Raw genomic sequence first — 71,831 nt, 5'->3', positions numbered from 1 at the left:
AAATCTTCCTTGGTTCTTGTCCCATGATCTCAAGCCATCTATAAAATACTCCTCATAAGAAGGGTTAGTGAGTGGTACACCAGTAATATTTGCCAACCCACTTGTTGCCATACCTTTCAATACTTGACAATCATATTTGTGTGTCATGTTATATGGGTATTCCTCACAGACTAATTTGAAAAGTAGAGACTGGATTTCCCCTTGTTCTCCACTTTCTCCATGCCCTCTCCCCTTTTCCAAATCCTCCAGCAGCAAGGTGGTTGGATTCAGGACATTGCAACAACTAGATTGGAGGGTGAGAAGTGAAACCTCATTTTGGTAAATCTAACCTTGGAAAGGTGTATGGTCTGGTAACATTTTAGACGCCGCATGGGGCACTTGCAGCTTTTTAATGAGTTCAGCTGCAACTGTTCATGCACAAATGTAGATTCTATAGTTACAGGGTCCAGACTTGCGGCGTAAGGGCCCTTGCACACGACCATATGTCCTGGAGCAGCATTGTGTGCACGGGTGCACACAGCATCATAGATTACAATCAATGCCGCTCCGGGACGAATGGCCTGCTCACAGACCGCAAATTCGAGCCACTTCTGCCATGCACATACTTTAACCCCGCTAGCTAAAACCCCCTTAATGACCAGGCCACTTTTTACGCTTCTGCACTACACTACTTTCACCGTTTATTGCTCGGTCATGCAACTTACCACCCAAATGAATTTTACCTCCTTTTCTTCTCACTAATAGAGCTTTCATTTGGTAGTATTTCACTGCTGCTGACATTTTTACTTTTTTTTATTAATCGAAATGTAACTTTTTTTTTTTTTGCAAAAAAATGACATATATAAATTTTTTTGCTAAATTTATTCTACGTGTCTTTGATAAAAAAAAAAATGGTTTGGGTAAAAGGTTATAGCGTTTACAAACTATGGTACAAAAATGTGAATTTCCGCTTTTTGAAACCGCTCTGACTTTCTGAGCACCTGTCATGTTTCCTGAGATTCTACAATGCCCAGACAGTACAAACACCCCACAAATGACCCCATTTTGGAAAGTAGACACCCTAAGGTATTCACTGATGGGCATAGTGAGTTCATAGAACTTTTTATTTGTCACAAGTTAGCGAAAAATGACGATTTTATTTTTTATTTTATCTTTTTCTTACAAAGTCTCATATTCCACTAAGTTGTGACAAAAAATTAAAAATTCTAGGAACTTGCCATGCCCCTCACGGGATACCCTGAGGTGTCTTCTTTCCAAAATGGGGTCACTTGTGGGGTAGGTATACTGCCCTAGCATTTTAGGGGCCCATATGCGTGAGAAGTAGTTTGCAATCAAAATCTGTAAAAAAACGACCGGTGAAATCCGAAAGGTGCACTTTGGAATGTGTGCCCCTTTGCCCACCTAGGCTGCAAAAAAGTGTCACACATGTGGTATTGCCGTACTCAGGAGAAGTTGGGGAATGTGTTTTGGGGTGTCATTTTACATATACCCATGCTGGGTGAGAGAAATGTTTTGGCAAAACGCAACTTTTCCCTTTTTGTATAAAAAAAAAAAAAAAGGAAAAGTTGCGTTTTGCCAAAACATTTCTCTCACCCAGCATGGGTATATGTAAAATGACACCCCAAAACACATTCCCCAACTTCTCCTGAGTACGGCAATACCACATGTGTGACACTTTTTTGCAGCCTAGATGCGCAAAGGGGCCCAAATTCCTTTTAGTAGGGCATTTTTAGACATTTGGGTCCCAGACTTCTTCTCATGCTTTAGGGCCCCTAAAAAGCCAGGGCAGTATAAATACCCCACTTTGGAAAGAAGACACCCCAAGGTATGCAATGAGGGGCATGGAGAGTTCATAGAATTTATTTATTTATTTTTTTGGCACAAGTTAGCGGAAATTGATTTTTTTTTTTTATTATTTTTTTTTGTATTTTCTCACAAAGTCTCCCTTTCCGCTAACTTGGGACAAAAATTTCAATCTTTCATGGACTCAATATGCCCATCACGGAATACCTTGGGGTGTCTTCTTTCTGAAATGGGGTCACATGTGGGGTATTTATACTGCTCTGGCATTTTAGGGGCCCGAAAGCGTGAGAAGAAGTCTGGAATATAAATGTCAAAAAAATGTTATGCATTTGGATTCCGTGAGGGGTATGGTGAGTTCATGTGAGATTTTATTTTTTGACACAAGTTAGTGGAATATGAGACTTTGTAAGAAAAATAAAATTAAAAATAAAATATTTCCGCTAACTTGTGCCAAAAAAGTCTAAATGGAGCCTTACAGGGGGTGATCAGGGAGTCTATATGGGTGATCACCCCCCTGTATGGCTCCATTCAGACGTCCGTATGTGTTTTGTGGATCCGTAAAAATCATACGGATGTCTGAATGGAGCAAGACAGGGGCGGGCGTGATCAAAGACGGGACAGGGGCGGGCGTGATCAAAGACGGGACAGGGGCGGGCGTGATCAAAGACGGGACAGGGGCGGGCGTGATCAAAGACGGGACGGGACAGGGGCGGGCGTGATCAAAGACGGGACGGGACAGGGGCGGGCGTGATCAAAGACGGGACGGGACAGGGGCGGGCGTGATCAAAGACGGGACGGGACAGGGGCGGGCGTGATCAAAGACGGGACGGGACAGGGGCGGGCGTGATCAAAGACTGTGTAGTGTAGTGGTACTTTACACAGCGACCTGTGTCCTCTGGTGGTCGATCCAAACAAAAGGGACCATCAGAGGAGCAGGTATATTAGACGCTGTTATCAAAACAGCGTCTAATATACCTGTTAGGGGTTTAAAAAATTGCATCTCCAGCCTGCCAGCGAACGATCGCCGCTGGCAGGCTGGAGATCCTGTCTCTTACCTTCCGTCTGTGAGCGCGCGTTCACAGGAAGTCATGGCTCTCTCTCGAGATGACGCGTATATGCGTCACTGTGCAGAGCTGCCGCCTCCGGACCGTAGATCTGCGTGAGGCGGTTAAAAAAAAGTGGAATGAAGGGGTGTGGCCTGGACACTGATGGTGCTGGCTGCTTAGTTGAGGAGCTCTGCTTCCAGCACTACAACTCTGCTTAATTCCTGCTATCAAATTTATGAAGCTTTCACCTCTTGCATCCTGCCAACTCATGGGGCGAGTTAAGAAGCGTCAAGCTTTGGCGAAACTCAGAGTTCTTCCACAAAACTCCGCCGTTGAGCGGGAGCCCGAAGCTGCCCTCCTCGCCATCTTGTGGCGGTTCCTCTGCTTCTTCACCGAGCGAAGTTCACGCCACATCCTGACAGCTATCAGACAACTCCTCACCGCTTGCAGAGGAGCTACTCTGGAGTATGTTGGAATCCTTGTGATCTTCCAATAAAAGACGACTTTCACGTTGTTCTCAAAGAAGTACAAGCTGAAATAACATAGCTGGGAGAGCGCACTTCGCATCTAGAAGGCAAGATGGCTAAACTTGCCGCTTCACATAATCTGCTGATAGACGCTAATGCTGCCCTTGAAGAGGTAGGCAAGCTAACATCCAAAGTGGCTGACATGGAGGACCGGAGTCGACGGAACAACGTCAGACTCTGCGGTGTGCCTGAGACAGTGGGCCCTGACAAGCTACTCACTGCTGCAAACTTTACTCAAAGAGGCCTTACCAAATCTCTGAGATGGACCTTTCCATTGACTGCATACACAGGATCCCCAAGCCGGCAAACCTTGCCCTAGAGGTCCCTCGTGATGTCCTGGCGAGGATACACTTTTACCAGGTCAAGGAAGCCTTTCTGAAAGCACTCCGGAAAAACCTGGAGCCCACTTGCTCCTTTAACATCCTCCTGACCGCCTAACGCAGGGATGCGTCCTGCGGGCGGTTGGTTTATTTCTCGTAGACGCATATACGCGTCATCTTGCGAGAGGCGAGATTTCCTGTGAACTCGCAGTAAACGAGTGGATCTACAGCCTGCCAGCGGCGATCATTCGCTGGCAGGCTGTAGATGCGATTTTTATATTTTTTATTTTTTTACCCTTGAAAGCTATTTCAGACGCTGTTTTGTTAACAACGTCTGATATACCTGCTACCTGGTCCTCTGGTGGTCCCTTTTGCTTGGATCGACCACCAGAGGACACAGGCAGCTCTAATAAGTAGCACTACACTACACCCCCCCCCGGCACTTATTAACCCCTGATCACCCCCCTGTCATTGATTTCCCCCCCCCCCCCCCCCCCATAAGGCTCCATTTAGATGTCGGTATGTGTTTTGCGGATCCGCACATTGCCAGAACTGTATAGAAAATGCCTTTTCTTGTCCACAATTGCAGACAAGAATGGGACATGTTCTATAGGCTCTACAAAAAAACGCAGTGTTCGCCCGATCAGGCCTGATCTTGTGCGCACACTTGCGTTCAGTCCGCCCCACCACAGTGACAGAAATGTTATTTTTTTTTCCGATCACTGCAAAAACACCGTAAAATCGCTGTGGCGCTATAAAGATCACTTTTGAGGGGTATGGCGAGTTCATAGAAGATTTTATATTTTATTTTTTGCACAAGTTAGCGGAAATAGATTATATATTTTTTTTCTCTCTTACAAAGTCTCATATTCCACTAACTGGTGACAAAAAATTAAATCTCACATGAACTCGCCATACCCCTCACGGAATCCAAATGCATACATTTTTTGGGACATTTATATTCCAGACTTCTTCTCACGCTTTAGGGCCCCTAAAATGCCAGGGCAGTATAAGTACCCCACAAGTGACCCTATTTTGGAAAGAAGACACCCCAAGGTATTTCGTGAGGGGCATGGCGAGTTCATGTAAAAATTGTTATTTTTTTTTGTCACGTTAGTGGAATATGAGACTTTGTAAGAGAAAAAAATATATATTTTTCCACTAACGTGTGCCAAAAAAAATATATATTCTAGGAACTTGCCATGCTGCTCACGGAGTACCTTGGGGTGTCTTCTTTCCAAAATGGGGTCACTTGTGGGGTATTTATACTGCCCTAGCATTTTAGGGGCCCTAAAGCGTGAGAAGAAGTCTGGAATCCAAATGTCTAAAAATGCCCTCCTAAAAGGAATTTGGGCCCCTTTGTGCACCTAGGCTGCAAAAAAGTGTCTCGCATGTGGTATCGCCTAACTCAGGAGAAGTAGGGCAATGTGTTTTGGGGTGTATTTTTACATATACCCATGCTGGGTGAGCGAAATATCTCTGTAAAATGACAACTTTGTATAAAAAATAAATGGGAAAAGTCATTTTACAGAGATATTTCGCTCACCCAGCATGGGTATATGTAAAAATACACCCCAAAACACATTGCCATACTTCTCCTGAGTTAGGCGATACCACATGCGAGACACTTTTTTTTTTTTGCAGCCTAGGTGCGCAAAGGGGCCCAAATTCGAAAAAGAGTACGATTTCACAGGGCATTTTACACATTTGGATTCCAGACTTCTCACGCTTTAGGGCCCCTAAAATGCCAGGGCAGTATAAATACCCGACAAGTGACCCCATTTGGGAAAGAAGACACCCCAAGGTATTCTGTGAGGGGTATGGTGAGTTCATGTAAAATTTTATTTTTTGTCACAAGTTAGTGGAATATGAGACTTTGTAAGAAAAAAGCTAATCATTTTCCGCTTGCTTGTGACAAAAAATAAAAACTTCCATGAACTCACTATGCCAATCAGCGAATACCTTAGGGTGTCTACTTTCTGAAATGGGGTCATTTGTGGGGTGTTACTACTGTCTGGGCATTGTAGAACCTCAGGAAACATGACAGGTGCTCAGAAAGTCGGAGCTGCTTCAAAATGTGGAAATTCAAATTTTTGTACCATAGTTTGTAAACGCTATAACTTTTGCGCAAACCAATAAATATACACATTGCATTTTTTTTTATCAAAGACATGTAGAACAATAAATTTAGAGAAAAATTTATATAGAAATGTAGTTTTATTTGATAAATTTTACAACAAAGTGAAAAATTTCTTTTTTTTGCAAAAATTTTGGTCAATTTGGATTAATAACAAAAAAAGTAAAAATGTCAGCTACAATGAAATACCACCAAATGAAAGCTCTATTACTGAGAAGAAAAGGAGGTAAAATTCATTTGGTTGGTAAGTTGTATGACCGAGCAATAAACCATGAAAGTAGTGTAGATCAGAATTGTAAAAAGCTGTTTGGTCATTAACGGGGTTTTACCCTTGAGGGGAAGGGGGGGGGGGGGCGGGAGTGGTTAATGGCATCTTGATATTCCCAGACTTATCTGCTGTGACCCTAGCCATCAGCTTCATGACATCTGGAGATACCACTCTCCCCAGTCCACTTATCACAATCCAGAATAGATTATTTTCTTATCTCCACTGATTTGATATGGAAGGCCTCAGACTCAAACATAGGTCTCATGACTTGGTCTGCCCATGCCCCTGTAACCCTTGAGATCCAAACAGGCTTGCCAAGACCCTCCCCTCCGCAGTGGAGACTGAATACTTACTTGCTAAAACGGCTGGAAAGGGTTGAGTACATTGACAAATTTATTGACACAAATGATAGTCCGGAGATCTCAGCATCTACCCTCTGGAATACGACCGTTGTGTGCATCTGTGGCCGTTGTGCCGTTTTCCGTTTTTTTTCGTGGACCCATTGACTTTCAATGGGTCTGTGGAAAAATCGGAAAATGCACTGTTTTGCAGCCGAGACCGTGATCCGTGTATCCTGTCCGTCAAAAAAATATGACCTGTCCTATTTTTTTGACGGACAATGGTTCACGGACCCATTCAAGTCAATGGGTCTGTGAAAGAACATGGATGCGCACAACATTGGCATCCATGGCCGTAGGTTACTTTCATACAGACGTAGTGGCGTTGCTAGAGGGGGGCGAGGGGGGGCAATTGCCCCCCCTATGTTGTTCCTTGCCCCCCCGGGTGCCCCCCCGCTGATTCCCCTGAGTGAATACTAATGAGCGCTTCCATTATGGAAGCGCTCATTAGTACCGAAGAACCAGGAAGTGGTGAACGCTCTGTACTCACCACTTCCTGGTCCTCGGCTGTCGGCTGTGCGGCTGTGCAGGGCTGCGCACAGCGTGAGGTCGCTCTGTGCGCGCCAGTTTAGAGCACAGTCGACTGAGGAGGGAGAAAATGGCAGGCGGCGTCCGTCCAGGAGCAGGAGAGGTAAGTGTTTTTTTTATTTTATTTTATAAAAAATGTGGCTGCTGGGGGCATTATGGGGGCTAATAGGAGGCATATGGGGCTAATAGGAGGCATATGGGGGCATTTAGACGCATATGGGGCTAATTGGAGGCATATTTGGGGGCTAATTGGAGGGAGCTCCTCCTACTGGTAAGTGACAGATCATTAGGCAATGCACTGCACAGACCTGTCACTTACCAGTAGGAGGAGCTCCTGGCCGGACACAGACATCGCAGCTCGCAGGTAAGTATGATGCTTCTACAAATTGCTAAGTAACCATGGCAACCGGGACTGCAGTAGCGTCCCGGTTGCCATGGTTACCGATCGGAGCCCCAGCGATTAAACTGGGACTCCGATCGGTACTCTCCACTGCCACCAATGATAGGGGGGAAGATTTTAATTAGGAGGGGAGAGGAGAGGGCCCACTGGCCACCAACGAGTTAACTACAGGGGAGGGAGGGCCCACTGGCCACCAACGAGTTAACTACAGGGGAGGAAGGGGGGGGGCCCACTGGCCACCAACGAGTTAACTACGGGGGGGGGGGGCCCCCCCACTGGCTACCAGCGAGTTAACTACAGGGGAGGGGGGGGGGGCGGCGGCCGCACTGGCCACCAACGAGATAAAAAGCATGTACACAGTTTTTTTTTTTTTTTTTGTATATTCTAACCTGAAGCGTCCCCATCACCATGGGAACGCCTCTGTGTTAGAATATACTGTCGGATCTGAGTTTCATGATGTAACTCATATCCGACAGTATATTCTAACATAGAGGCGTTCCCATGGTGATGGGGACGCTTCAAGTTAAAATATACCATCGGATTGGAGAAAACTCCGATCCGATGGTATAAAAGGGACTCCTGACTTTACATTAAAAGTCAACCGGGGCGGATCCGTTTGCAATTGCACCATATTGTGTCAACGTCAAATGGATCCGTCCCCATTGACTTGCATTGTAATTCAGGATGGATCCGTTTGGCTCCGCACGGCCAGGCGGACACCAAAACGACTTTTTTTTCATGTCCGTGGATCCTCCAAAAATCAAGGAAGACCCACGGACGAAAAAACGGTCACGGATCACGGACCTAGGGACCCCGTTTTTGCGGACTGTGAAAAAATACTGTCGTGTGCATGAGGCTTAGGCCCCATGCACACGGCCGTGGAACCGCGGCCTGGATCCCTCCTGAGAGCAGGAGCGCACGGCGTCACTGGTTGCTATGACGCCGTGCGCTCCCTGCTGCCGGCACAGTACAGTAATACACTGGTATAGATCATACCAGTGTATCACTGTATTGCGGCGGCAGCAGGGAGCGCACGGCGTCATAGCAACCAGTGACGCCGTGCGCTCCTGCTCTCAGGAGGGATCCAGGCCGCGGTTCCACGGCCCGCACACGGCTGTGAAACACGGCCGTGTGCATGGGGCCTTAAGGTGTATATAAGAGGTATTCTTCTCCAACTTGCTTCCCGTTTGAAAAAAACAAAGGCTCAAGCTCCTCTAGAGGCGCTAGAGTCACTTTCCAAAATTGACTCAGAGTATAAACTGCACCCCAGTCCTTCACTCTAAAAACAATTATTTGATGCGAGGGTTAATCTTAGGACTATCCTATTATACGACCGGGAGCGCTCGCTTAGACGACTGAAGGCCACCTATTATAATATAGGCGACAAAGCGGGATCTCTACTTGCTAATAGGGGTAAAGCGCAGGAATGCGACAAGAAGAATTGCCCATCTGAAGACAGAGAACTCCCAACTCATTACCCATCCCCAAAAGATTTTGGACGCTTTTGCAGAGTACTATGAGAACCTGTATAACCTGCGTAATAGTAGCTCTACTCCTTAACCCCAGTCGGAGGACATCAGTGGTTTTAGACCATTTATCCCTCCCCCACCTGTCCACATCTGACCTGAACACCCTAAATGCCCCTATTGAAACACAGGAAATAGAATGTGCAATAAGCTCAGCCAAACTACACTCTGCCCCTGGCGCAGATGGTTACATAAACTAATACTACAAGACGTTCCGGAGCTCCTTGACCCCACTCTTCAGAAGCTATTTAATACCTTCTTATGTAGGCCACATCCCTCCTGAAATGTTGAGCGCGATGATAGTAACATTGCCTAAACCTGGTAAACCAACAGATTCCCCTGGTAATTTTAGGCCCATATCCTTATTGAATACGGATATCTAACTTTTTTCTAAAATTTTAGCCTCCAGACTTCACAAAGTTCTACCAGCCTTGATAGATATTGATCGAGTAGGGTTTGTGGCCGGCAGACAGTGTAGAGATGGGACCAGGCGCATCATCGATCTCCTACATATGGCAGAGCTTTCTAGGTCCCCCACGGTTTTTCTGTCCCTAGATGCTGAGAAAGCATTTGACAGGGTGCACTGGGGATACCTGGAAAGAGTACTTAAAAAATTTGGCTTCTCAGGACCTATTGTGAAGGGTTTCATGGGGCATATACTCGAGCCCCTCAGCCAGAGTGTTGGCCTCGGGGTTCCTCTCCAGGACGTTCCACATATCAAATGGTACCCGACAGGGGTGCCCCCTGTCTCCTTTAAGTTTTGCACTGGTGATGGAACCCCTTGCCGAAGCCATCAGGTCAAATAGTGCCATAGGGGGCATCCCTGTCAGTAGGCAGCACCACAAGTTGACCTTGTATGCCGACGATGTGATCTGAACCATGATTGACCCTGAAAAATCACTAGAGGCTGTGTGGGACGTCTTGCAGAGGTTCTCTGAAATCTCCTAATACAAAGTTAATGTCTCAAAATCCAATATACTACCCTTGTTCATCTCTGATTGTGTCAAATACAAAATCCAGGATAAGTTCCAGTTTAACTGAGACTTTGACCATATCACCTACCCAGGTATTAAGCTCACCCAATCAACACAACAGTTGTTACCCACAAATTTTAATGCTTTAAAAAATGATCTGCAAAAGGATTATGTGAATATGTCTGCCCACAATTTATCATGGATAGCTAGGATAAACCTAGTTAAAATGCTAATCTTACCAAAGATTTTGTATAAAATCCAGTATATTCCAATGCGGGTGCCTATAAATATACTCAACCAAATCCAGAGGGAGATGCTGAGATTTATATGGGGTAACACCAAACCTAGGATTTGTAAATCAGCTCTATACCCAGCCATACGTAAGGGCGGGCTGGGGGTGCTGGACGTGAAAACTTACTATTGGGCCTCACTACTATCTCTGGCCAAGGAGTGGTGGTGTCCGTCCGGTCCGCAGAGATGGCTACAACTTGAAGAGGCATTAATTAATGGATCTTCTCTCAGTAGCTACCTAGCTGCACAATCTCTGGGCCAATTTCACATTAATCTACCCACAGGGCCTCAACAACTGCCCGTTTCTTAGACCGTCCGCACGCACCCCAGCTGTTCCTATCGCCCCAGGGGTCAGCGCAGGGGGGGGTCAGGCTGGTTCAAAGGGGCCTGAGGGCAGCAGGGCTGGCAGCGCAGCCAGCCTTAGACCTGTCAGCCGGCCTGCCGCGGGCGCCGCTTCTCCAATCCCTGCGGGTCGGCGGCTGGTTGTCTGCCTGGTAGCTGCTGCTCTTAACCCCTGCACTGCTGGAAAAAAAAAAAAAGGAAAATGTTGTTGTTTTAAGGATCTGGTTACCCATGTGTTGGTGTTGTCATAGGTCTGGCGTTTTACGGTGTCACGCAGGTGGCATGTTCCCTGTTCGGCTCTAGAATCTTGGTTTTCCAGTCACAAGGTGGCAAGCATCCCCTGATTCGCTCAGGTGTCATGTTTCCCCGGGCCACGCAGGTTCATGTATTCCCTGAATCGCTCAGGCCTATGTACTCCCTGTTTCGCTCAGGTCCAATGTATTCCCTGTGTCGCTCAAGTGTCACGTTTCCCCTGATTCGCTCAGGTGCAATGTATTTCCTGAATTACTCTGGTGTCATTTATTCCACGAAGTGTCATGTGTCATGTATTCACTGATTCGCTCAGGTGTCATGTATTCACTGATTCGCTCAGGTGTCATGTATTCACTGATTCGCTCAGGTGTCATGTATTCACTGATTCGCTCAGGTGTCATGTATTCACTGATTCGCTCAGGTGTCATGTATTCACTGATTCGCTCAGGTGTCATGTATTCACTGATTTGCTCAGGTGTCATATATTCCCTGATTCGCTCAGGTGTCATGTATTCCCTGATTCGCTCAGGGTCATGTGGTCCCTGAATCGCTCAGGCATCATGCTGTCCCTGAAATCGCTCAGGCATCATGCTGTCCCTGAAATCACTCAGGTGTCATGTATTCCCTGATTCAATCAGGGTCAGGTATTCCCTGAATAGCTCAGGTGTCATGGATCCCTTGAATCGCTCAAGTGTCATGTATTCCCTGATTCACTCAGGGTCAGGTATTCCCTGAATCGCTCAGGTTTCATGTATTCCCTGAATTCGCCCAGGTGTCATGTGTTCCCAAATTCGCTCAGGTCATCTTCCCGAAGAGGGCGTTCGGTCTGGTTCTCTCAGATTCCTCCGTCGCTTCATGTTAGGGCCTATTATTCACACCTCTCACCGGGTCTCGTACCAACAGCTTATTTCTCCACGTAAACAGGGCCTCAGGCTACCAGAACTTCGAACCAGCCTCTATCGTGTCGCCGGGCTCCTCCGTATCCGGTAGCTCCACTGTGCAAACTCAGGTAAGGTCCAGCTGAGTGGCTGCTGTTGCACCCCGTCGCAGCATTGAGCTTGCTTCATCACGAGCTTCCATTCATATGTCTTCAGCTTCACCGGAGGAATTGGTAGCGTGGTCCGTTTGATTCGGGTAGGTGGCGATCCTGCCTACTCCATGTTCATTTCCGTCCTCCCGCTGCTCTCGCCCAGTCGTTCGGACACAAAAAAAAATAAAAAAATAATAATAATACATTTCTTAATTTTCGGGGGGAGACTTTTAATCCTTTGTGTATGTGCTTACCTTTTTCCATGCAGTGTAAGATGTCTCAAGCTCCTGAATCAGATGATAACCTGTCCTTACCCGGGTCTTCTGTGTCGGGACGCGCCAGTAACCCATCCCTGCGTAGCTGGACCGTCCCGAAACTCGTCGCGGAGCTTAACAGGAGGGGAATCCGTCATCCCGCATCTGCAAGGAAGACGGAGCCGGAGGGTTCCAACGACCAGCCCTCTCTCTCTTCCATCCAGCTGTCCCTGCTGCAGTTGCAGTCCACCATCGGCAGTCTGGCTGGTTCGGTGGCTAATATTCAAGCCAGAATGGGGGAATTGGAGTCCCGGCCTCCGGCAGCACCGCCATCCCCAGCCCCTCCTGCCATTCCTTCAACTTCCCAGGACACGGCACCAGGTACGGTCCGTGCCAGCCCCCAGATTCATTCACTTCATCCCGGAGAATTTAAAAACGGATATCCTGGCAGGGAGGGATGTTAACTTGGCGTCTATTCTCATCGCGTCTCAGGACGTGTCAGAGAATAAAATAATCAATTGCGGGGAAGTCTCAGTAGTTCTCAGGGCCAAGGACGCCTGCCTGAACCGTAAACTATCAATTCCAGAATTTGTCCTAGCTTTCAGCCTCTACCGGGGCACCATCTGCGCCGTCCAGCCACACAGACGTGAGGAGCTGGACTCGTACTTATACCGGGTCACCGACTTGGGGTAAAAGTACGGTGGAACCAATTTTTATGACTACCACCGTTCATTCTCAGCCAAGGCAGCTGCTGCCCTCGCCTAGTTTCAATTCATCACGGACTGGGCGAATCTCGACATGGAGTTGGCCTCGGAAATCATCCCCACTATTGGAGTTGTACCGAATAGTGGCGGCCGCCCAGGTGTGGGGTTCTCTCTGGGCAAACAAATCAGTAATCTTCAGGACGGACAGTCAGGTACTGGTAGAGGTCATCACCAAAGGGAGGGCCAAGTCTCTCAAAATCATGTCCCTGCTGTCTCTAACGTTTAATTTTCATATTTTCACGTTCCATATTCAGGGGGCACAGAACGTGGTGGCCGACGCCCTATCTCGTTTTAATTACGATATCTTTTTTCAGGAACTTCCAGAGGCAGACCCCGTCGGTATTCCAGCTCCGCCATTCAGCTCCCTCCTGTTGGACTAGGGCCCCTGATAGCGTCCGCCCCGGACCTTAGTCCAGCATTCACTAGCCGCCAACACCGCCAGGAATTATGAGGCCAGGTTATAGAATGTGTCGGCAGATAAGAACCATTTGGCCCATCTAGTCTGCCCAATATACTAAGTACTATGGATAGCCCCTGGCCCTATCTTATATGAAGGATGGCCTTATGCCTATCCCATGCATGCTTAAACTCCTCCACTGTATTTGCAGCTACCACTTCTGCAGGAAGGCTATTCCATGCATCCACTACTCTCTCAGTAAAGTAATACTTCCTGATATTACTTTTAAACCTTTGCCCCGCTAATTTAAAACTACGTCCTCTTGTAGCAGTTTTTCTTCTTTTAAATATTCTCTCCTCTTTTACCTTGTTGATTCCCTTTATGTATTTAAAAGCTTCTATCATATCTCCTCTGTCTCGTCTTTCTTCCAAGCTATACATGTTAAGGTCCTTTAATCTTTCCTGGTAAAGTCTATAGGCAGTTCATTGACACCCATCCACGGGGGGAGGTGGACGAGGTCACGTTTATCATGGCATTTATAGCCCATTGCCACTCCCACAGCCACCTGTCATTTAACACCATCAAACTGTATTTGGCCGGCATTCAGCACCATCGGATGCTCGGTGACCCCTCTGCCAAATCCATTTTTTCTAATCAGGCCATCAAAGCTACCCTCAGGGGCATTCAGAAGGTCAGCACGGCGGTCCAGGTGCGCAGGCAACCAGTCTCAGGCGAGCTATTCCACAGATTGTCCGTAGCCCTAGACGGTCTCCCTTTTGGGCACTCAGCAAGCATTATCACCAAAGCGGCCATGTACCTGGGATTCTATGGGTTACTTCCTGGGGAGTTCACCTGCTGCGCAGTCAACCGGGCGACCCTGCTCAGGCGGCATCTTGCCTGGCATTCAGACCATTTCATACTGTCCATCCCATCTACCAAGACTAATCAGGCAGGTCCTCCCACCGAGGTAGAGTTCTTCCCCACGTCCAATTGTTGGTGTCCTATCAAGGTGCTCAAGGAGCTTCTGGCCTCACTTCAGTCGCCCGCGTTAGACGACCCGTTGCTCCCGATAAACGGTAGGCCCCTTTCTTCTGCCCTGTTTATCTCCAACATCCGCACGCTGGCAGCAGGGTTGGGGTACAACCCTAGCACGATATCCGGGCACTCCTTCCGCATAGGGGCCGCTTCCGCAGCATCCAGTCATCAGGTGCCGTCACACGTCATCCGCAGGATGGGTCGTTGGCGGTCGTCTTGCTACGCAAGGTACATTCCCAATCCGCAGGTCGAAATCTCCAGAGCCTTTTGTTCGTTAGCTTTATAGGTCTCATGATGCTCAAATAAATCCGTAGCACCCTACACCGTGCCAGTACTCATCTTTTGCCCACATATTTAGGCCTTACCTCGTCTCTGGCTCCGGGCACACTCCAGCCAGATAGGTCAGGGCAGTACATAGGCATGCCTATTCTGTTCCTCGCTCAGCTCCTACTACAAATGGTTAAGGCTGTGTACATCCTGTAATTGTGGGAGGAGCTGCCTCCCCTATTTAAGCCTCTCGGTCCAAGCAGGAGGGCACCCGTTTCATGCCCGTCCCTTTTCTCATTTACTCCTCCTTGGGTTGCCCACATATTTAGGCCTTACCTCGTCTCTGGCTCCGGGCACACTCCAGCCAGATAGGTCAGGGCAGTACGTAGGCATGCCTATTCTGTTCTTCGCTCAGCTCCTACTACAATTTATGATTAGATGGGAAGAGGAACTTAACACTACGTTTCCATTGACAGCATGGCAAGACGCATTGTTTTGGGCAGCCAAACCTTCCAAATGCATTAACCATGCAGAACAAAACAGAAAAATTCAGCTAAGATGGTACCTTACACCTGATAGACTAGCACATGTAACAGCAGGTTACTCGCCCATTTGCTGGCGTGGTTGCGTAAAAAAGGTACTCCTGCTCACATGTGGTGGTTCTGTCCTCTTATTACTCCCCTATGGCGACAAACACATGCTGTCGTTGTCAAAGTGACTGATCTACTCATTGATCTGACCCGAGATGGGCGATTGCACACATACTTATGGCTACGCTCAAAGTGATAGCTCGTCACTGGAAACAAAACATTACTAAAAAACAATCCCTATGTAAATGAAAAAATAAAAAGGTTATGGCTTACAGATGGCTGGGAGTAAAAAATTAAAACAATGTAAAATTTCCCGGTCATGAAAGGGTTGAAGTTAAAATGGTATAGGAAAAAAAACTGTTTATGTGGAAAATACTGTCACCTGATGGACCCACTATATGCCCAACATAATAAAAAGTCATAAAAGGGCATATCATGACATCTAATTCTCATTGCTCCGAGTTACAGCCAAGGTAATGAAGTGTGACGTTATCCACTGTGCTGGTCATACATTAGGTAGTTTGTACGTGCCTCTGCCACAAAGGTTATGGATGCATGCACTCACACAATGTGAACAATAACATTTTATTACAAATCCTACATAAAACATCAAACGTACCTCACTGTAAAGTGTTTATCCCAGCTGTGTTACAAAACCTCATATCCCATAGTGTGTTGGACATATTAGCTGTGTATTGCCAACTGCAGAAAACAAACTGTTCCCAAGTGTAAGGCCGAATGCACATGGCCACGAGCGGTCCGTGGTATCCCGGCCTGGCATCCTGCTGACAGCAGGAGCGCACGGCCTCATTGGTTGCTATGACGCCGTGCGCTTCATGCCTGCGCTGCACTACAATAATACACTCGTATAGATCATACCGTGTGCATTCGGCCTAAAGAGGAGCTTTCTGGGCCTCAGGATAGGACATCAATATCCGATTGGCAGGGGTCCAACACCTTGCACCCCTGCCGATCAGCTCTTATGCTGTCACGGCAGTGTCGCATTCTTGGTGTGGTGCGCCGTGACACATTGCCGTACATGTCGTTGCCAGTGGCAACGTGTGGTTATTAGCATGTGTGTGATCTGCTCCTGTTCCTTCCCTGGCTGGTGCATGAGGGGTTAACCACCTTTCTGGGTGTGGTCACTGGGTGCTTCTTATACCTGTGGTCAGGGGTCAGTTGTACTCCAACCTTGGTGTGTGCTGGAGTTATGCTCCTGGTCTGGATTTGCCGTCTCCCAGTGTGAGGGCCACCTAGTGGGACATCAATGTCATCCCAATGATTCCCCGTGTCACCTTCCCTTCCTATTATGCCTCAGTGATTGTGAGCCAAAAACAGGACTGACAGACATAAAGGAATAAGGGAAAGATCTGCTCCTGTTCTGTGTTTAGAGCCGCACCTGGTTTTAGCTCAAAATCACTGATGGAAATCACTGACGTGTGAATGAGGCTTTAGTCATGAATTTAGCTCTATGGGGCTGCCGGGGATAGCCGAGCATTCCTAATCAATTATCTCTAGCAGTCCTATAGAGATGAAAGGAGTGGCAGTGCACATGCATGACCACTGCTCCATTTATATGGGGGAACACAGGGCCCCCATTCTCGTAATCAGTGGGAGCCCTGTTCAAACACTTATCTCCTATCCTCTGAATAGTGGATTTTTGGTAATTGGACAACCTTTAATACACCCCCTCACCCCCAACTGATCACACCAAAAAAAAAAAAGGAGTTTAAAATTTCTTCACCTAATACCTTGTAACATTTTTGTACTGGATTTTAGTACAGTTTTCCGACCTACTGAGTAATAAAGATGTGAAGATTAAAAAGAAAAGTAGTAAAATGCTTTCAAAAGCTAGAATGTATTTCTATTTATATTATTAATAGTACTTGTTCATGGCAAACATTTAGATTCCACATTTTAATTTTGTATAATTCAATTCTTAAAAGGAAATCTATCACCAGGACCTTACACCGCATTCCAAATTAAGTATAACATTTAAGTCATCAACCGTTAGAGCATATATCAAATTTTATTGAACAAACCTCCCAATGATAAAATGCTAATGTTCCAAATTATTATACACAACTGTGTTTCAAACATTTTATAGGTTGTAAAGAACTAAAAATGGTCATTTGCAGCATTAAGAGGTCACATTTACTGAAATCACAAGCTATTTCAATCAAAAACATGTTAATAGGCCAAGTTACATGTCACCTATCACCTTCACAATTCATATCACCTTCACAATTCTTGCATCCATTGAACTTTTTGGACAGTTTCTGCTTGAATTTCTTTGCAGGGTGTCAGAATAGTCTCCCAGAGCTGCTGTTTTGACGTGAACTGCCTCCCACCCTCATAGATCTTTTGCTTGAGAAAATCTCCAAAGATTCTCAATAGGGCTGAAGTCAGCGAAGCATGGTGGCCACACCATGAGCTTCTCACCTTTTATGTCCATAGCAGCCAATGACTCAGAGGTCCTCTTTGCAGCATGAGATGGTGCATTGTAAAGTATGAAGATGAATATGCTACGGAAGGCACCGTAGTTTTTTTTGTAACATGGAAGAAAGTGGTTAGTCAGAAACTCTATGGGGGTCATTTATTAACCTGAAATACGCCTATACTAGGCATATTTCAGGCGCAATAGTTAGTTGCGCTGCAATATGTGACTTTTCCCCTCTCACGCCAGGTGTAAGAGTGGACGTGGCATGGCTAGGGACGGTTCTCATTCATTTTCTACACCTGTTTTAGTCTTAGAAAATGGTCTAAATGTAAGCCAGCTAGTAAGCTGGCTTACATTTAGAAGCGGTGCTGGGTATACCACAGGGGCCTTAAGACTGGTTTCTAAAACACCGATCTTAATAAATGACCCCCTATATACTTAGCCAAGGTCATTTTCACACCTTCAGGGACCCTCAAAGGGCCTACCTGCTCTGTCCCTGATTCCGGCCCAAACAATGACTGCGACTCCCTCCTTGCTGACGTCGCAGCCTTGTTGGGATGATGGCCATCCACTACTCTATCCATCTGGACAAACCAGGGTTGTAAATAAGACAGTTTGAAAATTATTTTTCATGTATGTCAGGGCCCACTGCAACCATTTCTGCTTGTGAGCACTGGTTAGGGATGGCAGAATAGTAGGTTTATACACAAATGCAAGCCTCTTCAGATTTGGGAGACTCCCGTTTGCTGCTTTGTAATGGCCTAAGACAGCAGCTGCTAAAATGCCGAATGCACACGGCCGTGTACAAGCCCGGCATACCACGGACCACAGCCGTGTGCATTCGGCCTTAATCTGGGGAGGCTCGTCCCCCGTCCCCGCCTGCCATCGGCTGCTAGCCCTCGACACCGGATGTTTTCATTTGTGTACAGGGAGAAGCAGCAGCAGTGGTGTGGGGAGCGGGGTAAGTATATTACCCGTGAGGGGGCTGTTTGAAAACATGGATAACCCCTTTTAGCGTGATCGTACTGTGAAGAGATCTGTAGCTGATTCAGAGCACAGACTGCTTTGTGCAAATAAATGCATAATAAGGAAGGGTTCTGCCAGACAAATTCATCAGATTAAGGCCGAATGCACATGGCTGTGGTCTGTGGTCTGCCGGGCTTGTACACGGCCGTGTGCATTCGGCCTTAATCTGATGAATTTGTCTGGCAGAACCCTTCCTTATTATGCATTTATTTGCACAAAGCAGTCTGTGCTCTGAATCAGCTACAGATCTCTTCACAGTACGATCACGCTAAAAGGGGTTATCCATGTTTTCAAACAGCCCCCTCACGGGTAATATACTTACCCCGCTCCCCACACCACTGCTGCTGCTTCTCCCTGTACACAAATGAAAACATCCGGTGTCGAGGGCTAGCAGCCGATGGCAGGCGGGGACGGGGGACGAGCCTCCCCAACGTCATCTGCGATGCCAGGGAGTCTCGTCCCCATCTCTGCCTGCCATTGGCTGCTCCCCCCGACACCGGATGTTTTTATCAGTGTACAGGGAGAAGCAGCAGAAGCGGTGCGGGAACCAGGAGCAGCGCAATTATATTCCCTTTGAGGAGCCCGGCACATGGGTGGGCAGCAGAGAGATCCTTTTTCTTTCCCATATTACTTAAAGGGAACCTGTCACCGCGATTTTGGGTATAGAACCGAGGACATGGGTTGCTAGATGGCCACTAGCACATCCGCAATACCCAGTCCCCATAGCTCTGTGTGCTTTTATTGTGTAAAAAAAAAAGCGATTTGATACATATGCAAATTTACATAAAAGAGTCATATCTTACTTGTGTGACCAGAGAAGAGTCATATTTTCAAGCTCTGACTAATCTCAGGTTAATTTGCATATGTATCAAATCGTTTTTTATACACAATAAAAGCGCACAGAGCTATGGGGACTGGGTATTGCGGATGTGCTAGCGGCCATCTAGCAACCCATGTCCTCAGCTCTATACACAAAATCCTGGCGACAGGTTCCCTTTAAAACCTGTCATCTGCTTAATAATGTTGAACGTCCCATCTGGGATAATGGGGGCATATTGCTAGGGTATGCCCCCATTGTCTGATCGGTGCGGGTCCCACCTCTGGGACCCGCACCTACACAGAGAATGGAGCGGGGAAGGTTGTGACTGGAGGATCCTGGGTTTCCACGAGTCGGGTCATGCCCAAGCGCTCTTCCCATTAATTTCTATGGGGCTGACTGAAATAACTGACTCCTTATGTGCAGCACTACTCACGTATTACTGAAGATAATAGTCCAGAATCATGTGGACAGATTCCCGTTAAAAGACTATCCTGTTAGAACAACGTATCCGCCTATCCACTGGATTGAGGATAACTGTTAGATCAGTGAGAGTCCAAATTCTAGGATCCCTATCGATCATGAGAACTTGGATCCTTTGTCCCCTATTTGAGTGATGGTCGAACATGTGGACCACTGCTCCATTCAGAATTTATAGGACTGCCAGATATAGCAGAGTACAGCGAGAGAGAGAGGGTGAAAAGGTGTGCATGCTCGACCAGTGCTCCACTCATATGGGAGAATATGGCCCCAGTTTGAATATCCTGTGGAATGAAAATAACTTGACCTAACTGCCAAACTCCTGAGTGGCTGTGCTACAACATGTAGACTGGATTTTTATAAAAATCCTTGTTCACTTAAAGAAAGAACAGAGTGAACTTGGCCTTAAAGAAATTGTCCAGCGATCAACTGCTGTCAGTGGGGAACCATATGCTGCCCTCGCCGAGTGCAGTATAGTATATACCAAGAACAAAAAGCTCTTCCATTTGCTGTTAAAAGGTACATGGCAGCTGTTTGCTCAGAATCACAAATAACTATGCAGAAGTCCATGGTTATTTTATTTTTATTTTGATGCATCTGTCATATACCCCTGGGACTGGACGATGGGAACAGGACAGCTTAAATTTCACATAAAGCTGCATAGAACAGCTGCATGGAAAACTGCTTCCTGCTGCCTGAGAGAGGATACAGCAGTCCCAGCACTACAGGACTACACCAGCGTAAACAATGACCCTTCTCAGTCCCTTTGTTTGTGCTTCTTGTGCTTTTTTTTCTTTTTCTTTGAGGTCTTTTTGCTTTTCTCTGTATGGCGTCTCTTCTTTCTGGAGGGCTCAGAGTCTGAACCGTCAGAACTTCTGCCTGATGAGCTCTCTGTTCCTGAAGAATCGTTCTTTTCTTTCCGATGCATTTTTCTCTTCTTTTCCTGCAAATGAACGGTAGAGCTGGTGAGACACTAACCAATATAGAGTTCTCGGTTTAATCAAGCCAGAACTTTCCAAGAACTGAAATAATTACCATAAGACTTAGCCTTTATTAGATATATTAAAACATACCATAGAGTGCCTTCTAAAATAGGGGTCAGGGTACAGGTAAAGAAATCTGAACCCTACAAACGGAATGGATCCCGTATCAGGAACCTCCTATGTACCCTAAGAAGGCCCTGACATCAGGATAGAGCCCACCACCATTCGTACTAGTGAATATGTGATTACCAAAAAATAAAAATAAAATAAATCTATATGCCAGATAACGTAAAGATGTACAGAATGAAAACGGATCCCCTTAGTCAATTATTTAGTCAGACGACTACATCATATGAGGTCAACTGTTGAACTTGATACCTCGGGCAACCACCTGGGACAGACTAAATAATTGACTAAGTGGATCAGTTTTCATTCTGTGTATCTTTACGCTATCTGGCATATCGATTTTTTGGGTATTGGCAAATTGTGTGACTTTGTCCCATTATTTTTTGGGGGAAATCGCATATTCATTTGTACAAATGGTGTAGGCGCTTTCCAGTTGTCAGGGCCTTCTTAGGGTATACAGGAGGTTCCTGATATGGGATCGCCCCTGTCGGGGCAGCCATTTCATTTGTAGGCAGGGTATAAAGATCAGAGAAACATCAGGGTCCAGATTTATTTCCCTCTTCCCTGTACGCTGACCCCTATTTTAGAAGTCACTCTATGGTATGTTTTAATATAGCCAATAAAGGCTAAGTCTTAATGGAGGCTGTCTGTGAATAATTATATTGTTCTTCATTACTTATTATTTGGACCCCCTGACGGGAATTTGTCAGGACTGTGAATTCTTTAAGAACTGAAACAAGCATTGTATAAATGCAGAGGCCAAAGCATCAACCAAATCATGACACCCTCCGGCCAGACACTCTAAGGAGCAAGTTGTATTGTGTAGTCTAACTCTCAAAATACACCTTTCACAGTGCTAAGCCATGCTCAGCGAGGATAAAATAAGAAACACAGGGACTGCAACCAAAGCCTCAGACCTCAGCAGCTTAAATAAGACCGTCCACGTGGTTCAACTCCTAAATTTAATTGCGGAACTACTAATCATACTAGAATCACATCGCTGGATTAGGTGGTTATCAAGTCACAATTTTACCTTCTTTTTCTTCTTAACATGCTTATCTGTTTTCTTGTGATCACCCTCATCACCTTCTTCCTCTTCTGGTACTAAACTGTATTTCGTTCCTCCAGGCTGCATGAAACAATCTTTAGCAAAGTGACCTAAAATAAAAAAAAAAAAATATTTAACCCTTTCAGGACCAAGCCATTTTTTCACAAATATGACAAGTCAAATTTAAATTTTTCTACTTTTATAATAGTACTAACTCCAAAAATAGTCATTACTTTACATTCCCCATATGTCTACTTCATGTTTGGATCATTTTGTGAATGCCATTTTTTGGGGGACGTTAGAAGGCTTAGAAGCAAATCTGGAAATTTTTCTGAAAACTTCCAAAACCCACTTTTTAAAGGACCAGTTCAGGTTTGAAGTCACTTGGACTACACCCCTCAAGGTATTCAAAACTGATTTTACAAACTTTGTTAACCCTTTAAGTGTTCCACAAGAATTCATGGAAAATGGAGATGAAATTTCAGAATTTTACTGGCAGATTTTCCATTTTAATCCATTTTTTTTCCGCTAACAAAGCAAGGGTTAACAGCCAAACAAAACCTAATATTTATTGCCCCGATTCTGTAGTTTGCAGAAACATATGTGGTCATAAAACTGCTGTACGGGCACACGGCAGGGAGCAGATGGAAAGGAATGCCATATGGTTTTTGGAAGGCAGATTTCACTGGGATAATTTTAAATTGACATGTCACATTTGAAGACCCCCTGATGCACCCCTAGAGTAGGAACTCCGAAAAAATTACCCCCATTTTGGAAACTTACGGGATAAGATGGCAGTTTTGTTGGTACTATTTTAGGGTACATATGATTTTTGGTTGCTCTAGATTACACTTTTTGTGAGGCAAGGTAACAAAAAATTGCTGTTTTAGCACTCTTTATTTTTTGTTATTTACAATGTTCATCTGACAGGTTAGATCATGTGGTATTTTTATAGAGCAGGTTGTTCCGGACGTGAAAATACCAAATATGTATACTTTTTTTGGTTGTTTGTTTCAGTTTTACATAATAAAGCATATTTGAAAAAAATAACATGTTTTAGTGTCTGTATACTGAGAGTCATTTTTTTTGGGGGGGGGGGGGGCAATTGTCTTAGGTAGGGTGTAATTTTTTGCGGTAAGAGATGATTGTTTGATTGGTACTATTTTAGGGTGCATATTACACTTTTTGTGATCTAAGGTAACCCAAAAAAATGCCTTAGACACTTTTTTTTACGGTGTTCACATGAGGGGTTAGGTCATGCGATATGTTTTATACAGCAGGTTCTTACGGATGCGGCGATACCTCATGTCTACTTTTATTAACGTTTTACACAAGAACAGCATTTTTGAAACAAACAAAAAATAAATAAAAAGAAATCATGTTTTAGTGTCTCCATATTCCGAGAGCCATTGTTTTTATTTTTTGGGCGGTTTTCTTAGGTAGGGGCTAATTTTTGTTGGATAAGGTGACTGTTAGATTGGTATGATTTTGGGGGGGGGGGGCACACGCCTTTTTGATCGCTTGGTGTTGCACTTTAAGTGATGTAAGGTGACAGGTTTTTTTTAGCACAGTTTTTATTTTATTTTTTGGACGGTGTTCACCTGAAGGGTTAGGTCATGTGATATTTTTATAGAGCTGGTCAATACAGACGTGGTGATGCCCTTTTTTTTTTTTTTACTTGAATTTTTTTGTAAAACTTTTTTTTTACACTTTATTTTTGTCCCACTCGGGGACTTCAACTTTTGGGGGTCTGATCCCCTTTACAATGCTTCACAATACTTCTGTATTGTGATGCAGTGGCTGTAGGTGTATGACTGAAAGTAATACACTTCAACCTGCTTGCCTGTGAGAACCAGGGGGCTTTCCTTCCCTGCCATCGGGTCCCCATCACAGCAGCACGGGGACCCAATGGCTGCTCCGTCCCCGCAAGGACATCGCCTGTGCCACGGTCAGTGCTGACCGCAGCACATCATGGGTTAATGCGCCGGCATCAGTGTTTTCACGATGCCGATGCATACAGCAGGGGTCCGGCTATCCGTGAGTGCCGGACCCCTGCCTCTGATCGGGCGGGCGCAGCTCCTGCACCCGCCCGTACGGCGCTGGGCGTTTAAGGGGTTCTCATGACTGATGTAAAAAATTTAAAATCAGACATCATATAGTACATGACAATCTCTCTAACAAAGCTAGAACCACCTATGTATCTCTCATGGATCCTGAGATCTCCCCATTTATTGCTCCAATTGTTCTGCTAGATTTCAGACTGGTTCTGCTATAGCTCTTTTCCTGTAACTGCCACAGCGTCTAATAGAAGATATGGCTGGCGGCAGTTGAAGATTTAAGCTGCACGCGTGCGACCATCTCAGTGAGGTGGAGGGAGAAATAAGGTAAAGAACAAATAAGGAATAGCTCACTGGCTATAATACATTTTTAATTACATGCAATTACAAAAGTATACAGATCCAGGTTCCGGTTTGAAAGATGTAAAATAATTTTCATGGCACAACCCCTTTAAGGAATATTAGTGATTTCCCTTTTCCTTGCTTTACCTCAACAGTTCCAAGTCCCAGCATAGGCAGCATTGCCATTCTGTAACTACAGCTGTCACGGTCACTGCCCCATCCCTGATGTGAGACTGTAAGAAGAATTAAACACAGAGCTCAGTCTGAAAACGGTATTCCCAAGTGCACAAGCAACTGCGTCCACATTTGGCTGGTTGCTATAGTAACCTTTGACATCCTTATCAAGGTAATAGGTTTCTTATAGAATAAAGAGAAAGGAGAGATCCTAAGAAAACTGCCCTGGCATATCCCCTACACCAGGGGTGTAGAACCTCCGGCCTGCAGGCCGCATATGGTCCTCAGGATCAATGCATGTGGCCCCCGATCCCCCTACCAGAACATGTAGTGAAAATGCTAATGACGGCTTCCATTATGGAAGCAGTCATTAGCATATGGGAGGCGAGAACTGCACCGGCTGTCCTCACCTTCCTTGGTCTTTTTCCAGTCCCACTCTGTGTCCTGACACATAGATGCGCACTATGACCTGAAGCTGTGCGCTGTCAGGTCACAGTACAGCGTGGCGGGAAGAAGCCCATGGAGTGTAAGTGAATCTGCTAAGTGGCAGAGCCGTCCAGAGCTGGAGAGGAATTTTTTATTGTCCAATCTGAGGTCTGAACTGGATGCTGGGGTGTCTGATAGGGGCTGATCTGATGCGGGTCTGACCTGAGGCTGATAGGCAGATCTGAGATTGAGAAAGGGACAAAAGAGCAGGGACAGTGGCAGAGTGAAAGCAGGGTGAACCCCTCTCTGGACACCCCCCCAGCCCCTGGGTTTAGCTTGGCTGCCATTAATGCCAAATAAAGAACTAAATAAATAACATTCTGAACTTAAAAAAATAGACTGCTATGTGTGGTCAAAATGGCGCCTGTACTCCTATATAGTGTACAGGTGCCATTTTGTACTTCAAAAATACAGCGCTCTAGATTTTTTTTATTGAAGCACAATTTCTGTAACTTACCCCTAAGTCAGTTAAATGTTTGACCAAATATAGCAGTCACATTTTTAAGCTGAGAATTTTGTATAGCCCACGATCGATGTTACAAATATCCAAACGGCCCTTGGCAGCAAAAAGGTTCCCCACCCCTTCCCTATACTAATCACAGGAAACCGTTATCTTATGGACAGTTAACACTACATAAATTTAATAATCTGTTAACATATCACGCATCACTCACATCTGTACCAGTCCCCATTGGGGTTCACAATCCAAATTAATCTGTACGCCTAGTGTATGGAGGAAAATCAAAAGTATACTGAGGAAAATCTGAGTATGGAGCAAACCCACAAAAATAAGGGGAGCACATACAAGCTCCATGGAGATACTATCCTTGGTTAGATTCGAACCCAGGACGCTAGTGCTACAAGGCAACTAAGCCACTATGCTGCGTATCGCATAGATCACCGTTACCAGCTAGGAACTCACTAGTACAGTAATTCCTATAGAAAACTTTTTTGCACAAATATTAATCACATACCATTGCACACTGAAATAGTACACATTTTTCCCTAAAATGTTAATCTTTTCTTGGGCTGTTTATAAATCAATTTATTACATCATCTTAGTGGAGTATGCGAAACAATATTTTAGAGGTACGATATATTTTCTTTAGTTCAGCAGCCAATGTGGTTACAACTTCACTACAGTACGGTCAACAACGGTCGTGTGCATAAGCCCTTACAGAAAAAGGAGACGCTCCTGTGATTGTCAGCTAGCTCTGACATGTCCCTATTTGCCCTCAGCAGTTTTCAGTGTCTCTGTTACCAGGGACGGATCTTGCCTGACAACAGGCTGTGGACTGCAACTTGGGTGGAAGTGAGACCCCTAGTGGCCATGACTTTTCAGGTGAATGTAGGCATATTTTTCACATCAATTGTTTTTGAAATACGATATTTACACCACTCTATTAAATAAAAATGTGTGAAAGTACAGCGACTCTAAGGACCCCCCACTTTCGCTTGCCTTTGTTGTTTAAAATGGTTTTCCAAGAGTTTTATTATTTTTCCGATGACTAGCGTTGAGCGAACCCGAACTTTGCGAGTTTGGGTACCTGGACCCGAACTTTGACGGAAAAATTTGGGTTCGGGCATTTAATAAAGCAAACAATCAACAAGCTTTTAAGCTGTGGGCACTTAGAAGCCATCACAGCCATGCCTAGTTATGGCATGGATGTGATTGGCCAGTGCATCATGTGTCCCCCCAGCCTCTATACAAGCTGGATCACGTGTAGCACCGCCCATCAGCTCTGAGTAGTGCAAGGACAGGAAGCTGAAGCGAGGAACAGCGTTAGGAAGCTGGCTATTTGTTTTGTGGGTGACAAATACACCAGCTTTGCACCCGACACAAAAATATAATTATTTGTCTGTTAGTTCGATGGGTGTCATATACCCATTTTTGGTGTGAGATACACGTGCACTTTATTAGTGACATGGAAATTAATATAGCTAATCTGTCTGTTAGTTCGATGGGTGACATATTCCCTTTTATTTTTTTTGTGAGGTACACCTGCACTTCGTACCTGACAGGGAAATTTATATAGTTAATCTGTCTGTTAGTTCGGTGGGTGACCTCAAAGAATGAGGAGAGCATTAAATAAGGGACCTGGTGCTGGTTAAGTTCCTGTTACAGGGAGAGGACGTGGTCGATCTGTGCCAGCTACATGCCCAAATGAAACACCTTCCTCAGGTGCACGTAGGCAACAGGACGTTCAGCGTCATTGTGTAGGCCCGAATACCAGAGTACAAATGGTGAGGCCAGAACAAGGCAGTAGTAGATTGGATGGCTGACAGTGCCTCCAGTTCCTTCACAATGCGGTTTCAGCAGGGGACCAGGTGGGAGACAGAGTTGGCACCTGCAGCCCATAAGCATCTGTCTTTCACCTCACCACCTTGTAAATCAGCCAAGCAGTCTGAGGCCCAAATCATGCAGCAGTCTCTTATGCTTTTTGATGACTCTGCTGGCGGGTTTTCCGTGGGGCATCCACCTAGCCCTGCCCCAGAAGTGGAAGAGATTGAGTGCACTTATGCACAACCACTTATGTTTCCAGATGTAGACATGGGAGGACCACCGCAGCACATCTCTTATGATGATAATGATGACAAAACACAAGTGACAACTGCTGCGGCTTTCTGCCGTGTGCAGACCGGCAAGGAGGGCAGGGGTAAAGAGGGGGTGAAAGATGATGTGGAGGATGATGAGGTCCTAGACCCCACATGGAATCAAGGTCATGCGAGTAACGTTTGCAGTTCGGAGGAAGATGTGGTGGTCACACAGCACCAGCCGCACAGCAAAAGAGGGAGCAGGGTGCAAAAGCAGAGTGGCCGTCCCCTAGCCAGTATGCCTGCTACTGCCCACCGCACCCAGGGACTGAGCACTCCAAAGCCAGCTCCAAGGAGTTCCCTGGCGTGGCAGTTCTTCAGACAATGTGCTGGTGACAAGACATGAGTGGTTTGCACACTACAATCAGAGCCTGAAGCGAGGCATAAATGTTCTAAACCTGAGCACAACCTGCATGACCAGGCATCTAAATGCAAAGCACGAGCTGCAGTGGAGCAAACACCTGAAAAACCTCAAAAGATCTAAGGCTCCTCCTGCTCCCTCTTCTGCTGTGGTCTCGGCCTCTTCCTCCTCCTCTAGAGTGACAGTGGCACCTGCCACCCCGCAAACAGAGAATGTGGCAGCAACACTACCGTTACCCAGCATGTCCACACTGTCCCATGGAAGCGTTCAGATGTCTATCCCCCAAACACTGTAGAAAAAAAGGAAGTATCCCTCTACCCAACCGTGACACCTGTCCCTGAATGCCAGCATTTCAAAATTCCTGCCCCTCCCCATTTTACACTCTCTCCCCCTTTTCCCTACTATTTCCACATATTCATCTCCATATTTTATTTCATATTATCTCATTTTATTTCATTTTTACTCTTTCATTCTTCCTTTATTAATTTTTTTTCTCCACAATTGATATCCTTTCATTTTCTAAATTCTCTCACTCAGTCATCTTATCCATCCCATTTACTTCTTATCCACTCCACAATTTTATTTATACACCCCCCCCCCCCCTTATACCTGCATCCTATTTACAGATACCACTTCCAACATGGCCACCAGTACAGTCGTGGCCAAAAGTTTTGAGAATTACATAAATATTGGAAAAGTTGCTGCTTAAGTTTTTATAATAGGAATTTGCATATACTCCAGAATGTTATGAAGATTGATCAGATGAATTGCATAGTCCTTCTTTGCCATGAAAATTAACTTAATCCCAAAAAAACCTTTCCACTGCATTTCATTGCTGTCATTAAAAGGATTAAATGACCTGATCCCTTATTGGGGATCAAAGGGATTGAAACTTAACATTTAATGGTAATAAATTAGAATAAATGGCACAAAAAAGGATACACAGAAATTATATAGACAAGCCCAAATGGGCCAAACACAATTGCACGAATAAGCACCAATGTCAGTAATGGAACGTTCTCACCCGGATGGTTGATGGACGGACCGATCTGTGTGGATGGAACCTGAGTGGTGATGCCACAGGCAAGGAGTCCGGTTCATAAAGGGTGCTGGTCACTGGAGCGTGTGCATTAAGGATGGTACCAGAAGATGCTGGACGGTAGGCAAGGTCGGGAATAGTTAGTCCCTATTAAGTCCCTGGTGGAGGGGGGAGGGGGCTAGTCGACCCTACCTACCTATACGGAGTGCTTGCTCCGCAAGGAGCGACCCCGTCCAGATACCTAACCCTGGTGCGGGCCGGTGTCCCTAATAAGCCCTAACAATGTCCCATATTGTCATTAAAAGGGCCTGCTGAGATCATTTCAGTAATCGTCTTGTTAACTCAGGTGAGAATGTTGACGAGCACAAGGCTGGAGATCATTATGTCAGGCTGATTGGGTTAAAATGGCAGACTTGACCTGTTAAAAGGAGGGTGATGCTTGAAATCATTGTTCTTCCATTGTTAACCATGGTGACCTGCAAAGATTTGCGTGCAGCCATCATTGCGTAGCATAAAAATGGCTTCACAGGCAAGGATATTGTGGCTACTAAGATTGCACCTCAATCAACAATTTATAGGATCATCAAGAACTTCAAGGAAAGAGGTTCAATTCTTGTTAAGAAGGCTTCAGGGCATCCAAGAAAGTCCAGCAAGCGCCAGGATCGTCTCCTAAAGAGGATTCAGCTGCGGGATCGGAGTGCCACCAGTGCAGAGCTTGCTCAGGAATGGCAGCAGGCAGGTGTGAGCGCATCTGCGCGCACAGCGAGGCCAAGACTTTTGGAAGACGGCCCGGTGTCAAGAAGGGCAGAAAAGAAGCCACTTCTCTCCAAAAAAACATCAGGGACAGATTGATCTTCTGCAGAAAATATGGTGAATGGACTGCTGAGGACTGGGGCAGAGTCATATTCTCTGATGAAGCCTCTTTCCGATTGTTTGGGGCATCAGGAAAAAGGCTTGTCTGGAGAAGAAAAGGTGAGCGCTACCATCAGTCCTGTGTCATGCCAACAGTAAAGCATCCTGAGACCATTCATGTGTGGGGTTGCTTCTCATCCAAGGGAGTGGGCTCACTCACAATTTTGCCCAAAAACAGAGCCATGAATAAAGAATGGTACCAAAACACCCTCCAACAGCAACTTCTTCTTGGTGAAGAACAATGCATTTTCCAGCACGATGGAGAACCGTGCCATAAGGCAAAAGTGATAACTAAGTGGCTCGGGGACCAAAACGTTGACATTTTGGGTCCATGGCCTGGAAACTCCCCAGATCTTAATCCCATTGAGAACTTGTGGTCAATACTCAAGAGGCGGATGGACAAACAAAAACCCACTAATTCTGACAAACTCCAAGAAGTGATTATGAAAGAATGGGTTGCTATCAGTCAGGAATTGGTCCAGAAGTTGATTGAGAGCATGCCCAGTCAAATTGCAGAGGTCCTGAAAAAGAAGGGCCAACACTGCAAATACTGACTCTTTGCATAAATGTCATGCAATTGTCGATAAAAGCCTTTGAAACATATGAAGTGCGTGTAATTATATTTCACTACATCACAGAAACAACTGAAACAAAGATCTAAAAGCAGTTTAGCAGCAAACTTTGTGAAAACTAATATTTGTGTCATTCTCAAAACTTTTGGCCACGACTGTACACTTCTGCAACTAAACACCAAGCACAGCATGCTGTTACTACCCGCACCATACAGCGCATGCACGCCCTTTTCCAACATGGCCACCGCTACCTCATCTACACAATCGCACGTGCACCTTCCCTACTAACGCTCACTGCCCCTACCGTGCATACGCTGGCTCCACGCAACAGGAAGTAAGGGATCCCGGGCGCATCAACACGCCCGGTACACACGCTAACTATATACAGCATGCGAACGGAAGTGAGGGATCCCGGGCGCATTTAAGGACGCCCACAACACAGCTCTGAGATAGAAGGATTGTGTCCGATTGTTGCGTAACACCACACTTTTGGGTAAGCTCGTTTTTCCTCCAATACCTTGTTCCCCCCAGTTTCCTCCAACCCGGCATCTGTTCCATATACTACCTGCATTACTCCATGCTCATCCCTCTCCACCTCGTAGCTTGATAGAATAGCACTATATTTGCCAGCTAACATATGTTATGTTACTTTAAATAGCTCGAATTTATACCCATGTACCCACTATGGTTGTATATTATGGCTACTTGTTACAGGACACGAAGCAACATTATATATTCTTAGACATATAGTACTTCTAAATAACCTCCAGATATTCATGTTCTCCTTTTATGTTACAGCGATAGATTGATAAAGGTCAATAATGACTGAAATGTCCCATATATCGCAGCCTCATTGGACAAGATTAACGATCCAACACACGGCAAAACCAAGAATTCAGAGCTGTAAAATATAGGTCTGTTACCAGACAAAAGGGAATTAACTGTGAATTTACCTGCAATTCAGTTTTTTTACTATTATTTTTGCACTATTGTGCACAATTTTGGAGTAAAAATAAATCCACTTTGCATATTTCATATAGAGAGTGCGTGGTTTTCTCTATACAAGTTTCTCGCCTGTACTGTATCATCTGTTGGCGCAGCAACATACCATCTGTTCAATGGCGCAGAGAATGTGACTCATTGGAGAAGGCAACCCTTTGCCAATTAGCAGAGGTCCAATTCCCATACTGCTGCGAAAATCGCAGCCTTTTCTGCCAATGCAAAGGTGCAGTGACTACTAGTCTGCTTCAGATACTGCCACCCTTGGCCTTAAAGCAAATAATCTCTTTTTACAACTCTGATAAACGGCCCCTTTTACCCAAGACAACGACGACACGCGACTTCCTTCATGAGCTACGTGCTTCCGACCCTGAAAGTAGGAAGTGGTCATAATAACGTGACTATGCTATATATGATGTACGTCCTACCTTTACAGCCGCACTTGTTACACACAGTGTTCAGCACTGCCTCCAGTGTAATCTTCTGCTTGCTGTAGTCCCTGAACTCCCGTCTTTTTCTTTCATCTTGCCTAAAGAGGGCAAATAGCATTAATGGGAACAGTAGATGTAAAGAGACAAAGAAGATCTCCAACTCTGTCATCACTTACTCCAGCGCCACATTATTGGCGTCCAAATCCTTTCCAGTTCCTTGGTGTACAACCTTCATGGATAAGGCGATTTTTTCCTTCCCATCTTTTATCTGAAACAAGAATGCCTACATTTGTCACTCTAAAATGCTACAACCGCTCATCTAGTTACCCTCATACCGGGCTTGATAATTTGAAGTTTGGTCTGTTAAAAATACAGAGATGAGCAGTATCTGCCAAGATTTCACCCATCATCACACTTGAAAACAGGATCCCGGATGTTATACTTGCCTGGACTGTCTCCCTCACTGTTCACACAGTTACAGTAGCTCATCGGTGCAGGTGACTGTGCCCAGTACTGCACCTTCTCCAATTGGGACAAGCTGCAGTACCAGGCGCAACCACTGGTACAGACAAGCCGCTGTCTATGTAGACTATGAGGGCCTACCGAGCTCACAGGAGGGGGTGTCAGTGGAGCTGGCAGTGTGGCATATTGGTGCCACTAAAATGGTGCCTCTCTGGCTGATAAAGTTGAGTTTTTCCTCTGTTCTTCAGACAAATGGGCTGATGAGGCTTTTTAGCAGCCAGCCGACGAGCTCATCTAAATATGGGCTGAGTGCTTCCAACAGGGCTCCCTGAGGAAGAGACAGGCAGTGCTTGAGGCTTGGGGGACTGGTATGAACTGTGACTTCTGTATGGGGAACTAGGAAGGGACAAAGTGGCCAGAAAGCCTAGAATTTGTTTTGTACTGTGTTAGCACCGACTGCTGATGTGACAAGAGTTAATAAAGCAGGTTGCAGCCAGTATCCATCCAAAGCTATGGTGTTGCAAGTGGCTTCTTGAGGTGTATCTGCCAACCGTGTAAACTGAGAAGATAGGGATCCCACAGAGGTAAGTGTCCCCTGAGTTGTGAAAAGGGGTACATCATCTTTGTCAATATGATCAGCGGGGGTCCCGAGATTAGACCCCAACCAATCAAACATTGAGGACCTCTCCTAGGGCTGCCCCCCGTAGATCATAAATAGTGGCACAGAAACCAGAGTATGCAAAAACATAACAATAAATAGGTATAGTAATAAGGATAATGGGGGGGACTTTTGTCAGATTGAGTATTCTGCATTAATTTAGGAACTGAAAGATGCTCTTTCTACACGTCATAGATACATTCACCATCAAATTCATTTCCAAAATGAAGGAGACTCGGTATTGTGCTCTAACGTTTTTAGTGCAGCCAAGTGATTCCAGATCCTGGAAATCTGAAATAACATTCTAAGGCCTCATGCACACCGCATCACGGATGAGGACCCATTCACTAGAAAGGGTCCGCAATCTGGGAGATGCAGTGCGGAACGGAAGCCCACAGAAGGTGTTTCTGTCCGTGCCTTCGCACCGCAAAAAAAATAAAACATGTTCTATTTTTTTACGGTGCGGACAGATAACGGACCCATTCAAGTTGAATGGGTCTTGATCTGTTCCGGCCGCCGCATGGATGTTGCCTGTTCATTGGGGGATAGCAAATTGCGGTCCCCAATGCACGGAACGGCCGTGTGCATGAGGCCTAAGGGTCATTTCAAGCTGTGTTAGGCTACTTTCACATTAGTGGCAGCCTTCTCTGGCAGGCTGTTCCAGCGGGTGAACAGCCTGCCGGATCTGTGCTGCCACTAGTGCATGTGTGCCGCCGGAAGTCAGCTCTGGCCCCATGGACTATAATGGTGGCGGACCGGAGTTCCGGCCGCAGCACGGCAGTCAATGGGGCTGGAGCAGACTTCCGGCAGCACACGTGCACTAGCAGCAGCACAAATTTAGCAGGCTGTTCCGGCGGGTGAAGGCTGCAGCTAATGTGAAATTAGCCTTAGCAGTATACATTTACCATAAGTGCTGGGAAATCTACTGGCACCTCTGTTAAATAGGTCCACAGACCCCTATTCACCAGATGGAGACCAAAAGGACACTCTTACTTAGGCCAGTATCCCTCATGGAGATGTTTTTTTACTGCATGGAATAGAGCAGTAGACTGTAGACTGTGCTATTCAGTCATTAAAAGCCGAGTGGCAGCCATCACCTATAGGCATGTAGGTAGAGGTACCGGCTCATTATTTCTGTAGATAGTATTTATATCCGCGTGCTCGGTGTCTTAGTTTTTTTCAAACTCCTTTGCAGGTACGTGGAAATAATACAGAGATTCAGACTCCAGCACTCACTTTTTTTGAAGTGTCAGGTTCTCCGGCTTTATTTATCAAAGGTGCACAGATAATACAAGGCTCAATTCTCTCTGGTGTAGGCTGTTGACGCGTTTCGAAAGGTTCTTATTCGCGTCAACAGCCAACACCAGAGAGAATTAAGCCTTGTATTATCTATGCACCTTTGATAAATAAAGCCGGAGAACCTGACGCTTCAAAAAAAGTGAGTGCTGGAGTCTGAATCTCTGTATTATCACCTATGGGCACCCTATTGGGGAACCTATAGGTGATGGCTGCCACTGGCAGCTGTTAAACTTATATAGGAGGTTTTTTTTTTGGGGGGGGGATCCTCCACGGAAACCTCAGATGGGCACGGTATAATACAGTGTTAAGAGCAGGGGCGTCGTTAGGTCAAAGCATTCGGGGCTTGAGCCCCGGATGTTTTGACCAGTGCCCCGAATGTTATGCTGGCAGTCATTTCCACACAATCTCCTGCACAGCCCGGAGCCTGACTCCGCCCACTCATGTGACTGATCACGTGCTCCTGACATCATGAAAGGTCCTTCTGCCCACTAGTAACTATCAACTCCTGGGGTAGGACATGTGAATGGAGCATTTCTAGGTGCATTGGCTGTATTCTGCCCCTGCCCTGTACTGTACTCCCCCCCCCCCCCCATGCTGTACTGTGCATACCTACTGTACCACATATGCTGTATTTTGCCCCCTGCCCTGTACTGTGCACCCCATGCTGTATTCTGCCCCCTGCCCTATGCTGCACTGTGTGTGCCTCCTGCCCTGTACTGTACCACCTATAATGCACTGTGTGCCCCCTGCCTTATACTGTACCCAATATAATGCACTGTGTGCCCCCTGCCTTATACTGTACCCCCTATAATGCACTGTGCCCCCTATGCTGCACTGTGTGTGCCTCCTGCCCTGTACTGTACCCCCTATAATGCACTGTGTGGCCCCTGCCTTATACTGTACCCCCTATAATGCACTGTGTGCCCCTGCCTTATACTGTACCCCCTATAATGCACTGTGCCCCCTATGCTGCACTGTGTGTGCCCCCTGCCCTGTATTGCGCCTGCTATGCTGTACTGTACCCCCTGCGCTGCATTGTACCCCTATGCTGCACTGTGCGTCCCCCCCCCTGTACCCTGTACATTGCAACCTCCCTTCTCTGTCTCTAGTGCTTGCCATTATGCACATATAGGATGCCAGGATAGTCATGGAGGGGGGGGCCCATACAAAATTTTGCTGTGGGGCCCAGTCAGTTCTAGATACGCCCCAGGCTGGCAGGGTCGGCCGCTCTGACTCTCCTGCACTGCACAGCCCCGCCGTCCTAATCCGTATCCTGCAGTAACTGAACTTTAAAACAGCTCTTATGATCTCATTACTATCTTACACACTCAGCTCCGGAAACATGCAGTGCTGGCGGCGCTCGCTCACTGACGTCACGCGCCTGCTCCTCCCACTAGGCGGTGCAGGCCGTGACGTCAGTGAGTGAGCGGCGCCCGCACTGCCTGTTACTGGAGCTGAGTGTCTAAGTCAAGATAGTAATGAGATGTGCGCTGATTTAAAGTTAAGTTACTGCAGGATACGGATTACTGAGGGGATGATCTGTGGGGTTGTCCAGACGGCTAGGCCCTTCACAGTAGTTATTAACCCGTTTCAGCAGTCCTCCATTCACTGAAGGGCTTAATAACTACTGTGAAGGGAGGACTGCTGAAAGGGGTTAATAACTACTGTGAAGGCCCATGGGGGCATGGCTTCATGGGGTGGGGGCGTGGCTTCACAGGGTCGTGATACATTGGGCTTGTGCCCCGGATGTTTTCAGACCCTATCAACGCCCCTGGTTAAGAGTCTGCCTTCGTCACTAGTGATGTGGTAGTATAACTGGCATTGGAAAGGTCTGGACACTATAGTTAGAGAATCAGAGGTCAGAGTTCAGATCAGATTGGTGGAAGCTCTTAGGATGTGTCTATGCAGTAGTTTTAATTTTTCATATATTCAAAAATATGTCCCAGAGATACTAGAGATGTTTTGTGTGAACATGGACAAGAATGAAATGTGCACTTAGACATGAATGCATACGACTTCTCCATAGTGGAAGCTCTGTCAATAGTAAAACCCACTTTCCATACACAAAAAGTCAGTTGCTGTACCTCACGGCCGATGACCTTCACCCAAACCTTCTCTCCAACATCCACTACTTCAGCCGGACGCTCAATATTGGCCGATGACATATGAGTTCTGTGAACAAGACCTGGGAAGCATAAAGATGATAAGATGAACATCCGGGGTTATTTTACAACAGGTTATGTGAAGGATGAGAACAGGACTATCCATCCATGTTACCTTGCCTTCTGCTGCCTGGTATTTTAATAAATGCTCCATAGTCGGTCACGTTTGCAACCTGTGGAGAATAGATCGCAAAAGTAGTATTAAAAAACCATATCTGACAACCGGTAGCAGACATAAAAAGATCTTACTTCTCTACTAATGTATAGTATAGCCATTACATAATACACAAAGCACCTTTGGCATCCAAATAAAAAGTACATTTGAGAAAAGCAATGTCTATCAGCTTCACTGTGTATGTCCTTTTCAGCTGGATGCCAGCTACAGTACACAAGCCTCCATACTCCCATTCTACGAGGCTTTCCCACAACTGACAATTATAACATGACATATGTATGATCACTGGGACCAGGAGCAGTACTTGGCGGTACTCGACAGTCCCACAGACTTTGTACATCAGTAGAGAATAGATTATGAGAGTACACATGCATTACATATTTTCTATGTGTTGAATGCCTCCTTAGATGCTGTATGATCTCTGTATATGTGAAACTGCTAATGAACCAAACAATTAGGCTAGTTTCACATCGGTGTCTGAATCTGGTAGAGGAAAAGCCTGCCGGATGTCACCTTATCTGGCTGCTCACCTACAGACCCCACTGACTACAACAGGATCTAATGGGGATCGTTTTTTGTCTAGCCAAGACCCGGCACTCATGCTGGAAAGAGGACGAATGCCTCTGCTGGAACGGCCTGCCAGATTTAAAAACGCAGATGTGAAACTAGCTCTAGTTAAGAAGACAGTCGCAATATATAAAATGTGACTAAAAATGCAAGAACGTGTGCCCGTTTTGCTGACGATAGACATTTTATGTACAGAGAATATAAATGCGTATGAACCTGTAAACATTAGTATTGGGGGGGATCTACTGAGTTTTTCAAAATCAGATAGAAGCAAGATGGTGACAAGACATACAGGAAGCGTACCATAATCAACCACTTATATACAGGTCTTTATTGAATTAAATAAACAATCTGCCGCCATTTTACTATTCTATATGTATGCAGTCACTCACAGCATACAGGGGGTTCACAGATGGCTACAAGATACGATTGGGGTCATTTATCAAACTGGTGTAAAGTTGTCCACAGCAACCAATCAGATTCCCCCTTTCATTTCTGACAGCTCCTTTGGAAAATGAAAAGTGGACTCTGATTGGTTGCTATGGGCAACTAAGCCAGTTGTACTTTACACCAGTTTGATAAAAGGACCCCATATGTGTAAAATACAAAAAAATAAAAATATAATAATCTTGACTATATAGACAAATATCTTATGCAAATTAGAGCATGGGACTCAATCAAACAAGATCGATGGCAGAAATGACTGTATGAGAGTCCCTAGAAACATAATGATGAACAGCTTCCCCCCGATGCACGTTTCACATGTAGCTTCCTTCAGGGGGTATCGTATCAGTGTGTGACCAGATATTTTAAAGAATGGCTAATAGCAAAAGATGGCCTACATGTGAGGGGACCAAAGACAAACCACTCAAAGAGCTTGAGAGATGAAACATTGGTGGCCCAACCACTGATATGCAATACCCCTTCGGGGAAGCTACACGTGGTGAGGGTGGGGATTCTGTGTGGTCGCTAGTTATCACTATGTTTCTGGAGGCATATACTGTAATGTCTGCCATCGATGTTGTATCATTTGCATTAGGTACTTGCACCTACAGTACTTTTAGGGCTATATACATAGCGATTCTTTTTTGCATTACCTATAGTATCTTGTAACCACCCATTACTTCTATGTTAACCTCTATGCAGCTTCTTTTTGTGAGTGACTGCCACCATTTTATATGTGATTGAGTAGTGTGTTTCCTGGTGGATTTTGTGTTTCATGCTATGCACCTAGTAATAGCAAGTGTTAATGAGGAGGTCGGAAATTTTGATATTAATGGCTTATCCCCAGGTTAGGTCATCAATATCTGATTGGTGGGGGTTCGACTCTCGTCACCCTGCTGATCAGATATTTGAAGAGGTCGGGTCACTACGGCCTCCTCACAGCTTATCAAGCACAACACCATACATAACGGCTGTGCTTGATACTGCAGCTGAGGCTCATTCACTTGAACGGGACTAAGCTGCGCCTAGGCCATGTGACTGATGAACGTGACGTCACTGGCCTAGAAAAAGCACTATGGCCTCTTCAAACAGCCGATCGTCAGGGGTGTCAGACTTGACAAGTGCTCTAATCCAAGGACCTAGGTTTATGCTTCATTACATGGTCATATGAACAAATGAAGCAATGCCATGGGTTCTGTGCCAAAAACAAAGCAGGTCAATCCATCTATATGTTGCAATGCTTTCTTCTGATGGAATCTAATCCAGTAGGTGACACAAAACATAACCTGTGGCCATAGAAACTGGTATTTTATTTATTTAATGGACAAGCACTTGGGTTCTCCTAAAATTTCCTCTAATTAGAATTTAAAAAAAAACCACAAAAAAAAAACAAACCAACATCTACTAAAGACAAACTGTTCACTTTACCTCTCCTTGAAAGATTTCATACAATCCTGGCAAGTCATCCATTGTGGACCTGGATTGTTAATACTTAGGCAGTTTGAGTAATCTGCAGAAAACAATTCAAATGTTAGTTTCCATCGTAGAACAGTGCTAAACTGAGTGGAAGTGCCTTTCTACACCCAGTTATCCAGGCTATGTGACTCTCCTCGCCATAAGCAAGCATACATTGCCCCTTATGCCCGGGGGGGGGGAAAGACAGTGGGTGACAGGAAGGCTTAATATACTACAGGGGGGAAAAGGACTCACATTTTAAAAAGACCCTGAGCCCTAAACCTCAGCAGTGACATACTGTGCTTGCACACATGACCACTGGCTGCAGCAGTCTCACGAACATGTTTTAGTGCCTAGATCTCCAGCGACTTAAACTTTTAGGCCTCTTTCACACGGGGGTGTGAGCCCCGTTGCAGTATTGCGGATCCGCTGCAGCTGCCCCATGGACTGTGCTCGTGCATTGTGGCCCAGATTTTGAGGGCCGCAGCACGACCACTGCGCGCGCACGCCCGTGTGAAAGAGGCCTTACACATCAAAAGTGGATTCGTTTTTTTAATTACCCAAAAGTCACAAAAGATGCTGACCGTGGTCCCCATTCACGTCTTTGCTTCTTTGGGCACGTGGGGTTATATTGTCTGATGCTGCGGATAGTCTTTGTGATGTTTTCCTTGAGTTTATACAGGGGATGTGGATTGTTAGCGGACACTTTCTGTTTTATATTTCCCCACAGATAAAAATCGCATGTGGACAAGTCTGGGGAACGTGGTGGCCATAAACCCTTGCCCACAGTTTGCTCCCCCGTAAACAGTTCATGAACCAGTGTCAGCGAGTTCTGTGGGGTGCGGCTAGGGCTGCACCGATTAATCAAAGTTATCAATAATATTTGATAACTGGATTTGTTGTCGACGAATCCCGTGATGCTAAGATGCTATATAGTGCCTTCCACAGATCCCCCTCCCCATAACATTGCCATCCACAGATCCCCCCATAAGTGTCATCCACAGATTCCCCCCCCCCCATAACAGTGTCATCCACAGATCCCCCCCATAACAGTGTCATCCACAGATCCCCCCCCCATAACAGTGTCATCCACAGATCCCCCCCCATAACAGTGTCATCCACAGATCCCCCCCCCATAACAGTGTCATCCACAGATCCCCCCCCATAACAGTGTCATCCACAGATCCCCCCCCATAACAGTGTCATCCACAGATCCCCCCCCATAACAGTGTCATCCACAGATCCCCCCCATAACAGTGTCATCCACAGATCCCCCCCCATAACAGTGTCATCCACAGATCCCCCCCCATAACAGTGTCATCCACAGATCCCCCCCCATAACAGTGTCATCCACAGATCCCCCCCCATAACAGTGTCATCCACAGATCCCCCCCATAACAGTGTCATCCACAGATCCCCCCCCCATAACAGTGTCATCCACAGATCCCCCCCCCATAACAGTGTCATCCACAGATCCCCCCCCCATAACAGTGTCATCCACAGATCCCCCCCCCCATAAGTGTCATCCACAGATCCCCCCCCCATAACAGTGTCATCCACAGATCCCCCCCCCCCCATAACAGTGTCATCCACAGATCCCCCCCCCATAACAGTGTCATCCACAGATCCCCCCCCCCATAGTGCATTATCCACAGATCCCACATAATAGTGTATCATCCACAATTTTTTTTAAAGAGGACCTTTCATCTGGCAAAACATTGTGAACTAAGTGTCATGATCTGTACAGCGGCACCCAGGGATCTCACTGCACTTATTATCCCTGGGCGCCGCTCCGTTCTCCTGCTATGCCCTCCGGTATCTTCGGCCACTTAGTTATAGTAGGAGGAGACTGCCCTTGTTCTCCTGGGCGTCTCCTTCTACCAGGCTGTGAGCTCTGCACTGCGATTGGCCAGCGCTACAGCCTAGGAGAAGGAGACGCCCGGGAGAACAAGGGCAGTCTCCTCCTACTATAACCAAGTCTCCGCCTACTATAACCCAGTGACCGAACATACCGGAGGGCATAACAGGAGAACGGAGCGGCGCCCAGGGATAATAGTAAGTGCAGCGAGATCCCTGGGCGCTGCTGTACAGACCATGACACTTAGTTCACAATGTTTTGCCAGATGAAAGGTCCTCTTTAATATGGCCTTTGAACATAATTTTTCAAGTAAAATCACATGAAGTCCTTTTTTTTCCTTTTTTTGCCGATTAATCGATGAAATTATTGAAAACTAATCAATTATTCAAATAATCGTTCGCTGCAGCCCTAGGTGCGGCATGTTGTCCCATCTTGTTGGAGAAAGCAGGACATTTTTTTTTCTGGTGTTGGTTGTAAAACTGTTCAAAGATGTCCAGGTAAATTGCGGTATTCACAGTTAATTTGACACTGATCCTTCTATCTTCATTCAGCCGGACCTGCGCTGACGTCACCACACTCACCAGGTAGTGAGCGCGATTACATCATCAAAGGTCCTGGAAGAAGAAGAAAGAAGAAGAAAATGAACAGAACACCTAACCCAAACTTCAGTAAAGAAGTCCAGGTTCGGTTCTGGGTAGCACATTCAGTTTTTTCTCACGCGCGTGCAAAACGCACTTCACTCGCGCGAAAAAAAAACAGCATCAGAACGCAATCTCAGTCAAAACTGACTGAAATTGTGTACCTACTTGCGTGGGTTTCCCACAATGCACACACGGCACATCTGGAGCAAATCCGGGACGCCCTTGTGAAAGAGGCCCAAATCTGTGGAGGCCTCACTCCTGGTGTTGGTTCACAATCACTGACGTGTGAATGAGACTTTAGACTTCTGAGGAGAGTACTCCTTCTGCAATGACTCACTGTCAGGCAGCCATGTACGTAGCGGCCTGCGGGGTTGCCAACAATCCAGAAATTTCTGGACAGTCCGTAAAAATAGGCGACTTTTTTTCCTGCGTCTGTGGAAAAAATTTGATGTGTCCATGATTTTTGAGGCTGGTAATAGACTAGACTATTTTGGTGGTAATTAATATTATTTAACAGTTCACAGTAAATGCAGGTAATGAGTTATTGTCGGTATATTAAGCTATAGACATAGATTCCCTATAATAGTCATCATCATCCATTATGGTTCTCCAATTTGTCTAATACATGTAACTGCCCAATCAGGACTCTCATCTGCATCAGCGAGAAAGAACGAGGCTGAAGTTGGTGTCTTAATCACATCATTTGGATTTTTCTTTTCCTTAATGAATTTTAAAGAAGACCTTATCGCCAGTAATAAAAAAAAAAAAGTTAAAAATGTTGCGGCGAGATGTCCTAAAGGTAAATCAGTAGAAAGCAGCATTGCAATAGAAAAGACAGGCACAAAAACGGGCATCAAAAAAGTGTGATTTAAAGGGTTAAATGGATTCAGGCCAGTGATCTCGCACAGCCAACATACAGAAGGTGGTGCCCCATATCTTATGCGGTTGAGTTCAGCCTGGCTCTAACAGGTTCTGGGCACAAGAATTGCCATCAAAGTGGGCAGATGGACGCTTTCCACTGATCTGAATAAGTAACCGTTTTTTTCAACGCACCGCCTCCTGAACGTTGGCAGTGTGAGATCACTGGCCCAAATTCATTTAACCCTTTAAATCACACTTTTTTTTGTGCCCATTCTGTACCCATCATTTCTATTTTAATGCTGCTTTCAACTGATTCAATTTTTCAAGCTGAACTGTGTAATGCCTTCTTCCTCCTGAAGTGGCGCCGCAGGGAAAGGAAATACTTGCTGCCTCTCTAGCTGCTGCAGAGCACCGTGTGTTCCCCTTATCACCCGCTTGTAAAAATAGCGAGGGATGGTCCATATAGAAACTGAAGCCACTAACAGCTTCCCCCGCCCGGCAGCCTGTATAGCAGAAGGGAACGTAAAACAGACCGCGAGCTCCATCGGTATTTACCTTGTGCATGCCGCCATGTTTAGTCTCCTCCCAGCCACATCTCAGCAGCCAATGGGAGAACAGCATCCTCGCTCTATTAGGAGAACGCAGCCCGAAGCTCCTCCCACCAGACATCCGTTTCTCAGCTCCACGTCCTTTCTGCCACGTGATTAGCAGTAGCCTATCAACGTTCAGTCCTAACAATCTGCTCGGCGCAGGTGAGTGACGTCATTTTTCGGTGCCGGAACGGTTGCATGTTAGGGAGCTGGAGGTTTATTCATTTGTTTGGTTGACAGTTTTAGGAAAGAAGTGAGACATGATCGAACAGAACAAGCGGAAAGGGCTGGAGCTGGTACCGGTGCCGGCGAAAAAGCCAAGGAATGAAGTGGTGGCGACGGTGAGTGCTGCGAGGGGCGCGCAGTGTGTCTGGTGCCTCGTCATTGTACTGACTCTTCTCCATGGTGCAGCAAGGGCATGGAAGCAACTTCCCCTCCACGGGGACCATGTCATGGATACTTTGTGCTCACAGCTCTGATGCCCACCCACCATAATTCCAGTTCTCGGTAGCATGCTGATATGTGACCTAGTTTCTTAAAGGGGTTGTCCGGGTTCAGAGCTGAACCTGGACATACCCTTATTTTTACCCAGGCAGCCTTCCTGAGGCTAGCACCGGAGCATCTCGTGCTCCCGAGGCTAGCACCGGAGCATCTCGTGCTCCCGAGGCTAGCACCGGAGCATCTCGTGCTCCCGAGGCTAGCACCGGAGCATCTCGTGCTCCCGAGGCTAGCACCGGAGCATCTCGTGCTCCCGAGGCTAGCACCGGAGCATCTCGTGCTCCCGAGGCTAGCACCGGAGCATCTCGTGCTCCCGAGGCTAGCACCGGAGCATCTCGTGCTCCCGAGGCTAGCACCGGAGCATCTCGTGCTCCCGAGGCTAGCACCGGAGCATCTCGTGCTCCCGAGGCTAGCACCGGAGCATCTCGTGCTCCCGAGGCTAGCACCCTTGCCCTGCGCTAGATCGCGCAGGGCACAGGCTCTTTTTATTTACGTACGAGGGCTCTCCATGGGGCTGCCAGGAAGCCTGGTGACGTCGCCGGCTCTGATGGGCGGGTTTTAGCGCTGCCCTAACTGTTTTACTGGCTAGGGCAGCTCTAAATCCCACCCATCAGTGCCGGTGACATCACCTGGCAGCCCCATGGAGAGCCCCCATACGTCACCGGATCTCCAAAAAATGGCTTTGCCCTAAGCGATTTAGTGCAGGGCAAAGGAGAGCATCGGAGCATGAACTTCTCCGGTGCTCAAGTCAGGGGGGCTGCCGGGGTGAAACTGGAGGCATGTCCGGGTTCAGCTCTGAACCCAGACAACCCCTTTAGATATTAAAGAGGACCTTTCACTAATATACAAACTCAAAACTAACTATACCTGTGGGCAGAGCGGCGCCCAGGGGTCCCCCTGCACTTACTAGTATGCCTGGGCGCCGCTCCGTTCGCCCGGTATAGGCTCCGGTGTCTCAGCTCCGTCTGTAGTATTGGACTGATTTTTTGTAGGAGGCGTGTCCCTTGCTGCAGTGCTGGCCAATCGCAGCACACAGCTCCGAGCCTGGCTATGAGCTGTGCGCTGCGATTGGCCAGCACTACAGCAAGGGACACGCCTCCTACAAAAAAAATCAGTCCAATACAACAGACGGAGCTGAAACACCGGAGCCTATACCGGGCGAACAGAGCGGCGCCCAGGCATACTAGTAAGTGCAGGGGGACCCCTGGGCGCCGCTCTGCCCACAGGTATAGTTAGTTTTGAGTTTGTATATTAGTGAAAGGTCCTCTTTATGTTTCTAGGCCCAGTAGTAGTAAGTGGTTGCCGAGAACCAGCATCATAATCAGACCTGAAAAAGAGTCACGGCCACCTGAGAAGAGTCATGGTTATTCATGAATTCTAAATAACCATGACTCTTCTCAGGTAGATTTGACTCTTTTCTAGGCCTGGGCTGTAATGGTTATGATGCTGGTCCTCAGCAACCACTTACTTTTAGCTCATGAGTGACACACCGCTGAAATCAGCATTTCTGTCAGTATTTTATCCTGCCCTCAGTACGGTCAGCATAAAGTTGATGACAGGTTCCCTTTTAAAGTGGTAGTTATCATGTAGATAAAGTTAAATGAATCCAGCCAGCAAAGGAAACAATAAGGACAATCACAATACATTAGTAAGTGCCTTGTATTAAAGGGGTTATCCAGTATCTACAACAGCCCCTCCATGTCCCGGGCTCCTCTGTGGGCATATACTTTACCCCACTCCCAGAGCCGCTTCTGGTCCCCGCACCGCCGTTGCTGCTTCTCCCTGTACATGGATAAAAGCATTCGGGCCAATGGCAGACGGGGACGAGCCTCCGTAGCACCGCAGGTGACGCTAGGGAGGCTCGTCCCTGCCTGCCTTTGGCTGCTTCCCCCCGACACCAGATGTTTTTATCCGTGCACAGGGAGAAGCGGTGCGGGGACCAGGAGCGCCGCCGGGAGCAGGGTAAGTATATGCCCACAGAGAGGCCCAGCACATGGGGGAGGGGGGTCTGTTGTAGATACTGGATCACCCCTTTAATACAAGGCACTTACTAATGTATGTGATTGTCCACATTGTTTCCTTTGCTGGCTGGATTCATTTTTCCGTTACATTATACACTGCTGGAATCCAGGGGTGATAACCACCACTGCAGCGCAGATACACTGTGTTCTAGCTTTCTGACGTCGGGGAGCAAGGAGGAGATTCTGAGTCTGCGGGGCGGTGCTGGGCTCCTTCACGCTGGACTCATCTCAGGGGCAGGACTCATCTCAGGTTAATTTGCATATGGATCAAATCCTGTTTTTTTACACAATAAAAGCACAGAGAGCTATGGGGACTGGGTATTGCGGATGTGCTATCTTCAGAGCGAAATACAGATCATGATGAATGGCTACAGTGTATGAAGACTTACATAGTGCATCAGTATTTAACTTCTAGAGCATTTATCAGCTTCTTATGTGAGAGCCTGACTAGGTCTATTGTTTTTCTTCGTCTGGGATGAGAGTTTTTTTTTTTTTTTTTTTTTTTTTTTCATGCACTGCCCAAAAGCAGAGTAGGCAAAGAGCCAGATACGTGTTCACTGCTGTGCCATATAGTTTACTGTTTTTACTATATTGTAGGGCCCACCCAGATCATCCAGTCTCCAAGCTCCTATTATGCTTTTATCTGGACATGAAGGAGAAGTTTACTGCTGCAAATTTCATCCCAATGGACTAAATTTGGCGTCGGCAGGATTTGACAGGCTAATCCGTGAGTATTTTTCAGTTGTTGACATTAGTAATTACCTATAAAGTGGGTGTCCAAACCATAATATCAAATACCACCTACAAACGATTCACATATAACTACAACGTTTCAGAATGTATCTACTTTATTAGAATTACATCAGTGTTAAAACAATGGAGACACACACCACATAAATAGCTACTTGGGGGCAATACACAAGTGCGGTCACAGAAAGTTTACTAAAGTACACTGCAATGGATGCCAAAATGATGTCAGAGGGCAACAAGATATAGATGACAGGAGACCGGTAGGTATAATGTGTATTACAGAAAAATGCCCAAGTGGACCAAAAATATATACTACAGATTTTATATGTCAGCATTGCTAAGGAGAGCCTGTCTTTTTAGTGTTGTACTTAGGCATCTTCAGTGCTCAGTACATCATACAGAGGCTTCCAGTCTGCTCTTGTCACTACCCCAGTCCCTGACTATCTACATGTGCTCTGAATTTCTATTTCTCTGCCTGTCTGACTTGCTACCAGAGCTATCTGTTGGCAGCTGTGCTAGGTCAGGCTACTTTCACACTAGCGTTTTTCTTTTCCGGTTCCGTCAAAAAGGCTCAATGCTGGAAAATAACTGATCAGGTTTATCCCCATGCAAGGATGCATCAGGATGTATTCCATTTAGTCATTTTGACTGATCGGGCAATGCTACGGTTTTATCTCCTGCCCCAAAAAACCGAAGACTTGCCTGAATGCCGGATCCAGCATTTTTTCCCATAGGAATGTATTAGTACCAAAAAAGGTGAAAAAAAGAAATGCCGGATCCGTTTTGCCAGATGACACTGGAAAGACGGATCAGGCATTTCAATGTATTTTCTTCTGACTGATCAGGCATTTTTAAAGGGAACCTGTCACCGGGATTTTGGGTATAGCGCTAAGGACATGGGTTGCTAGATGGCTGCTAGCACATCCGCAATACCCAGTCCCCATAGCTCTGTGCTTTTATTGTGGTGTAAAAAAATAAATAAATAAATAAACGATTTGATACATATGTAAATTAACATATAAGAGTCATATGTTACTTGTGTGACCAGAGAAGAGTCATATTTTCAAGCTCTGACTCATCTCGGGTTAATTTGCATATGTATCAAATAGTTGTTTTTTTTTACACAATAAAAGCGCACAGAGCTATGGGGACTGGGTATTGCGGATGTGCTAGCGGCGATCTAGCAACCCATGTCCTCAGCTCTATACCCAAAATCCCGGTAACAGGTTCCCTTTAAGACTGATCAGTATCAGCATACAAATGCCATCAGTTGGCATACATTTTGCTGGATCACTCTGCCGCAGGTGTGAAAGTAACCTTGGCTTTCTTCCCTGCACTTCTCGTTTAGTTACTAAGTACAAGGAAAAGACCAGGGCTTCCAGCACTTTGCGATGGCGTAAGTAGCACAGCACACTTAGGCCTCTTTCACACGGGCGTCATGTTTTTTGCCCGGATAAGAGGCGGGTGCGTTGCGGGAAAATGCGCCATTTTTCCGCGCGAGTGCAAAACACTGTCATGCGTTTTGCACTCGCGTGAGAAAAATCGGCATGTTTGGTACCCAAACCCGAACTTCTTCACAGAAGTTCGGGCTTGGGATTAATGTTCTGAAGATTGTATTATTTTCCCTTAGAACATGGTTATAAGGGAAAATAATAGCATTCTGACAACAGAATGCATAGTATAATAGTGCTGGAAGGGTTAAAAAAATATAAAAGTTAACTCACCTTATCCTCTTGTTTGCGTAGTTCGTTCCCGGTCTGTTCTTTGCTAGCTGTGGGGTAAAGGACCTGTGGTGATGTCGGATCACATGCTCCATCACCATGGTGATGGAGCATGTGATCTGACGTCATCACAGGTCATTCAGCCCAAGCCCACAGCTAGCAAAGAACAGACCGGGAACGAACTACGCAAACAAGAGGATAAGGTGAGTTAACTTTTATATTTTTTTAACCCTTCCAGCACTATTATACTATGCATTCGGTTGTCAGAATGCTATTATTTTCCGTTATAACCATGTTCTAAGGGAAAATAATACAGTGAATAGACTGTCACCTAGAACCCATGCGTGAAAATCGCACCGCATCCGCACTTGCTTGCGGATGCTTGCGATTTTCACGCAACCCCATTCACTTCTATGGGGCCTGCGTTGCGTGGATTATCGCACCGCAACGCACAAAGAGGAGCATGCTGCGATTTTCACACAACGCATAAGTGATGCGTGAAAATCACCGCTCATGTGAACAGCCCCATAGAAATGAATGGGTCAGGATTCAGTGCGGGTGCAATGCGTTCAACTCGCGCATCGCACCCGCGCGGAATACTCTCTCGTGTGAAAGGGGCCTAAGTGTCAACGTAGAATGCTGCAGCCATGCTTCCCTTTTCCCAGTGTCTCTGCAGCCTTTGCTCTGACAGTAAGTGTGCTGTGTTAGGGGAATTCCTATCACATACAATGGGGGCATGTCGCTAGAAAATATGCCCCCATTGTCTGATAGGTGCTGGGTCCCACCTCTGGGACCCGCACCTACAAGGAGAACAGAGCGGGTCGAGTGGTGGCTGAAGGACCCAGCATTTCCCGGGCTCTATCCACCACCAAGCTCTGTTCCCATACAAGTGAATGGGAGCGCACACACAACCCCTGCTCCTGTTCATTTCTATAGGGAAGACGAAAATAGCCGAGCCAGCGCTCGGCTATTTTCGGCGGTCCCATTGAAATGAATAGAGGGCGCGCTGCACATGTGCAGTGCACCCTCCATTCGCTTCCCCGCTCCGTTCTCATAGGTGCTGTCCCGGTGGTGGGACCAGCACCTATCAGTCAATAGAGGCATATCCTAGCGATATTCTTCCATTGTATGTGATGGTAATATGCCTTTTAATGTCCCCTAATAGGTTACACCCAGATTTCTTCAGCGCTGAAAAGAATGCTGAAGACTCAAGATTGTCTCTCCTTAGAAACGCTGTTAGATCATTGCTAATAAAATTCTTTTTCCTGTTTTCTAGTGGAAATAAAAAAGGAAATTCCCTAATAAAATATATTACAAAAATGTTTAACATCCCTGTCCTGACACCTAGATTTTAAAAATAAACTGAAATGACAGTTATATTTTCATTCTCCACCTTGAGCAGCAAGCTAATTCTGTATGTGGTCTCCACTTTCCCTTTCTTGGTCTCCCAGTATTCTAACTCTCTAATTTTCCACTCTTCCACCCCACAATACACGGGGGATCACAAAGTGCTCCTCAAACGTGTGTTTAAGGTGCTAAGTCCCATAGCGTCTGCTATGGCAGATTATTCTACAATTTGGTGTGGATTTTCTGACCCTTTTGTAAGCAGTATAGACGCTACTCTGAAGCATCGTTCGTATTTTCATAAACGCAACGAATCTTTTGGAAAAATGGGTGAGGCTTCAGAATTATGGCAATTGCTGTATTTGCGAAACATGAGGTAACTAAATTAATAATTCCACCCCTTTTGTTTTGGTCTTGTGTGGTCTACTTTCTGCCCACAGGTCAAGGGAGAAAACTCTCCAAATAATAGGATGGAACTGATTTTATTTTTTTAAATGTGCAAGTCGTTGAGATTTAGCGTGTGAACTATATCTGTTGTCTGCAGTAATCCTACATTGTATCTGAGTGTTCAGTGTTTTTTCCTTTTGCAGTTCTCTGGAACGTTTATGGAGACTGTGATAACTATGCAACATTAAAGGGTCACAGCGGGGCAGTGATGGAATTACATTACAATACAGACGGCAGGTAAGTCATCTTCTGAAAATAAATGCCTCTTGTTAGGTAAAGCAATGGAGAAAAATATAATACAAGAGCAGCAGATTTGCAGTGCAACGAGTAGGAACCATCAGTCAAAAGAGCCCAGAGAAAGTCCCTTTTCTAAATGACAGATGTAGCATCCAACCAGATGACCCAGGGAGGGGCAGTGAAGCACCCCAATGCACCTGCAGGAGCAGAATCTGACAAAATAAGACTCTATATTTACACCAGTTGTGAGAATAGTAGATACACAAAAGGTATGTTTGTCCAGGTCTCTCGGGCCCCTACTAACTGCTGTCAGCAGTATTGCATGGTCAAAACCGCTGACCGATTGTCTTCTAACTTGTTTTCCTTACCTCCACTAGCTTTTTAATTGCTTATTTTGAAGAGTTGTTGTGCTGTAAAAACCTGCTGTGTATCTATGTGGCAATTATGTGAATTGCACGGCACATTACAGCATAATATGATAATATCATGTATTTTTACCCTCCCAGCTTGCTGTTTTCTGCTTCAACTGATAAAACAGTTGCAATTTGGGACTGTGAGACAGGCGAAAGAGTGAAGCGTTTGAAGGGGCACACCTCATTTGTAAATTCCTGTTACCCTGCCAGACGAGGTCCTCAACTAATCTGTACAGGCAGCGATGATGGTACTGTGAAGGTGGGTAAACTGTTTGATATTGTTTCTAGAGAGGACCCTTAAAGGGTAATTCCAGGAGTTTTTAATTGATGACCTATCCTCAGGATAGGCCAACAGTATATGATCAGCAGGGGTCCGACACCCGGCACCCCCTCCTATCTGGTTTCAGAGTAGCTCTGGTGCCAGAAATGCAGTTCTTTCTATTGTGCAGTGGATGGAGCCTGTAACTGCAGCACTGCTCTCATTCACTTCAGTCATGAGAATAGGCCATCAATATTAAAATCTTGGACTGCCCCTTTAAAGGGCATAATAGGGTATATAGATGTATTGGGGTGTGTTCCACATAGGACTCGTTACAGTGGAGAGCAGTTTGGTTGATCTGGCGCATCCACTTTTTACATGGTTGACCATATACTACATTTTCCTTGGTGTGGACAGAGGCTTTAGAAGCTGGACCCACAGCCATGAACTAATCACTGAGCTGACTTGGGGTTTTCTTTGTGAACCAAACCTTTTAAAGCATCTAGTGGTGTTGTGTGTGTGTGTGTGTGTGTGTGTGTGTGTGTGTGTGTGTTGTTTTTTTTTTTTTTTTTTTTTTTTTTCTTCATGTGGGTTTCTATGGATGTATATGAAAGTTGTTTTATTACTATTGTTACTGGGCTACTAAAATGGAAAAAATTGGTCCTGCTAGTCAAACTGGCTGCTTCTAAAACATGGATTTTAGTTATTTATTGATGTGATATCATCCATCATGATCCAGTTACATTGTAAGCCGAAATTAGATAACCGCTCTTGATAATGATGGTGACCGGACGTTTCGGTCCAAGTGGACCTACCGGTCCTATTATCTGTGATATAATAACATAGGCCTCATTAATAATGTAACCAGATAGACGTAATTTAAAGGGTAACAAAAGAAAGTTCTGGAAAATTATGAATACACAGCATTTTGAATTTTGTATGATATTGCATCAATAAATGACTAAAATCGCAAACAAATCATCTGTGTGCTGCAACTTACATATTTATAATGGTGACTGGAGATGGATGATAAATTTGCTACATCTTTAGACTGTCTAGTCTAAGTTTTATACCACAAATTTGTTAAAGGATAATGGACACCTTTTTGTAAAAAAAATAAAATAAAATGATTTATTTTGTGGAGAAAATAATTTTTCCAATTGGTTCTATTTATCTTTCCTCATTTTTGTTATACATCCTCCTGTGCTTCCTATGCGCAGCAGGCTGCTCTCAGTGAGTTTACAGAGAATCTGTCATCTGACTGCAGACATAGCGCCTTCCATGCCATGGACCTTAGGGACCGCTGTATGGAAGGGGCTAACCATCGGGCCACTGCTCTAATGGCCCGATGCAATCCCTATTCCTTCCCCCGCCGTGTAGGATGGCTGTCCTCCCCTCCATACAAGCCGTCACCCAGCACCCCTTCAGGATGGCCGGCATTGCAACAAACTTTTGGGGGTCTAATCCCTTTTACCATGCATTCCAATACTTCTGTATTGGAATGCTTTGGCTGTATGAGTAATACAGTGTGTATTAGTCATACAGCTTCCTGCCTGTGAGATCCAGGGGGCTGGATCTCACAGGCTCTTCACCAGAAGGCAGCGCCGATGCCTAAGGAAGGCATCACGCTGCCTTTCATGCCATCGGGTCCCCATTACAGCAGCACGGGGACCCTATGGCACCGCCGATCCCTGCTGCAACGACCCGTAAACGCCACAAACCGCAGGTCTGAATTGACCTGCGATTTGCGGCGATCACCATACGGGGAGAGGGGGGGCACAGGACCCCCCCCCCCCCCCCCCCCCCCCCTGCGCATTGTCCCAGGGTGCCTGCTGATTAATTTCAGCAGGCACCCAGTTCCGATCACCGTGCGGCGGTAATCGGAACTACACATGACGTACCAGTACTTACCAGGACATCATGACGTATCGGTACATCATATGTCCCCAAGAGGTTAAGTGTTGGTTTTGTTTATTGAGCCTAGAGTGACTGCAAATTCTGGTCTTTGTGTAAAAATAAAATGTTTAGGACCTTAATCTGTTCAGTATTTAAACACTTATTTTTATTTTAGCTCTGGGACTTTAGGAAAAAAGCTGCAGTGCAGACCTTTCAAAATACATATCAGGTTTTGTCTGTCACATTCAATGACACCAGTGACCAGATCATTTCAGGAGGGATTGATAATGACATAAAGGTAAGTCTTGCTAGGTTTTTCCTTCCTTGTAAGTGTTTGATTTAAAAAAAATAATAATAATCAGACTCTCAACAAACACCCCCCCAACCAGTAAACAAGGTACCCCGATTATCTAGTTAGATTATAGTACTTTGAGTATGGAAAAATACATGTTAATATAGGTCTGTCTTACATCTCAGTGTGTTGTGTTGTGTTGTTCAGACCATTATCTGCCTGTTTTATTAGTTACATGCATTCCCCATGTAATACCAATTCTGGAGCCTCTATTCTTATGGCTGTATGTTGTGCCATTCCTGTATTATTTAGTGTAGAAGTTATGGGGGGAGTTATGCACAGACTGACTGACTGACTCTATCCAGTCTGTGCTGCCAGCCATTGTCAGACTGTGTGCAGGTACACCCCCCCCCCCCCAACTTGTTACCTCCCCCTCTGTAGCCTTACTGCAGGCTAATAGCCATTCATTCATCACTTCTAGTGCAAATAATAAAGGAATGGCACAACACAGAGCCATAAGAATAGAGGCTCCAGAATTGTTATTACATGGGGAATGCATGAAGCTATTAAAACAGGCATGTCAGGAGCGGTGAAAGGTCCTCTTTAATACAATACAGGAGATCCCATACAACTAACATAAAAAACATTGGGCTTGGAGGGTTGGCCGTCCAACAGACTCTTAACATTACTCTGAGGGTGCAGGAATGCCTACTTTCTTTGTATAATCTTCAGCTATAACCATGAATGAGATTTAAAGAAATCTGTCACCACCATCTTGGAATATTATTTGCAGTGCTACATGAGTAGTACTGCAGGTAAGGAGTCCAGATGACTATTCTTAAGTTTCCTACTGCTGCCCTGTTCCCCCATTGTTGGGACTGCACGCGAGTTCTCTCCATTATGTTGGCTAAGCAGTCCAGTGTATTTTAGTGCAGATTTGAGTGCTGACAGCCGAGGAATTTATTACTGCAGATTATAGTCCAGACTCTTGGTGACAGATTACCATTAAAAAAATACCCATTCACAACTTTACATTGTGCGGATTATATATTCACGGAATGTCAATTTATGTTCCAGATTTCACTCTTTGCTTTGCAGAGGGTGTAATCGTAACAAAATTTGCACCATTTGTTATGGATTTTGCTGCTGCGGAATAACTGGCAGATCTTTTGTGAAATATCTCCGCAGACTCTCCTCATGTAACTGTACCCTGAAGATGAATATTCCTGTCTGTAGTTATTTTTCCCCTGTTTCTAATTGCCTCTCTTGAGATTGTCCACGAGTTTTCAGTTCATCTAGTAAAACAGTACTATGACTTATTAACTGGGCATAACACTTAAAAATAGCTAGTATGTGGTTCTGCATGAAACAGTTTTATGTGTACTTTATATGTATTTCCCCCTCTTTGTCAGGTTTGGGATTTGAGACAAAATAAGCTGATGTACACAATGCGAGGACATGGAGACTCTGTAACAGGCCTGAGCCTCAGTTCAGAAGGTTCTTACTTGCTCTCGAATGCTATGGATAACACAGGTATTGCATAAAAATGATCATCTGGAAACATTGTAGGAGTTGAGGATGTTTAGAAAAAATTGTCGTTTTGGATATTCTTCCACTCCCAGTCACAAGTGTTTCAGCATCACAATACATATTTTGAAATAACTCTAGAAGTCCGTGGAAGGTGTTAAAATGGTAGCATTTCTGTAGGCTAAAGATTAGTGGTAAGAGCATCTCCCAGACTTAGCAGGTTCATAGCTGTTGTCCCTTAAGATGTTGCTTGTAAGAATATTCAGACAAAATGTATGCGGTATCTATAGAACAGTGTGAGTCATTGCTAGAATGGTTTTGACTCTGAAGGTCCTGGCATCTGACCATAGTTAGGGAGCATTCACACGACCGTAAGTGTTTTGCGGTCCGCAAAACCCTGATACCGGCCGTGTGCGTTCCGCATTTTGCGGACCGCACATGGCCAGCGCTATATAGAGAGTGCCTATTCTTGTCCACAACCGCGGACAAGATTAGGACATGCTCTATCTTTTTTGCGGGGCCACGGAACGGAACAACGGATGCGGACAGCACACGGTGTGCTGTCCGCATCTTTTGCGGCCCCATTGAAATGAATGGGTCAGCACCCGTTTCGCAAATTTGCGGAATGGATGCAGATCCATTTATACGGTCGTGTGAATGCTCCCTTATTCAGTGGAAACCTTCCACAGAAGTGCAGTGAAAAGGGGTTTGAATGGAGCAGCGATTGTGCATTTATATGGCTGCATTAAATGGCATCTGTTTAGTTAATAACAGTCAGGTCTGCAGACAGTAGGACAGATTTATCAATGCTTTTACACTTCTGTGGTGTAAAAAAGTCTCCAACAGCCGGGCAGATTTATTATAGACACTAGGCTCATAGCTGGCATGGATTTGAATTTTGGACTCGTGGACTGCAAGGAGATGGCTAAATTTATTAAAAAGCCTGCGTTTCCTAATAAATTTGGTGCGTTTTGTGCCAATGGACTTTAGACTAATACAGGCGCATGTAACACTATCCTTAGAATATGTGCCTCAATACGTTCTAGAGCAGGAGGAGCTGAGGAGATTGATATAGATATATTGGAAATGGGCCACATATTAAATTCTTGATATATCTGACATAGATACACCATAATTCATACAACTGTATATGCACAGGATTTATCTAGCATCAGTTTTGAGCAGTACGTGGAATATAGTCCTTCACTATGGCCAACTCACTGTCTAAGGCTTCTCTTTATTGTAGCATATGTTATGAACTGGCATTCAGGACTTACTGCAGGTGTTGTGGAAATAAAATAAAAATGACTGATTTATGTATCTTTTGGTTATATAGTACGTGTATGGGATATTCGTCCTTTTGCCCCAAAAGAAAGATGTGTGAAGATCTTCCAAGGAAATGTGCACAATTTTGAAAAGGTTAGAAACTGTCACCACATTTGCTCTCTCAGGATGACTTTACAGGCTATGTACACCTTTTGGGGGATCTTTTTTTTAAATATTGTTCTCATTTTCAGCTAAAAATCACTTTTTAAATTGGTCTTAATAAAAATAAAAAAAAAATATGGAGCCCTTTTTCCTGTACAGGGCTGAGATTCTCTAGTAGAAGGATCAGAATTTTCTGTCTTGTCAGCCAGCTCATCTGATGGCCTCCTTATCTCTGCTTTCTGACCTCCTAAACGCTCAGTTCTTATCTTACTGTGGCTTAAATAAGTGTATATGACCTTTTATTAAATTAGCGATAAGGTTTATTCAATAACTGGCTCAAAGTGAAAGTAAAAAGTAACTTCACACAGGTAGAAAAACGGTTAACCCTTTGACAGAACGGCTCAATAAAGACTCCAAAAGGAGTAAAATGCAATCATAAAAAAAGCCTGAAAGTGTTCATAGCCTTTAAGGATGAGATAATTGATAGACCGCTTTGATTTTCCAGAATTTACTGCGCTGTTCATGGTCTTCTGATGGCAGCAAAATAGCAGCAGGCTCAGCAGACCGGTACGTACGTGACATCTACTTATCATGTCATCTTCCCCAATCTTTTTTTGCTTATATTACCATCTATAAGTGAAGTTTGTAGAGATTCACCTTTGTACTTCTTGAACAGATTCGTCTATGTTTGGGACACTACATCTCGCAGGATTTTGTATAAACTTCCAGGCCATGCTGGGTCTGTCAACGAGGTAGTCTTCCACCCTGATGAGTCTATTGGTAAGTTTGCAAGGCTATCTTTATTTATGTCAAATGAACACAGGGTAATGTCTTCAGGAGTCACATCTGCCACTGTTGCTATCGCTAGCAAAATTGCTCTTGTAGACAATGGTGTAAACTTTGCCAGGCATTCGCTAGGAATTAGTTTTCCCTGCAGTTACACTTCTTTAGATTGGGCCAGTTTTGCAGCAGAAGCTATTTAGTTAGTGAGCGTATATTGGGTGATTGCAGATCTTGTGATTGCCTAACATTAGCAAGTGCTTCTCCAAACTAAAGATTTTATTCATGAGTTTCTTCATATTTACGGATAACATTAGAACAGTGAGCTACTGGCATGATAATGTGCCTACTAGGTAGGTACAAGGATGATAACCAACAATACTTATTTCTAGTTAATTGCTATCTGGCAAAGCCAGCCCACATGAGGTGTCTGAAGCAGCAGAAAGACAACTAAAGATATACCTACACAGTTAACCTATGTTCAGATAAGCAGAACACCTTACAGAGGTTGTCTTGGACCCGATTATTGGGGATCCGATACGCCGAACCCCTGCCAATCGGCGGTTTGAGTAGCTCTGTCCATTGTGTAGTGGATGGAGCCTGTAAACGCAGTGCTTCTCACATTTAAGTAAATGGGAGAAGGACTTTAAGCGACCCTCTGGTTCACCTTAAATGTGGAATGAGCAGAACACCTACATGGTGCCCTCTTTATCTTTTTAGCTGTTTATTCATCAGTCCCTGGTCTCCTCTTCTGCCATCCAAAACGGCTGCACTGCTTCTCAGACTGCCTGCATACTGGGCATATGGTAGCCCAAGATGCTCCTTACTTGTCCAGCCCTTCTCTTAGATTGGCCAGCACTGGTCACATGAGCAGTGATGACCAATCCAAGGGGAGCAGGAAGTGTCTTGGGCATCCAAATGCACATTCTGAGAAGCGGTGCTGCGATCTTGGATGGCAGAGGAGCCTGAGAATTCGTGGGACTGCTACTAAAAAGATGAAAAGTAGGTCACCATGTAAGTGTTCTGTTTGCTTGTTTTTTTTCTTGAACCGGACGGTCGCTTTCAGATACAAGCTCTGGCCACTGCACAATGGACCGAGCTGTGTAGTTCTGATGTAGACTTCCAGCACCAGTGGTACCCTGAAACAGCTGGTAGGCAGGGTGTCTGACTCCCGACTGACTAATAAAACTTGACTGGATGTTTTTTTATAAATTATTTTAATCTTCACGGGTGTACTATATACATAGTGCAGAGGCTAAAGCATATAATTGTCAAGAGATGTATGTGGCCAGTTCAGCTACTTTACCTGTAGGTTATGGTATTGTTATCACATGCCATTCAATAACCCTTGAATTCTTATTTTTTTGTTTTCTTTTTCTTCACAGTTCTCTCTGCTTCCAATGACAAAAGACTTTACATGGGGGAAATACAGTGAAGAACCACGCATACGCGTTTTATCCCTTTTAGTTTAGGTTCACACACAGCAGATTTGTTGCAGAAATTTCTGTGATTGTTCAAACATCTGAATGCGGTTTATTAATTTAAACATACATGTTGCGTAAACAGCCCCATTCAGATGTAATAATTTTTGCAATGATTCTGCCTTGTGTGAAAATGTTTACTGTGGAGTGGGAATCATACATTTATTCACTGCTTCCCAGGTTCATGATGTTCATCATGCACATGTACAAAGATCAGTGAGAATGAGTATTGTTGTGAAATGCACATTCAGTCTGTACCGTTAGAAAGTGGTCATGGTTGACTGATGCAATGATGCTTTCTTATTTTGTATTATAAACCATTTTATTACAGTTGTGTGAATTGTCCTTTATTTTGTATCCTGTTGTGACTTCATCTAATCCTATTTCATTATCTGGGTTTCAGAAGTGTACTGTGGGCTTCTTCCCAGCATGTTTCCTATATAGACCCAAGCATCATTGCCTTCCCTATATTAGTAATATAGAGATAATAAAATATTGAGGCACTCAGGTTGAAAGTTTTGCAATTCAAGTGAGGTCTTATTTCATATTCGCTGCATCATCTATTTGCCCGTGGTATATATGAATAAATGACAAATATTTCTGACCAAATGTTTCGGGCACGGTGGACCTTCATCAGTGGTCATGTTATCTGTAGGGTGGGTAGTGGTAGCGCCCCACCCTACTTGACTTAAGTTCACAGTTCAGTTATTTGATTAGTTATTTCCATCCGTTACTGTAGGCCAAAATCCATAGTGAAGCCTACTTGAAGATAAGGTGTAATGGAAAGATCTACAATTCGGTTATGGCTCATAATAACTGAAGTGTGAACTCAGCCTTACTTGTTTCAGTTTTCATATCTAGGAGTAGTATATTTAGACTTAAAGGGAATGTGTCATAAATTACCTATTGTTTAAATGGCATATTTGTCAATATCTGTATTTAAAGAAAAACTCTAAAACTGCGGTTTTCGCCCTGGCCACTAATGGGGGCCACCTCTTGGTCTGTACAGAGGTTACTTGCTTATCTGTCATACTAATCCTGCACACCTCTGTGTATACATAACATAGGATCCCCCATTCACAATAGGTGATTGTCACAGCTTATTTTATTTATTTTTTTTAACATTTTTTCCCCCCTATACCATGACCTCTGCACAGGTCACAGAGCATGCGGAGAAAACTCTCCCATAGAAATCAATAGGGTGCTCTTCTGACCATTGTATCTATGGCCCATGTAGCTTTTACAAGTGCTTTCCAAATGCTGTTAAGAACATCTCAGACAAGATGGCAGCCCCCATAATCATATTCAGAAAATATAATAACAGATTATAATTTTTTTTATCAGAAAATAAAAACTGAGAAGAATGTGTGTTGCTGTCTGGTTTTAACTGGCAGCTAATTTTTTTGGGGGGTGACACATTTCATTTAACCCCTTAGGGACCCATGACGTACCGGTACAGCATGTTTCCCGAGTCCTTAACCACTTCAGCCCCGCTAGCTGAAACCCCCTTAATGACCAGGCCACTTTTTACACTTCGGCACTACACTCCTTTCACCGTTTATCGCTCGGTCATGCAACTTACCACCCAAATGAATTTTACCTCCTTTTCTTCTCACTAATGGAGCTTTCATTTGGTGGTATTTTATTGCTGCTGACATTTTTACTTTTTTTGTTATTAATCAAAATGTAACGATTTTTTTTGCAAAAAAAATGACATTTTTCACTTTCAGCTGTAAAATTTTGCAAAAAAAACGACATCCATATATAAATTTTTCGCGAAATTTATTGTTCCACATGTCTTTGATAAAAAATGGTTTGGGTAAAAGTTATAGCGTTTACAAACTATGGTACAAAAATGTGAATTTCCGCTTTTTGAAACAGCTCTGATTTTCTGAGCACCTGTCATGTTTCCTGAGGTTCTACAATGCCCAAACAGTAGAAAAACCCCACAAATGACCCCATTTCGGAAAGTAGACACCCTAAGGTATTCGCTGATGGGCATAGTGAGTTCATAGAACTTTTTATTTTTTGTCACAAGTTAGCGGAAAATGATTTTTTTTTTTTTTTTTCTTACAAAGTCTCATATTCCACAAACTTGCGATAAAAAATTCTAGGAACTCACCATGCCCCTCACAGAATACCTTGGGGTGTCTTCTTTCCAAAATGGGGTCACTTGTGGGGTAGTTATACTGCCCTGGCAATTTAGGGGTCCAAATGTGTGAGAAGAACTTTGCAATCAAAATGTGTAAAAAATGACCGGTGAAATCCGAAAGGTGCACTTTGGAATATGTGCCCCTTTGCCCACCTTGGCAGCAAAAAAGTGTCACACATCTGGTATCGCCGTACTCAGGAGAAGTTGGGGAATGTGTTTTGGCGTGTCATTTTACATATACCTATGCTGGGTGAGAGAAATATCTTGGCAAAAGACAACTTTTCCCATTTTTTTATACAAAGTTGGCATTTGACCAAGATGTTTATCTCACCCAGCATGGGTATATGTAAAATGACACCCCAAAACACATTCCCCAACTTCTCCTGAGTACGGCGATACCAGATGTGTCACACTTTTTTGCAGCCTAGATGCGCAAAGGTGCCCAAATTCCTTTTAGGAGGGCATTTTTAGACATTTGGATCCCAGACTTCTTCTCACGCTTTAGGGCCCCTAAAAAGCCAGGGCAGTATAAATACCCCACATGTGACCCCACTTTGGAAGAAGACACCCCAAGGTATCCAATGAGGGGCCTGACAAGTTCATAGAAATTTATTTTTTTTCGCAAAAGTTAGCGGAAATTTGATTATTTTTTTTATTTTTATTTTTTCTCACAAAGTCTCACTTTCCGCTAACTTAGGACAAAAATTTCAATCTTTCATGGACTCAATATGCCCCTCAGCAAATACCTTGGGGTGTCTTCTTTCCAAAATGGGGTCAGTTGTGGGGTGTTTGTACTGCCCTGGCATTTGAGGGTCTCCGCAATCATTACATGTATGGCTAGCATTAGGAGTTTCTGCTATTCTCCTTATATTGAGCATACAGGTAATGAGATTTTTTTTTTCCGTTCAGCCTCTGGGCTGAAAGAAAAAAAATGAACGGCACAGATTTCTTCATTCGCATTGATCAATGTGTATGAAAAAAATCTCTGCCAAAAAAAAAAAAAATGGAGGGGAAAGGCGTCTGCCAGGACATAGGAGCTCCGCCCTGCATCCATACCCACTTAGCTCGTATGCCCTGGCAAACCAGATTTCTCCATTCACATCAATCGATGTGGATGAATAAATCATTGCCGGGATTTTTTATATATATATATATATATATATATATATATATATATATATATATATATATATATATATATATATATATATACTACATATATATATATTAGTGTTTGCCAAAGCATAGGAACGCCGCCTCCTCCTCAGCTCGTATGCCTCGGCAAACGTATCTGTCACTGCAGAGGAGAAAATCCCGTCTTGCAGCGCCGCATACACAGACTTGCGTGTAATCTGACAGCAGCGCAATGCTTCTGTCAGAATGCACATTGGTGCTGCAGCTAGTAGATCGGTTGGTCCACCTGGAAGGTAAAAAGACAAAAAAAAAAAAGAAAAAACCAGGCCACAACGCAATAATTTTTATTAACTTTGGAACAGAACATGTAACTTTAACTTTTGGAACTAAACATTAACCTGTTTGCTTACTGGTGTTTTTTTTTTGTTTTGTTTTTTGTTTTTTTACCTTTATAGAACAAACCTCTCCTTCCCCATGGGTCAATGTGCAAAGCGCAAATCGCCCAAAGATGTGGCGAAGTGCGTTATGCACTTTGTCCCATGTGAAAGGAGACGTTTGCAGCAGCAGTGAGTGAATGGGCCCTAATAGCCCTGTGTGCCTATCCTGGTGAGATGATCCCTATGCTAATAGTGTACCTGTGAGTGGTACTTCCGGAAACACTCTCCAAAGCATAGGGCAGGGTGGTCAGGACAGTCAGGACAGAAATAGCGGGTGTCACGCCTTATTCCACTCCTGCTACAGCCACGACATCTTTTTCGGGGTGACGGTTGGGTTGAGGTACCAGGAACGACATTGGGGAAATGTCGCTCGTGTAGACGGCTAACTACACTGGTGTATGGGGCCACGGAACCTCCTGGGTACAGGAGGTTCTCGATGATCTCTTCCTGAAATTTGAGGAAGGATCCAGTTCTCCCAGCCTTACTGTAGAGAACAAAACTATTGTACAGAGCCAATTGAATTAAATATACAGACACCTTCTTATACCAGCGTCTGGTTCTGCGGGAAACTAAATACGGAGACAACATCTGGTCATTGAAGTCCACCCCTCCCATGTGGAGGTTATAGTCGTGGACTGAGAGGGGCTTTTCAATGACACGGGTTGCTCGCTCAATTTGTATTGTCGTGTCTGCGTGAATGGAGGAGAGCATGTAAACGTCACGCTTATCTCTCCATTTCACCGCGAGCAGTTCTTTGTTACACAGTGCGGCCCTCTGCCCCCTTGCAAGACGGGTGCTAACGAGCCGTTGGGGGAAGCCCGCGCGGTACCACAGGCGCAAATCCGTTCTAGAAGCAAATGCCTAAAGAGGGCCACACTTGTGTAAAAATTGTCCACATAAAGATGGTACCCCTTGCCGAATAAGGGTGACACCAAGTCCCAAACTGTCTTCCCACTGCTCCCCAGGTAGTCAGGGCAACCGACCGGCTCCAGGGTCTGATCTTTTCCCTCATAGACACGAAATTTGTGGGTATAGCCTGTGGCCCTTTCACAGAGCTTATACAATTTGACCCCATACCGGGCGCGCTTGCTTGGGATGTATTGTTTGAAGCCAAGGTGCCCGGTAAAATGTATTAGGGACTCGTCTATGCAGATGTTTTGCTCTGGGGTATAAATATCTGCAAATTTCAGGTTGAAATGGTCTATGAGGGGCCGAATTTTGTGGAGCCGGTCAAAAGCAGGGTTGCCCCTGGGACGGGAGGCGGTGTTGTCACTAAAGTGCAGGAAACGCAGGATGACCTCAAATCGTGTCCTGGACATGGCAGCAGAGAACATGGGCATGTGATGAATCGGGTTCGTGGACCAATATGACCGCAATTCATGCTTTTTTGTCAGGCCCATGTTGAGGAGGAGGCCCAGAAAAGTTTTAATTTCGGAAACTTGGACTGGTTTCCACCGGAAAGGCTGGGCATAATAGCTTCACGGGTTAGCGGTTATAAATTGTGTGGCATACCGATTTGTTTCTGCCACAACTAAGTCTAAAAGCTCCGCAGTCAAGAACAGCTCAAAAAAATCCCAGGGCCGAACCGATCTGAGCTATCTCAACCCGAACTCCAGACTGGGCAGTGAAAGGGAAAACTACAGGTGCGGCTGAAGTTGGGGACTGCCAATCAGGGTTTGCCAGCACCTCTGGGATTCTAGGGGCTCTACGGGCACGTCTTTGCGGTGGCTGCGACGGGGTCACTACTGCACGTGCCACCGTACCAGCTTCAACTGCCCTTCTGGTGCTCGCTACTTCACCAGGTTGTACGGCAGTGCTGGTACTAGGTCCAGGAAGGGCTGGGCTGCTGGTGTATGCCTCACCACGTAATCCGACAGCACCAGCCCCACTCTGCTGCTCTTGAAGCGGATCCTGCGCAACCTGCGGTCTAGCGACACGGGGCCGGGTACGCCTGGTTCTATCAGGGACCTCAGCCTCCTCGTCCGAACTTTGGGTCAGAGAGCCACTGCTTTCTACAGGTTCGTATTCTGACCCGCTGGATTCATCAGATGAGGGTTCCCACTCCTCATCCGACTGGGTCAGAAGCCTGTAGGCCTCTTCAGAAGAATACCGCCTGTTAGACATGTGGGCAACTAAATTTAGGGGTATTCCCTGAGACTACCCAAGAAAAAAAAAGCAAGCCTGTCTTATAAAGGGGAGCCTAGCGAAGTACCGGAGGCCGCTGCGGTTGATAAAAAATATCAAAACTGATTTTTTTATCGCCGCAGTGCGTGTAAAGTGAATGTGCAGCGATCAAACATTGCGTTTTGGGTGGAGGGAGAACTAAAGTGACACAAGTACTATTATAGATCTGACCGTGATCAGTTTTGATCACTTCCAGATACTATAAAAGTACAAATGCTGATTAGCGATACGCTAATCAGCGAATAACGGACTGTGGTGCGGTGGGCTGGGCGCTAACCGATCCCTAAACTACCTAACCAAGGGGCCTAAACTATACTGAAACCTAACGGTCAATACCAGTGAAAAAAAAAAGTGACAGTTTGCACTGATCACTTTTTTCTTTTCACTAGTGATTGACAGGGGCGATCAAAGGGGTGATCAAAGGGTTAATTGGGGTTCAGGGGGGTGATCTGGGGCTAAGTGTGTAGTGTTGGTGTACTCACTGTGAAGCCTGCTCCTCTGCTGGATCCAACCGACGAAAAGAACCAGCAGAGGAGCAGGCAGCCATATAACAGATCATATTTACAAATATGATCTGCTATCTGGCACTTTGATTGGATTTTTTAAAAATCAGCAACCTGCCAGCCACGATCATTGGCTAGCAAGGTTGCTGACGAAATGGTCCTGAACGAAATGCCGGCGCGAACTGCGCACGCGCGGGCGCATACTCGCGTCATCTCGCGTCTCGCGAGATGACGCGTATATGCGTGACTCTGCGCAGCGCTGCCACCTCCGGACCGCACATCTGCGTTAGGCGGTCCGGAGGTGGTTAAGGTGGTTAAGGACCCATGAGTTTAAATTGAGATTGTGGCGCCCCAGGGGTTAATCCGCACAGGATGCCGGCTGAAATCATTCAGCCGGCATCCTGTCACAACGCCTGGGGGGGTCATATGACCCCCCCCCCCCCGTATCAGCGATCGCAGCAAACCGCAGGTCAATTCAGACCTGCGGTTTGTTGCTATTTCTGCTGTTTCTGACCGCGGCGATCAGAAACTTTAGTGTGGCACAAATCTATAGTGATCACCCCCCCCCCCCCCTGCACCCCTGCATGATTTTAGCCTGGTGGGAGGTGCAGGGGGGGTGTTGCGGGCGGTGCGGCAGGTGGGATCCCCCGCCCACCTCCCGCCGAATAATCGTTGGCTTCTAGTGGGTATACCAGGGTGCCAGCACATTGCTGGCACCCTGGTATAAACGGCTGACATCTGTGAATGGATGTCAGCCGTTTAACCCTTTCCATACAGCGGTCCGTACGGACCGCTGTATGGAAAGAGTTAACAGTAAGATGCGGCTCCCTCCCTCTCCCATCGGGGGCTGCTGTGCCTTTGCAGCCCCCCGATGGGAGAGGGAGAGAGCCCCCCGAAGCCCCAGTCCTTACCCTTCCCCGTCTGCGAAGTTGTGGCAGACGGGGAAGGTTCCCATGGCAACAGGACGCCTGCTCATATAGGTTCTGTACTGTATTATGCAGACACCAGACCCACTGGATCTTCAAGAACCAAGTGGGTCTGGGTAAAAAAAAAAGTAAGAAAAAGTGAAAATCAAAAAACACATTTATCACCAATTAAAAATGAAAAAAAAAAAATTCCCTACACATGTTTGGTATCGCCGCGTCCGTAACGACCTGATCTATAAAACGATCATGTTACTTTCCCCGCACGGTGAACGCCATAAAAATAAAAAAATAAAAACTATAAGAAGATTTAAATTTTGCCCACCTTACTTCCCAAAAAAGGTAATAAAAGTGATCAAAAAAGTCGCATGTACGCCAAAATAGTGCCAATCAAACCGGCATCTCATCCCGCAAAAAATGAGACCCTACCCAAGATTATCGCCCAAAAACTGAAAAAACTATGGCTCTTAGACTATGGAAACACTAAAACAATTTTTTTGTTTCAAAAATTAAATCATTGTGTAAAACTTACATAAATAAAAAAAGTATACATATTAGGTATCGCCGTGTCCGTATCGACCGGCTCTATAAAAATATCCCATGAGTTAACCCCTCAGGTGACCACCGTAAAAAAATAAAAATAAAAACGGTTTAAAAAAAGCACTTTTTTGTCATCTTAAGTCACAAAAAGTGCAATAGCAAGCGATCAAAAAGTCATATGCACCCCAAAATAGTGCCAATAAAACAGCCATCTCATCTCGCAAAAAATGAGACCCTACATAAGATAATCGCCCAAAAACTGAAAAAACTATGGCTCTTAGACTATGGAGAAACTAAAACTTTTTTGTTTTAACAATGAAATCATTGTGTAAAACTTACATAAATAAAAAAAAAGTATACATATTAGGTATCGCCGCGTCCGTGACAACCTGCTCTATAAAAGTACCACATGATCTAACCTTTCAGATGAATGTTGTAAATAACAAAAAAAAACAAAAAACGGTGCCAAAAAAGCTATTTCTTGTTACCTTGCCGCACAAAAAGTGTAATATAGAGCAACCAAAAATCATATGTACCCTAAACTAGTACCAAGAAAACTGCCACCTTATCCCGTAGTTTCTAAAATGGGGTAACTTTTTGGGAGTTTCTACTCTAGGGGTGCATCAAGGGGGCTTCAAATGGGACATGGTGTAAAAAAACCAGTCCAGCAAAATCTGCCTTCCAAAAACCGTATGGCATTCCTTTCCTTCTGCGCCCTGCCGTGTGCCCGTACAGCAGTTTACGACCACATATGGGGTGTTTCTGTAAACTACAGAATTAGGGCCATAAATAATGAGTTTTGTTTGGCTGTTAACCCTTGCTTTGTTACTTGAAAAAATATATTAAAATGGAAAATCTGCCAAAAAAGTGAAATTTTGAAATTGGATCTCTATTTTCCATTATATCTTGTGCAACACCTAAAGGGTTAACAAAGTTTTTAAAATCAGTTTTGAATACCTTGAGGGGTGTAGTTTCTTAGATGGGGTCACTTTTAGGGAGTTTCTACTCTAGGGGTGCATCAGGGGGCTTCAAATGGGACATGGTGTCAAAAAACCAGTCCAGCAAAATCTGGCTTCCAAAAACCAAACGGCGCACCTTTCACTCTACGCCCCGCTGTGTGGCCGTACAGTAGTTTACGGCCACATATGGGGTGTTTCTGTAAACGGCAGAGTCAGGGCAATAAAGATACCATCTTGTTTGGCTGTTAACCCTTGCTTTGTTAGTGGAAAAAATGGGTTAAAATGGAAAATTAGGCAAAAAAATTAAATTCTCAAATTTCATCCCCATTTGCCAATAACTCTTGTGCAACACCTAAAGGGTTAACAAAGTTTGTAAAATCCGTTTTGAATACCTTGAGGGGTGTAGTTTCTAGAACGGGGTCATTTTTGGGTGGTTTCTATTATGTAAGCCTCGCAAAGTGACTTCAGAGCTGTAGTGGTCCCTAAAAATTTGGTTTTTGTAAATTTCTGAAAAATTTCAATATTTGCTTCTAAAGTTCTAAACCTTGTAACATCCCCAAAAAATAAAATATCATTCCCAAAATAATTCCAACCTGAAGTAGACATATGGGGAATGTAAAGTCATCACAATTTTTGGGGGTATTACTATGTATTACAGAAGTAGAGAAACTGAAACTTTGAAACTTGCAAATTTTTCCAAATTTTTTGTAAATTAGGTATTTTTTTATGCAAAAAAAATATTTTTTTTGACTTCATTTTACCAGTGTCATGAAGTACAATATGTGACGAAAAAACAATCTCAGAATGGCCTGGATAAGTCAAAGTGTTTTAAACTTATGAGCACTTAAAGGGACACTGGTCAGATTTGCAAAAAATGGCCAAGTCCTTAAGGTGAAATAGGGCTGAGTCCTTAAGGGGTTAAAGGGGTTGTCCATCTCCCAACCAATTTTAGTTATAACCCTGAAAGTGGGCAAATGAAAGAAAAATGCACACTCCTGTTTAATGCTGCTCTGTTCAAGTTCTGAGGCTCCTGTCCCCGGCAGACTGGAAGTGTGACATCCCATCTCTGTTCACATACACTGCTGTAGCCATTCACTCACCTCCCCTCAGCAGTGACTTGTCTCCATGGGTCATGTGCTTCTTGGGGACATGTGACCACTGAAATCCAAAATGTCACCCTTATTTCCCCTGACTTCAGCCATTGGCAGATGGTCAGCCAAACCCGCTATAGATCAGACTTATGAAACTGGCTAGAACAGCAAAGAATTTGAAATGTAAGCTGGGCTGTGGTTGGTTGCTATGGTCAACAAAGACCGTTTCATAAATCCCATTGTGTTCGTGATTTGTTGCCATGCGGTTTCTTCCCCCTTCAGATATTTAAAGGGAACCTGTCACCGGGATTTTGTGTATAGAGCTGAGGACATGGGTTGCTAGATGGCCCCTAGCACATCCGCAATACCCAGTCCCCATAGCTCTGTGTGCTTTTATTGTGTAAAAAAAAAAAAAAAAAAAAAAAAAGATTTGATACATATGCAAATTAACCTGAGATGAGTCCTGTATGTGAGATGAGTCAGGGACAGGACTCATTTCAGGGTAATTTGCATATGTATCAAATCGTTTTTTTTACACAATAAAAGCACAGAGAGCTATGGGGACTGGGTATTGCGGATGTGCTAGTGGCCATCTAGCAACCTATGTCCTCAGCTCTATACACAAAATCCTGGTGACCGGTTCCCTTTAATTCTGCCATGGCTGAAACTCATGCTGTAGTATTTTTTTCATGCTGCATTAAGCGTGCAGGTCTGCCAGCCTTGAAACTATTTCATGCTTTGTTGGTTAGGTTTAGGGTCCATTCACGCGTCTGCATGAATGGGTCTGCATCCGTTCCACAATTTAGCGGAATGGCTGCGGACCCATTCATTTTCAGTGGCGCTGGAAAAGATGCGGACAGCAAAAATAGAACATGTCCTATTCTTTGTCCGCAGACACAAACAAGAAAAGGCATCTCTATTAAAGTGCTTGGCATGTGTGGTCTGCCACTGTCCGTGTTTTGCAAATACGCAATTTGCGGTCCGCAAGACACTTGCAGACCTGTGAATGGACACTTATTAATTTCATTTTCTAATAATTATTGAGATGGCGTTCTATTTTCTGCACTCACACACAGAAATATTAGGCTAGTATAAAACAGGAAAAAATAAATAAATTCTTCCTACTACTGTTTTAGTGGGATGTCCTTGTCTGGTCTGCTTTTAGTGGTAATCCTATAGCTTACTGACCCTTTATTGTGCTTATTACAGAAGGCCATAATGGAGGAGTGCCTCAGTACCCAGACCTCCCAAAATTCTACTGAATTGAACTTGGATCAGCATAGAACCCTATAATGATCGATTCAATAGAATTGTAAGATGCCTCGTATTTCTGTCTAACAGCCATCTGACAGCGGTCTTGGGGCCACCAGCATACATGCAAGCACACTCCTCAACGTAGAAATTACAGCCCCAAGAAGAAAAAGACGTGAAATAATGGAAATCACAGGATCGATAGACATGTTAATGATATGCAAAAAATTATCGAGTATGAGTGCCACAAGCCGAAATGCATTTGCATGTCTTGGCATGCTATCAGTGAGGTTATTAATGGTTGTCTGATGAATGTTCTGCCACCCTGAATACACTTGGGCATGCAAATCATCAAGATAATGGCCGCATGACCCCCTTCAATGCCACAACTCCACAGCCCTGCTATGGACGGCATTACTACTAATAGGGGGTACCCTGGGGAGCATTACTACTATTAAAGGCAAGGTAGGGGCATTCTGGGAATTATTACTAGTGGTGGGATTCCACTATGGGTGGAGCACCCTGGCACATTTATCTGTACACCTTTATCATTTACAATGAGATATGGAGCTTAGTGGGAAAGATTAACCTATTCCCACAAAAGGATGAAACTGTACATCAGGATTGCAAGTGATTTAGCTCAACAGGACATACAGTGACATTAGGTGGATGGCATGGGCTCAGGAACACTTACCATCCACAGTGGAGGTCAGCTGTGATATATAGTTGACACCTTGCTCCAACTGTCACAATCAGAGTTACCTCTGATCCTGGCTGTTTAACCTCTTAGATGCTGCAGTAAATGGTGACTATGGCATCAACAGTAAGTGGTTTGACAGAGAGAGGGGGCTTCCTCTGTTACCTTTGGTTCTAACTGTTGCTATGGCAGCCAGGGAGCCTAGCAATGGGTGTATGTTAGTTAGGCCATGCCAGAGTCCTAGTCTAACACATTTCCTGCCAGTTTAAGTGATCAGTAATAATGTTTTGGTATACTGAGTATACCAAAACATTATAGAAGCAACCATATGTTTGCTTTGTGAAGTACCCTAGTGGGACTAAAAAAAATATGTATTGTCAACACACTACTAACAGTCTGTTTTTTAGCTTTTTTTTTTTTTTTCACTTTGGGTGCATTTTTTGGGGTCAGTGGTGTTTTCTTTTCCAAAATGCAACATGCTATAAGTGTGGCCCAAATAAAGCAATACAATAAATTGTAAGGCAGCCTTAGAAAATAGAGGTGTATGTTATGTTTAGTTTTGGGCTTGTGGGGACACTATATGCATAGTAGCCAACCAGGGGCATTGCTAGGTTAAAAAATAAAAATTGTCCCAGGCCCCGAATGCACTGCCTATGCATATAGCTACAGGGGGGGGCATTCTAACAGTAGGGGTCAGTATAAATACTGGGGGCACTGTAGGGGTATTATGAATCCAGAGGACATTATGCGTTCTTACTACTACTGATGGCTCTGTAGGAGTGACTTATAGATCCTTCTTATTTATACTAAGAGCACTATGGGGCCTTATTACTACAGAGGGGTCTGTTGAGAGCTTTATTACCACTGGGGAAACAATAGGAGGCCTTGTTTCTATTGGGGGTTCTGTGAGGGTATTATTAATACTGGAGGGCTCTTCTACTAATGGGGGCACTCTTAGGGAGCGTCATCATAGTTGGGGCAGTATTACTAATGAGGGCATTCTAGAAGGGAAGTACTATTGGTGGGACTATGGAGAGCACTATTACTATTGGAGGTACTCATTTTTCTTCAGGATAGTATTGGGGGGTACAACGAGCAGCAGGATAACACTGAGGAGGCTGCAGGTTGGGGGATCATGATAGAAATGTGAGGAAACTAAGATGTCTGTGTCACACACTCTGCAGAGATGAGGCGGCTGAGAGAAGTCCGGACCGAATGGAGAAGATGATAAGATCTACATCAGAGGAGACGTCACCTGGAGGCGCTAGATGTGACCGGTATGTGCTGCTGTATGGCGAGTACAGGAAAATGTCTTCAGTGCTAGTGTTTGCGGGGGTAGGGATCTTTTGGTCGACTTACAGAACTGGGCCATATGCATTGGGGCTTTGGCCCCGGATCTTTTGAGACCCTAGCAACGCCCCTGTTGCATAAACAATCTTGGCAAATTTGAGCTATCCCTAGCTGAAAAAGGTGGGGCTTATGTAAGCCCTGCCCAGAAGCTAGTGGTCTTGCTTTTCCAAGGCTTGGCTCAAAGGGTTATACCCATCTCTGACATTGGTGGTATATCACTAGAATGTGCCACCAGTGTCCGATAGGAGCAGGTCCCATAGGTGGAACCCACACCTATCTCCAGAACAGGGCACCCGAAGCGTGGGAG

The 71,831-nt window shown here is 45.1% G+C and overlaps 3 protein-coding genes across 3 annotated transcripts; 2 read left to right on the top strand and 1 right to left on the bottom strand.

Annotated features, from left to right (window-relative positions):
- The first annotated feature begins 9,249 nt into the window (after positions 1–9,249).
- Positions 9,250–13,437, top strand: LOC122931592. The gene is made up of 4 exons (XM_044285664.1): positions 9,250–9,295; positions 9,356–9,555; positions 12,111–12,477; positions 13,175–13,437. The coding sequence occupies exons 1-4, from the start codon at positions 9,250–9,252 to the stop codon at positions 13,309–13,311; spliced, it is 750 nt and encodes a 249-aa protein (XP_044141599.1). The 3' UTR covers positions 13,312–13,437.
- A 7,040-nt stretch (positions 13,438–20,477) lies between these two features.
- On the bottom strand, positions 20,478–43,240 carry ZCCHC17 (zinc finger CCHC-type containing 17). The gene is made up of 8 exons (XM_044285333.1): positions 43,175–43,240; positions 39,233–39,314; positions 36,734–36,791; positions 36,541–36,641; positions 32,214–32,305; positions 32,035–32,135; positions 22,055–22,179; positions 20,478–20,855 (listed from the first exon to the last, which is right to left on the bottom strand). The coding sequence occupies exons 2-8, from the start codon at positions 39,272–39,274 to the stop codon at positions 20,670–20,672; spliced, it is 705 nt and encodes a 234-aa protein (XP_044141268.1). The 5' UTR covers positions 39,275–39,314; positions 43,175–43,240; the 3' UTR covers positions 20,478–20,669.
- A 136-nt stretch (positions 43,241–43,376) lies between these two features.
- SNRNP40 (small nuclear ribonucleoprotein U5 subunit 40) lies at positions 43,377–58,637 on the top strand. The gene is made up of 10 exons (XM_044286527.1): positions 43,377–43,550; positions 46,326–46,455; positions 50,134–50,227; positions 50,734–50,899; positions 52,971–53,093; positions 54,500–54,620; positions 55,951–56,033; positions 56,548–56,609; positions 56,719–56,822; positions 58,208–58,637. Exons 1-10 carry the CDS (start codon positions 43,470–43,472, stop codon positions 58,255–58,257), a joined length of 1,014 nt encoding a protein of 337 aa, XP_044142462.1. The 5' UTR covers positions 43,377–43,469; the 3' UTR covers positions 58,258–58,637.
- The last annotated feature ends 13,194 nt before the right edge of the window (positions 58,638–71,831 follow it).

This window comes from Bufo gargarizans, chromosome 3, assembly GCF_014858855.1.
Source record: "Bufo gargarizans isolate SCDJY-AF-19 chromosome 3, ASM1485885v1, whole genome shotgun sequence".
Lineage (NCBI taxonomy): Eukaryota > Metazoa > Chordata > Amphibia > Anura > Bufonidae > Bufo > Bufo gargarizans.
The sequence above is the reverse complement of the archived record's forward strand: the minus strand, read 5'-3'. Positions and strand labels throughout refer to the sequence as shown.

Coding starts and splice junctions, on each gene's coding strand:
- ZCCHC17 (XM_044285333.1), bottom strand. CDS start 39,274: ATGGATGACTTGCCAGGATTGTATGAAATCTTTCAAGGAGAG. Junction 36,642..36,733: donor ACCAGGCAGCAGAAGGCAAG/GTAACATGGATG, acceptor TATGCTTCCCAG/GTCTTGTTCACAGAACTCAT. Junction 32,306..36,540: donor TGAAGGTCATCGGCCGTGAG/GTACAGCAACTG, acceptor TTCTTGTTTCAG/ATAAAAGATGGGAAGGAAAA.
- SNRNP40 (XM_044286527.1), top strand. CDS start 43,470: ATGATCGAACAGAACAAGCGGAAAGGGCTGGAGCTGGTACCGGTGCCG. Junction 53,094..54,499: donor GGATTGATAATGACATAAAG/GTAAGTCTTGCT, acceptor CCTCTTTGTCAG/GTTTGGGATTTGAGACAAAA. Junction 56,610..56,718: donor GCAGCAGGCTCAGCAGACCG/GTACGTACGTGA, acceptor CTTCTTGAACAG/ATTCGTCTATGTTTGGGACA.
- LOC122931592 (XM_044285664.1), top strand. CDS start 9,250: ATGATAGTAACATTGCCTAAACCTGGTAAACCAACAGATTCCCCTG. Junction 9,296..9,355: donor TAAACCAACAGATTCCCCTG/GTAATTTTAGGC, acceptor CTAAAATTTTAG/CCTCCAGACTTCACAAAGTT. Junction 12,478..13,174: donor TTCCCAGGACACGGCACCAG/GTACGGTCCGTG, acceptor ATCTTTTTTCAG/GAACTTCCAGAGGCAGACCC.